Raw genomic sequence first — 72,089 nt, forward strand, 5'->3', positions numbered from 1 at the left:
TGTGTGTACAAATGAAGAATAATCGTAGTATTGATGAATGATGATTCAATACGGAACTTTTTCCATTTATATTGTTGCTCGTGTGATAGACAATATTATTTATTGATTTGAACAGCTTGGGTGAAATAAGTTTACAATAAATTTTCGAACTTCATATTTTGTTTTGGATAGAAAGTTTTGATAGCTATCTGAGCTTCCGGCGTTAAAATCAAAGCCCGTAAATGATGCCAAGTTATATTTGATGCCACAAACACATAAAAAATTACTAAACTAATTCAACACTGTGATGCAATAATTAAATTATTAAACATCATTTGCACCTAAAAGAATTGTGTCATCACCGACGTCGGAGGCTGTCATCCCATATCTCGACGTTTTTCTGAAATATTTTGAAAAGACTTATTGACCGCTAATATCCTCGCCGGGCTTATTAATCTTTTTCAGCCATTCAGGCTCTGACGTTCGCCAAGATAAAAAAGGAACGGCATAAATAAAAAAAAAAGCCACGAGAATTTCCAATTCTGACTCGACCGTCTAAAAATTCTACGTATATCAATGAACTATAGGCATATGTTGGGAAATTCATGAGGGTAATTAACAGATATATAAAATAATTAAGAATTTTTTATTATTATCCCATTCATATACAGTGATTTTTCAGTGATAATGATATTTTATATCTTCTTGAGAATTTTCTATGATTCACTTTATATATTGAAGTAAAGTCAGTTGCTTTGAACAGCACTATTTTGCATCTAAAATTTCTTGTGTATATGTTCATTTCATTACGTTGATTGCATTATTCATTATTTATATTCCATTAAAAATTGCATTATATGAAATCATAATATTTGAAAATTAAAGAAATTAAAATCGTTAATATTAAGCTCGAAATGCGATTCCACGTATTCATGAGTTCAAAACATGCAATCCATTCTATTCGTTGTCTGACATCTCCCCAAAAAACTTTCATCACAGTTACAGAAATTTCACAGCTGGCGTGTACATACGAGGCTCTTGATTCGCTTACGGTACCTCACGAATCCCCCGAGCTGGCAATTTATCACTCCCGTAAGACCACCGAACAAGCTTTCAAACTTTTGCCTCATGCATTATGGAGAACTACGAGGAGACAGCCAACAAAAATTGCCATCTCCTGGTCAGAACTGAGGCTCACGTCCACGCTGAAATGAAGAAACAAGAACCTTTCCGGTCAAAGTTGGTTCTTATTCATTTGTGGTTTTTCCAAAAATAGTTCGATCATGTTGGCCAAAGTTCTGTAATTATCACGATATTTACTCGAAGTTCTTGAGTTATCAAAGTAATCGGCTCTTCAAGTGAGTGGTAAAATGGCTTATTTATTTTTTATCACCACAGATTTACTTGATTATTTTGATTGCTCTTTGTTTGCAAAAATGGTTTTAGTCAGCCAATAACATCCGCCTAATTTAAACCGAAGCATAGTGGATAAAAAGTCCAAACACAGTACCACAAATGTTTTTGATCGTTTATTGGATCTTAATTATAAAATAATTGAAACACATTGAATGATTTAAAATAAGCGCACGTAACGATCAACGCGCGGATTTAAAATCTTAATAAAACTTGGTAATACGATTTGGCAACTTTATTTGAGCAAATGTGTAATCCGTCTGTATCTGTCTTTTACTTGACGTTTAATGAAATTTATTAGCTTTCATCTATGAATTGAATTGAATGAATGATAATTTTTATTTTTTTATTCAGCTCTGCATACGTACATCTTTCACTGACAATAAAATAGACGATGCACAAACAAAAAATGTAAGGGTACAAAAAAGTCACAGTTCACCCACATTCTATGACTGTAATGGATTCATACATGATAATTAAATAATCAATTATTCTTATTCAGTATTCAGCACCAAGATGTTGCTGTCAGTCCTCTGCTGCTGCATCAACATATGCATAATAAATAACATCTTCTACAACGCACTTCGATTCGCGTCATTAGATATGAAACCAAGCAGCCAATAAGCACGTGTTTATATGAAAACGAATACAAGGAATTGAGTCTTGGATATTTAGACGGCTCCAATTAGCTCCTTTTTCTTTGCGAAGAGGTCCTTCATGCTGGTGAAGACCTTCTCGAGCTCCTCGATGTTGGGTTCATCTTGTTTGGGGACTTCGGACATCTTTGTGGCCAAGTCTTCTGTGGTGGACTTCAGCTCCTGCCAAGTCTTGACCAAAGTCTCAATCTGTATAAGATAATCGGTGCGTTATCGGTTTAATAAATTTCAGTTTGACATACATATCATTTACTAAGAACCTAAACGAGCCACAAAAATCGTCAAATCATGTCTTCAGGTGAACCTACTCTGTTAGATGAATGCACTTTAAATTTTAACCGTCGCCGAACGTCTAATGATTTATAAATTTCAACGAAAATATTACTATAATTGTTATATAATTTGGTATCAAACGCGAAAAAACTGTTAACTTACGCATGTGAGAGTGAAAGTGTGTGATACTTCTCAAAACCAATATTATATTATCATAACACCAAAGCAGATCGAAATTTTTATTTCCTGTGTTCATTTTCCCCTTTAATTTTTTTGCGGTAATGTTCCTCATCCTCACCTTGCCAATGCGCTCCTCGGAAACCTTCTTGACGCCTTCCCAGCGCGGCGTGAGCTTCTCAACCATGTTCTCGGTGTTGCTGGGCTTCTCCATGGAGGCTCGCGCCTTCGCTGCATCTTCCAGCTTCGACTTGTTCTCTAGGCAGACTCCATCGAAAGCCTGATGAAAAAAATGTGTTACAGCCGTTATAGTATTGAAATATTTATACATGTGTGATGTTACAGTCTTTTATCAGGAAAAAATTCTGCACGTTGATGAGTTCAACTAAATGGAAATCCTATATTGAATTGTAAAAAGTTGTTTCAGTGTGAGGTTGGAAGGATGTCCCATATCTGCCTGTATCCATTATATATTTTAGAAAGATATTCTAATCAATGATTTTGTTAATGTTGCCTCGTAATCTAGGTATGGTTGATTGACTAGCTCAAGAAACGACTTTTCTCACAACACAAGCTCCTACTTATTTTTCTTCATAATATTTGCCTCCGTTTTCGATGTAGTATAAAAGACTGCATGGACAGAAGCCCTTACCTGGAGGTTCTCAAGGAGAGCCAAGGCGTCCTCAAGGGTCTGTGGCTTGGTCAGCGGCTCCTTAGACTTAGCCTCGGCATCGTCAACCCAAGGACCGGCCTCCTTGACGATGCAGTAGTAATCGGCGTAGAGACGATCGTCCTGACCACGAATATATATTTATTTAATATTACTCGAAAAAAAATCACTTTTGGCACAAATAGTTGAAATATTTCTAAGCCTCTAAAGCTGTAGGAGAAAATGGATTGAAATGAAATTGGTCCATTATCTGAGAGTCCTGCCTAGCACCGAATATTCGACCTTAATGGTCTTCAAGGCGGTTTTTTAATGCAATTGACAATCGTCTGTAATGCTTCACTTCGTCTTTTTAAGAAACAAAAGTTTCCATTTAGACGCACCGTGGCATTTTTCAGTTCAAACGCAATAGGAATGTATTCGCTCATTTATTATAATTTCCTTTTCATTTGAATTAACTTGTTTAGAACCGGATTCCATTTTCCGCTGTTCATTGGAAAATATGGACGCATATATCATGACGAATTCATGTTGTCATTTGTAAGCTATCTTATAGTCGAAGTGACCAATATCTCATTAGAACAAGTAACGATATTGTTAGTATATCGGGGTCAGCATGAGTAATCGTAGCTAAATGTTACATGAAACTATATTAAATATTATATAATTATAAAATTATATTATATTATGAAATTATATTATATTATTACGGATGATAGTCACCTACCACTGATATCGAGGTGGCTTCCTTCTCAATATCATCACAGACTTCCTCGACGAACTTCTTGGTCTCCTCGAAGTCCGCCAGCGTAGTCTTGGCAGTCTCGGACTTCTCGAGGTCTTCATCTATTGAATGTATAATTAATATTTAAGATCTAAATATAATTTAATTTATGACAGGTAATTTCTCTTTTACTACCTTTTATACTACAAACAAGTTCCATGCAGCGTGTTGAATGTACCAGATATCAGGGTAATATTTCCAAAATTCAGTTATAAAATTTCAATAAATAAGGAATGGAAAGATATTTAGTCCTATTAAGCGTCACTACAAGAATATAAGGCAACTGAATTGACATCAAGTCGGAACTATGACACAAAAAAATGCACATGAAATTTAGCATAACTCATAAACAAATATTGTTCTATTGAACTGCAACCACAAAAAAATAGGTAAAAATACTTTCTTAAATAATATAATAGAATAAAATTTAAACCTGCACTTAATTCCATTAATCGTAAATCAATGTAAATGAAATGGAGAATGGCAGAAACGAAATACGTTTTAATAAATTATCATAATTAAAATTAAGGAACCTGCCAGGCAATAAACAGTAGCTCGGAAACCATCATAAATGCGAAAGCAACCTCATTTATTGAAAATGAAACGCATTATAGTAACGGAGTAATTGTGTCGAACGAATGGTAAACGGAAACTATGATGCACGATATGCGAAAAATCGTCTTAATCGAAACATTAACGGAAAAAAACTGCAGTCGTCCGGAAGTAAAGGCATAAAAATCAGAGAGAAAACTCATAATAGTCTTGAACGCAAAACTAACGAAGAAAACGATCTTCATTTCAATAAAAACGTATATAGATTAGGGAATAATTCTTACGATCAAAAGAAAATACGGTAGAAAAAACTGCAGTGGCTCATTTGGTTATTATAAACAGAAAATTTTCGTTTTTTAAATCAGAAAAGAAGCTAAATTAATCCACACCGAAAACTGAGTTTTTCTTTTGCAAATTTAAACGTATGGAGCTCAACCTCATGGCGTCTACGATGGAATATCGCACTTGCGGTATCAATAACCACTCCGGATTTTCGTGGTTCTTTCTTCTTTATTTTCTGAAAAAAAGAAATATATTTTTTCTTTAGTACTTTTGTTTCTGAGATACAAAATCAAAACTACTAATGAAGTAAGTACTAATGCATATATCAATGAAAGCGCTATTGTGGTTGATCTTAATTGACTGCAAATGAAATAGTTTCGAACTTGAAGGAATTAAAAGTTTACAAGTTAATAATATACTTGAATTTATAACTATCTGCCCGTGAACGTGCGTCACACCTTGCAAGTAAATTGACGTTTTATCGGCTTACATCAGCTCAGCTACCGTACTGCGGCTTAACTGCCGTGCAATCATGAAATATTCAAAACAAACTGTACATCACCGAATCATATATTGAGAACGACGAAATACTATTTAATTTGTACGGAATGCATTCCTGTTAGTGTGGAAATCATTCCGATTAATATTACAATCTTTCATTTCGATTAATATTCAAATTTTTTCAAATTCCTACTACGAATCATTAGAATCAAATCGGATATCTGCGTCTTCGATTCCAGCTATGATGTTCCTAAAAATAATTCAGGTATTTTCACATGCAGCCGAGATTCCACCAAGTGTCACCTGTGAGCAGAGCCTTGTAATCAGCAGTGAGGGGTTCCAGCAGAGGCCTCTTCTGGTTAGCTTCTTCCTGAAGGATGAGGATCTCCTTAACACGGTCCTCGGGGGTGAGCGTGTCGCTCGTGCAGATCTCCTTCAGCTTGGAGTTGGAAGGCGATGCCCACTCTTGCAGGGCCCTAGTTCTGTTGACGGCGTCGGTGAGCCTGTCGTTGTAACTGGACATGCTGAGCAACTTCTTCTCGCACTTCTCGATGATCTGCATCTTCTCTTCGACCTCAGCCACCTGCACAATGCAATCATAATAGCAGTGTTGAAATAATTGGACATTAATTCTGAAGATTATAATAATAAATAACGATCGGAAAGCATGCAATAGCATCACTTGTTCTGCCTGTTAAAAATATGAGACTTACTTCTCTATCAAGGAACTCCTTCTTCTCATCACCAGCCAGGACGATGATGGTGTTGTAGCATTTCTTGATTGTCTGGTACATTTCATCGCACTGCTTCTTGCATTCCTCCCAGACCTGTTTCTTAGATGCGAGCTTCTTAGCGAACATGACGGGATCGTAGAACTTACGATAGTTCTTGTAGTCTTTCTCGAGCTTTTCGATGGGCTCGTTGATGGCATTTCGCATCTCATCGTAGGTCTCCCAGTCCTTGGCAGAGTCTGCAAATGTCGACATTTCTCATGCAGTCATGATGCATCGCTATTTGTTTTCTCTTTTCGTAACTTTCAAATATCTGTTTAGTTTATATGTTACTGATGCCAATTGTTTTGAAAGTTCAAAGACAAAATAAGCATTATAGTTACAGACTTCTATTATAGGAACCGATATTCAATACAATGACATACATGCAATTTTACATTATCTAATCAATGGACAAACTATCTTATACACAGAAACAAAACAAGCCTTATAGTTATTTGAAAAGCGAATATGGAGACTAACATCAATGATTGAAACCGACATTCAATACAATATACCACTGGGGACATTAATACAATTTCACATTATCTTATCAATGGACATACTACTTGATACACATGAATGCATTTACTGGTAAGCATTTCGAGGCGAGCCTTTGACTTCTCGTTGGCCTCCGCCCATGTTTGCTCGAGCTTCTCGAGGAGGCCGAAGAGGAACGGCGCGACGTTCTCGCCCTTGACGAGCTTCTGGCCGCGCTTGAGCAACTCTTCGTACTGCTCACGGCTGCTCTCCACAGTGTTGATTACCTGCGGTGTTCATCACATAAAAATAAATTGTGATGGAAATATTTTCTCCGTCGTTTGACTTCGGCTAATGTTATATGCAAAGTTTGAACTTCAGTTATGGTGATATGTTATGAAAAATTAGATATTGATTTTTAGAATGAAGGTAGAGACACCTTTTCGCAGACGTCTTTGTTTCACTACATGATATGTTTAAATTTTTAAAGACGTTTATGCAGAAATGTTGTGATTTTAAAAGAAAGTAAACGATTAATTCTTAAATGAAATTATAAACATTTATACAGGAATAAAGTGATTTTCAAAGAATGAAAACGTATTATAAAGAGACATAAATTATAGCAATGTGCTCCATGCTATTCTCTTTCTTCAAAATTTCTGTATTTACCAAGGCTGATTGTAATAAAGTCGTTGAACTCACCTTCTCAGCTTTCTCGATCTGCTCCTCGACCATGTTCATGTTGTGGGGGTGGATTTCCTTGCTGGAAAGATGACGCATTTCCTCCAGGGTCTTCATGGTAGGCTTGATGTCGTCACCGTAGGCGTAGCAGCGAGCGTACATCTCTACCTGTGAGCCGGGCACATTATTTAATGTTGTCAACATATGCGTAGCAGCGAGCGTACATCTCTACCTGTGAGCCGGGCACATTATTCAATGTGGTCAACATATGCGTAGCAGCGAGCGTACATCTCTACCTGTGAGCCGGGGCAATTATTTAATGTTGTCAACATATGCGTAGCAGCGGGCGTACATCTCTACCTGTGAGCCGGGGCAATTATTTAATGTTGTCAACATATGCGTTATAGCAACGAGCGTGCATCGCTTCCTTTGAGCCGGGGCACATTATTCACCATCTCTACATGTCGCCCTGGCATACTAGCACATTTCGTCGTCATTTATTTATGCTGAAAATTTTTAATACAATATTCTGAGGTATGGTATGTAGTGGTGGTAAGGTTTTATTAATTATTAGTAATGACGAATGCTGGAGCGTTAAGTCACTTCACAGTCATGAACAAAAACAAAGAATGTTATGGTATACCTTCATGGTTTTGAACCATAAACATTTTTTTTACGCAAATTCCCTATATGATATCCAGTTGTTCAACATACTTGTGTCCGTTACTACAATTTTAAAAGTAAATAAAAATAAATGGTTCCAAAATAGGTTTATAAGTTCACAGCTTGGTTGTTAACAATGATACTTTATTCTCGAATAACCATTTCACCAGTATACCATAAGATAACAGTGGTCACGAGCCTTCGGTTATCGCCTCTGTGATGAAAGACGATCACGAATTTAATGATATTTGCGAACACGTCTTGAAACAACTGAAGGATAATTACCTGGATCCAGCACTCGTTAGGCGTGCAGTAAATCATCTTGAACAACTTATACACGTTGTACAATGTACTGGTACCTGACAACAACAAAAGGCAGCCTACTTACGTGTACATTGCCTCACTGTAAACAACACCCGAAATGATCCAGAAGTGTGCGAACGACTGATGCTAAACATCTAATTAAATTGTTTCGGTTATTATTGATCCTCACTTATTTTAGTTGCGGTACGCTCACTATAGTGATCGAATATGACTCATTCCTTAGATATGAATGCGAATAACATACCAAAATTTTAGCTTTGTTTAGATAACTTTGATTCAATTAAAAGTGCATCTTTGAATGATTTTGTTCGTCTGAGTGTTAGAAGAAACTGATCACCACTTACGAATGCAAACAATCCAGGCTCTGAAATATTTAGCTACTGAAACAGTGTCAGTGACAACACGTTGGAGACCTTCATAATTTAGGTAAATTATCACCATTGATGAATTTTCCTAATGATGGTCTAGGAATTTTCCTAATAATGGCGGTTGATGGAGTTTTCCTAATATGATGCGTGGATTAGTAGGTTATCAAAGTCTAGTCAAATGTATATTTCCGATTATCATATCTAGCATCGACCCATTGATGTGAGAAACACCTTAAAAGGAACGATGTCCAAAATGCACAGCGATGGCTCAATTTGAAAAATTTATCAAAAAGCTCGATCTAGGAAATGCGTTTCAATGGCTCGATGTAGGAAATGGCAGTGTACAAAGGCTCGATGTAAGACATTCATTAAGAAACTCGACGTAAGAAATTCGTTACAGAAGCGCGATGTAAGAAATGCATTAAGAAGGCTCTATGAAAGAAATGCATTACGGAGGCTCGATGCAAGAAATGCATTACGGAGGCTCGATGTAAGAAATGCATTACGGAGGCTCGATGCAAGAAATGCATTACGGAGGCTCGATGCAAGAAATGCATTACGAAGGCTCGATGTAAGAAATGCATTACGAAGGCTCTTTACAAGAAATGCATTACGAAGGCTTGATGCAAGAAATGCATTACGAAGGCTCGATGCAAGAAATGCATTACGAAGGCTCGATGTAAGAAATTCTCAATAAAAGAGGCTCGATGTATGAAATGATTTTCAATGACTGGATGTAGGAAATGCATCAAAAAATTCTATGTGAGAGATGAATTAAAAAGCTTGATGTAGGAACCGCATTAGAAAGCTCGATGTAGGAAATGCACAGCAGATGCTTCATGCAAAGAATGCATTACGATAGCTAGATGTACGTAACGCATTACGAAGGCTCGATGTAAAAATGCCTAGAAAAATCTGGACGCAAGAAATTCACCACAAATGCCTGAACGTTTATGAGCAATGAACCTCTCGATAACTTGCCTCACCTTGGCTTGAGTCTCGATTGTAGGCGGCATGAGCTTGTCGTGACGCTCGATGAGAGCCTGGAGCTTCTTCTTCTCAGCATTTCTGAGCTCCTTGTCTCTCGACGACGGACCTCCCTCATCCGATGCTCTGATGGCGACCTTCTCGAGCATCAGGTCCAGCCACTCCTTCATGCCTTCCTTCTCCAGATCGCGGCATAGTGACTGCAAACAATGACAGAATAATATTATTAAATCAATTAGTTCATCTGTTCTTGTCCTCCAAGTACGGTATTGGTAATAATATCTAGGTACATTTCACTTGATGGTTATATTGATTGGACATATTGTTATCTTATTTTGGCTATGGGGACACCATAATCCAACACAATAAGTTCGATCGATTTACCAAAATTATTTCCTCCCTTCCAGAACATGTGGTTGTGAAAATATTGCGTCTGTTATTCAAGGTTTATAGTTTTCCGCTAAGCCGCAGGAAAAAAGTTGCAAGCAATTAACCCAAATTCAAGAAGTACTAAATAGAAAATAAAAATTGTTATAATAAGAAAAATCAGATACCAAAATTTTCGAACAAAATTAATATGGAATAAATTAATGATTTTACAATTTGAAAAATTATTCTGGATTAAATTTTCACATTGTTTACTTCCTTTGGAACGGTTTATTTGTGGGCGAATGATGCTTCACTTATTCGAACAAATTAAATAAAACCTTTTCAATTTTGATTTTAAAGTCTCATAAATGCCAGCAAAACAATATTGCAAGGAAAATAAACAAAAATTTCTATAGCTTATTGCGATCTATTTTGAAATACAGCAACTGAAAGTCCGGCAACCTCAAAAACATTTTCCCTACGGTCATTGAATCTAAAGGATCATAGGAAGAGAGTTTATTAGGTTAAAATATTTTAATGCGACATTGTAATAAATATAGTTAAAGAATTGTTCAATTTAATTCACTGCTACAAAAATGTCGAGTGAACTTTATAAACATATCCGCATCGCACGTGAAAATGTGCCTGTTTGCCCACGATAAGGATCGATTGGGGAGGATGACACCAGCAGCATTTAATAAATTAATTGTGTGACTTGATTATAAACAAGTAATCATTAAAGCTGGTCGCATTAATGAACAAACGCCTCATTATTTTCTCGGCTACAGAAAAATAAAACGCGAAGCCTTCACAGCGTTGGCACGGTTAAATTTGGCGCAATGCCGGCATGCCGCAAGACAGTCGCCAAAATCACGAAACATTTATTACGTTAGGGAAAATACGAAGGGGCTTACGATGTAGCGAAATATCAGGGGGAATAAATTCGAAATTTTGTTCGTGGTAGAAATTTTTATAACATTTCACGTACGTTTTCTAGCGCATATTTCAAAAACTCGTCGCTTGACATTACGCACTATTAAAATGCATTACTAAAAAAACCCATTCGTGAAGCAATAAAATAAATTTTTGAATAAAACAAGGTCTTAGGGTTCTACTTCAAATTTCAGAGAAATAAAAACAAATAAAAACAAGCCGTTTCAAAACATTTTGTTATTGCTCTAATTTAAATTAATGTCTTTTTGGTCGTTATAGAGATGCTTGAGCATATCACATGAAAATATTTCTTAAATTTTTTCTCTTCTGCCTTTTTACCCTTTTCTCTCTTATGTTGGATTTGTGAAGTTCTATTATTGCTGAATAAATTCATATATTTCACAATGCTCAATGCAGCTAAAAGCGAAATCTGGCGCTAGATTACGGGCGTATGAAAAATCGAACTTTACGTTACATTGTCGTGCAGCGTGAACTTTAATTCAGGAGCAATATTATTGATGTTCTTCAAAACTTAGCCGAGTGGGATCTACCGTAAGTATTATGGAAACCGATGCACACGGTAATCGCATTTGCAACTATCATTGGGATTGTTCTTATAGTTCATGTCTACGAAGATTTATTGAAAAATTGCGAAATCCTTTTAAACGCATCATAACAAGTCTGAATAAAACTATTGAAAAGTGCAAATTTTACATTTGTCCTAATACAGCTTACTCCTCATTTTCTATAATCATCAGCTAATTATCATTTCCGCCTTGATTAAAAAATTAGATGCACAAATAAATTATTACTTCTGTAGTTCATGTCAAACTTCATAGTAATGGTATTGATCCTCCGATAATTTCAAATTAAAATCAAACTTTAGAAAAAGAAATATAACTCGATGCGCTCGTGCCCGCTTCATTACGATCAATATGGGCCATGAAACGATTACGAACGATCATAAAGACAGAGAAACTTCAGTTATTCCGACCATAAAACCACTAGCCTTGACAGGAGCTGCCATAAACCAGGCCACGTTCTTCTATTTCTTGCGCCCATTAATAACGTGTAAATGGTATATCTAACATCTCTAAAACAATGTTACGATTCATTCCTAGATTTATATTGATGTTTTGATCTGGCATACACGTGAGTGCTTGTCTTATTGCCTGATTATCTCAGTGACAGTAATTTTTTTAATAAATTCTAATGACGATTTCAATTTTGCTGATGATGAAGGATGATATGTTTGTACTTGTTTGACGCTCTGCGCATACTGTAATTTTATAAAAAAAAATAAGAGCGGAAACGACTCTTTAGTGTTTTAATTTATTTAAAGATACGCCTACTTTCACGTATTTCCTGACACGTACATGCTCAGAGTTTACCACAGAATAAGATAAAAAATTTTCATATTAAATAATGTTGTATGCTTCTAGTTTAGAAACTAGAGTCAATGGTCTTTTCCAATATAAAACTTCTCGAACTATTCGAGAAGTGAGAATGCCGTTAAATGGTAAATGATGCATATTTCTTCATGCAGCAAAATTTGAACACTTCTTCGATTATACACACAAGATTTTTTTTTTAATCCAGTACTACAATTCCCCTAAATTAATCTTCAAGTAATGTCCGGATCTGAATTACAAATGTATACGTTGTTCATTTTCAAGAAATTCAATAAATGTGTGGCTAAATATTCTTGAGTTTGCGGCATCAAAAGCTATGTTTGGCGTCTAGAGTCGACCAACAGGTCATTTGTCTAACAAAGCAGGCACCACAGATCTTTTTTGCTCTATTTTTTGTCATGAGAAACAACGGCACGTGAAATTGCCGCTTATTTTAGTGTGCCCTTTGAATTCAGTATTGCTTTATTTACGTATTCACGAACATTTTATTAAAGTAGTCTTAAGTAAAGAGATTTAAGAGATGTAGACATAAATGTAAAACTTCTGTAAATTGTGTAGTTCTAACTCAAGAGACAATTCTACAGATAATTATTGTTTGTCACAATAATTACCCATATATTATTTAAAAAATAATAATAATATAACCATTGATATGGCCGTTTTCTGCAACAAGCACATTCACTTTGGGTGCTCAGGTTTCAATGTTTACTTCATCTAAACACTGGAAAAATTATCAGTTATGATATCGAATATTTAATGTCCCAAATAAATATTCTTCGCATTGAAAAAACTTAGTCCAAATTGACATCTGGTAGTATACGTCAGTATGATACCTTGACTATAATTTATAAAACTGAGAATGTCATCATTAGTTCAAATCGTTTTATAAATAACCATAATTTAGATAATAAGCCCAACGCATGAGCGTTTCCTGATTGTGGAAGCAGCTATACAGGAGGTTGCCACGCAAATCTCAGCCAATATTGGACAAATTCTAATGCGTTATCTTTCTGCAATAAATAAATTGTCTAAGCTTGGAATGCCATTAATATGTCACTGTCAGTCTACCTTTGCTGTTGATGAATAAGAACATTCACTGCTAGTCTCAAAAACTTAAAGTTACCACGCGACTATCTGGGTGCTGAGCTAATAACATACTTTACAAACATTATGATGGCTTAAAGGGGATATAAGATGGTCTGAAATTTATATTTTGAATTCATTGTATCAAATTTAAGAATTTGTTGGAGGCAGTTCATAATTATCCTAAATAAATCTAAACGAGTGTGCATTAGTATTCAAATCAAATCGGTATCATTACAGCAAAACTTCGGAATATCCGTTTCTAAAAATATCTAATCAGTGTAAAAAACTCTACGGTTTTTGTGCATAATCTTCAATTTATTATCGTCAATCAATATCAATAATACATATATTGAATGAGTATAAGGCATTCGAATGTTATTTTTAGTCATAAAATCAACCGATTTAGAGTAAAAATCAAATTAAATGTTGTGCTACAGAAATGCTATTAAAATCAATTAATAAGAAACCTTAAGTAGCATTTTTGAAACCATATCAATTATTTTCCAAATAAAATTCCGGCCAATAAATTTAAGGTATATTCCTGCATAAATTGGAGAAAACATAAAAATTTCCGTTTCATTCAAAGTTAATTTTTAATTTGGGCAATAGTTCAGGCTTTTATTCTGCGTTGACCAGGATTTCCATATAACCAATCTCTGTGGGATCTTTTTTACTATATTTCGTCCGCGGCATCAGTGAGTAATGAAAAAAATGTACGAAGCATTTTTCCTGCCAGTAAATATTCTCATACCTATACATTACATGATTCACTTATTACATCAGCACATAATTTTGCACTATTCATTACGATCAAATTGAGTAGCCTAATTATTGCTAATATGCTTTATTGTGTGATAGCCATTTCATTAAAATTAGTATTAAAATATATGATCACTTTTGCAGTGCATTTATCTCGATTTTTTTATCGACGTGTTTAGTAGATATGACAGTAATATATCAGTGGCTCCCACTGACAAAGCTGTATCTGTGGTGCATTGAATGCGCCGCTTTAATTACGGGTCTGCAAATAACAGGTGCAGGGAAGAAATTGGCATGGGTGCGAGCTCATGCTGCTGCCAAGGCCGGACCTAAGAGCTACAATAGCAAGAGAGAGAGAAAAGCTTTACTCTATAATTGCTTAAGAATACGCAAGCGACCGCCTCCATTGTACGTGTGCCAGCTCTCATATAGGCGCCGCATTACAGCGTTAATGCTGCCTCCTGCTTCTCGTATTGCGCCTATGACTAAGTTATATGCAATCAAAACTTCAGCCTACGAAAAATATTTAGAACTTTGTGCATAAGCATAAGGTTTGCGGAATAGAATTATAAGGTACAATCCTGGTGGTTGCTGAAAACTTCTATGCTAGCGTCAGCATTGTTAATGATATAATAAAGTTGTCATTTTGTCCCATAAAATTCATGTCGAATATTTAGAATTGTTTCTTCTGTGCCTGAAGAAAATCTGAAAAAGATCAATCTATTCAATTATTCGTGGATTATTATTTTCTATGGTTGGATCTAGCTTAGCTGATTTAATGTAGATTAATTTGCGACATTGTAATTTGAATAATGCATCACTCGCGTTCTAGCGATGATTTGAAAGCTCATTTCGAAGGTGAGCGCTTTACAAACAAATTAAATATTTTGTTATAATTTTACATAACGGAAAGAGAGAATTAATAATTCAAACTATTTTTTTGTATCTAGTTGCTGCTGGAATATTTTCGACTACTAGTTTTCAATATAGCATTCGCAGAATCTATTCCATCTTGATTGTCACACTCCTTCTGAATTTACATATTCATGACACTTTCATACAGTGTTTTATACTAAACTTCTCTGTATATCGAATATATTTAACTACTCGATAAATTATAATCTTTTTAATTGCCAGAAAAACCTGCAGTACATGAATTAAGTAATCCTATTACTCATTTAATTGTCCATTAAAAATTAATCCAATAAAAATTAACCTCTAATTACGCCATTCTGAAGATTTTAAATAAATTGTCTATTTTAAATGTGAACTTTGATACTGGAATATGTTGCTTGTTTCTAATGTATACTCCAAATACTTTGTAAATAAAATTTCAGATATTTTTTCAGGGCTGCAAGGAAGGCGAAGATATAAATCAATGCGGGAATTAAAAATTCACTGTTGACGGTCCAAGGTGTGAAATCCATTCAAATCTTCGATGTCGTATATTATGCTATTTTTTCAGTCACATTAATATTTTTTATCGAAAGGAAAAATTAATGACAGAATAAGCTACAATTCTTAGTCGACTTTATCAGGAGCCTTTATTTTTATCAGAAAAGAAGCACATTGAGTGAATTTCTACTTATTATGAGTACAAAAAAAATTATTCAAGTTTCTGAACAAATTTTCAATTTCCTTAAAATACTTATTGGAATTTTTTACTTTTCCCTTTTTTATGTGAAATTTTCATGTATTTTCTTGCTAACTTCTCATCTTTTTTGTGTTTGCGGATGTTGAATGATATTCGGATATTTTTCTAAGCACCGGAAATTGGCAAGAGGTCTTTCTCCTGGATTTAAACCACTTGTTTAACTCGCACACGATCATTTATTGATATCTGTGATATAATTCTGATGCGCACCTTACGGAAATTTTTTGGTAAAAGTCACTTCTGATAAATAAATTGTTAAATCGCTCCTCATTGGACAAGCACTCAATATTAACGTATGATTTTGAACATAGATATGAATATTATTAATCAATCTCCTTATAACATTATGAAAAGTTGTAAATATTCGTACAAGTAAGTTGCTTATATTTTTTATAAATGTGTTTGTGTAAATGTAATTGATCCCTAATCATTAGTTTAAAAATTCCTTCCAATGTTGAATTTCCTGATAAACTCAAGATAGTGCAGATTGGCTGCTTGACAGCTAGTGATCGTTCTTGTTTAGCGTGTCTCGTGTTTGAGCTGTCACTGCCTGAAGGTGTGTCCATGATCTGACAGGTGTCATGGTCCTGCCTCGAGATGACATTGCGACTGAGGGGAACGAACACCTGTTGATACTGAGTGACAGGCCACAGATATCTTACCGTAAGGGAGTCCTGGATGATCTTGAACTCCTTGTACGTGTACTGTACGTTTTGAGACAGCACTTTGCTCACGATGCCTTCCAAGTTATCCATCCATTCTTGGTATTTTGCAAGACGGAAGTCATAAACTTCCTTGACGAAGCCATAGTTCTCCTGCCAGAACGTCATGTTGGCGGCAGTGGTAGCTTTAAGTCAGCGTAAAAACTGACAAAATTTATGCACAACTCGACGAACGACTGGAGAACTTCAACCGCTAACCTAGAGAGAGCCTAGCACGCTTAGCACCAGTTCGAGGGTCTCTGGTACGCAGCAGACTGAATCGAGCAGCTCTACGAAGCCCGCCTTAGCTCCGTAAAATTAGAACTTGCCGCTGCATCTTAGGACAAAGAATGCAGACAAATGCTATTTTTTACTCCAAATCTCGAGTCACGGAGTCGTAGCTATCACCAATGAGCGCGGGGTGGACGAGGGTCGCTAGCGCCCTCATGGCTCACATTACGCGGCCGCCGACACTTGTACGCGAGCAACCGCGGCGACAGCTTCGCTCTTGATGAAGCTCCAGCTCTGTAGTTAATCTAACTTTTTGATCATTTTCACATGCTGGCTACAAAAATTTATTTCAACTTCCTTCGAAGATAAAAACAAATATACTACGATCGCAGCTTTTTTACTCATACAATGTATTATACTGCTTCTAAATCATTTTTTGTAATGTATTTCACTAGATAGATAGTTTCTCTTAACGTTTGTGCGAATTATGTGGAACTGGATCTTACGTTTTCCATGTTTTAAAGAATTATTCTAGGCTATTTCTATGAACAATACAATATTCTGAACTAGTAACAAATCCCTCACATAATTCACCACATCAAGCTTGTATTTTGGCTATAAAACGTCGATCTTTGCGAATGAAAAATAACAAGCATGAGGATACCACCGTTTTCCAGTTATGCATATTTTTCAAGAATTAGCAATTTTTGATAAACGGGTCTATCAAATACATTGATAATTTTTCGTTTTTACGATCATACTTTTGCGCCCGTGTATATATAACACCAAACCCCAGCGTGCAATTGCTATTGCAAATCAATACGATCAATAAGCTGGCAGTATTTCAGGAAAGACCAAGCGTTGGATTATTGTAGTTGGAGTCAAGTTTGGTGTAGAAGTTGTTGGACGGCGCGTAAGGCAGCAGCTTACTTGCATGCTGAGGCATCGACTTACCTAATTCCTCAAGTTTAGGCTCGACGTCAACTGTTGATCGAGTCAGGAATCTTGCTTAGAACTTAGGGACACCTTCTTAGAAGCTCCAAGACTTGACTTGGCTTGCTGCTCGCGCGCTTAACAAGATCTCGCTGTCATGCAAGTGTTCCTGAGTTCAGCTGTCAGAACAGTCGCATGTTGATGTTCTTCGGTACTCTGGTTACAGGTTATAGCTTCAATTTCGACCGAAATAAATTTGCAACTGAAATTTCAAAGCCATGGAGTTCGTGGATATTTACTAAGAAAAGTCAGCGCATTTGGTTGTATATTTTCTACTCAGCGCTGAAATGAAAGCGTGAATTAGATGAATGGCGTCTTCCAAAATTAATTATTAATTAATTATTAATTAATCACATTATTTAAATGACTCATTATTGCGTCTTCCAGAAAAAGCATAAACCACGCATAATAAATCTTGGCCATTGTTTGAAATTCTCTAACTGAAGATAATAACAATCAAGCCATAAGTGGAAGTTTCATGTTACGACTGAGACAATTTCTTACAATTGATACAATACAGTATTTACCACAATGATTAACTGAAAGATTCGTGGTCGGTTCATTATGATTTAATAAAGTTAACTTTCGCGTTAAATCAATTAATATTCAATTTTGGGACTAGAGAAGCGCTTCAAGCAACGTAGGGTCGGCCGCTGCTAACACTGCCATGAAATTGGGTCAAATTGATGACGGAAGGTACGAGGATGCAGTAGCAGATAGCCTGCCACCCTCCTCTGTTATTACGCCTGAGTATCAACGTCTCTAATAACGCACTTACTTCACTTGGCCAAATTACAACCGTTAGTGGCAAGCGCGTTTGATTGCTGCCTACAATTACAGGGTGCGCCGTTGGCAATAGGACGTTCAGGTACAAATTAGCTCTAACGAAACTACAATCGTTAAGTAAATGCTAATTATATATGCAAGAAGTATTCTCCTGATAAAAATTAAGGCTACCTTCAACCCCCGAATATAAGCATAAACATCATCTATATAAATACTCTTATTTAATGCTGCAGTATCAACAGGTTGAACTAGCCTAAAATTAAAAATCGGTTTGATAATTTCTGGAATTTACAATTTAAATTTAGCTCAGCATCATGAGCGTCTTTTCTGTTTTGGGTTCCCCGGAAATATTATTTGTCAATCCTCGTTTAACTTTTCCCCTAAAATGAACAGGAGTATTAAATAATAATTTTCAGTGGCTATCTTAAATGAACTAAGAACTTCATTTCAGTGTGAGATTAAGAATCGATATTGCCCTAATATATTATTATTGCGCTAAAAAATTATTATTGTGCTAAAAAATTATTGTTATGCTAAAAAATTATTATTGCGCTAAAAAATTATTATTGCGTTAAAGAACTACTGTATTATTACGCTAAAAAATTATTATTGCGCTAAAAATTATTAATGCGCTAAAATCTATTTTATCAGTAGAGCATGTTTTAAGTTTCAGTACACTTCTGTTCTGCCTAATGAATAAATCATAATTAAATTCTGTGCTGCCTTGAGATTAATTATCCTCGATATTCATAAATCCTGTCATCCCAAATCTCATTATTCCGAGTCTGACTGCCCAGAATCATGTTGCATTAACACAACAAGTGATGTTAGTGAGAGAATGTTCGATTCTACCTTCATATATTATTGCAAACTAACTCCCTTTTCCAAGTATGAATGCAATTTAATTTTTTAAAAGAAAATTAAGCTACTAAACCGAAATAAATTATCTTAACTGTTATTCGACCAACCCTATACAGTGTTGTATCAAATGAACTCTTCAGGAAAACCAAATAATTCCACAGCTACAAATTTCTGATCAATGTAAGATACTAATAAGGGATGTATACTGGATAGACACACGAATGATTCTCATATATGTGCTGCAGGCTTCGAAAAAGCATAGAAATTAAAAAAAAATGTAACAGGTAAATACGTGGCATTTTCTGCAGCGAATAAAATTAGAAAATCGTTTAGTCAGCTCCAGTATTTGAACGCCAGCAGAATTGAGCTAAGGTCTCTCAGAATCCCCTGCTAATGCTACTTAAGGACCAGGATTTTCATTGCCTAGTGGTTCTTTTTTAAACTCTGCATAGAAGCGACCAAGTCAGAACCACGCCGGGCGAGCGGACAGGCCGCAGAGCTGGAGCTCAAGTGAAGAGGTCTCAAGGGTCGTGTTTGGAAGCCAGAAAATCAGCTTTTATAATTTGATTCATGAGACTGGGCCCGAGGAAAACTTTCTTCTCTCTCGAGAAAAGATTTTCTAATGTAGACCTGATTCTCTGACCAGGAAAACACAATGGGGGATGCAGAGAACTGAGCACGGCGATTTTTAAATTTTGACGAAAATCTTCAAATTTATTCCATTTAGTGAAAAGCTCACATATTAAACTTATTTAAATGGGCGGAAGATTTAAGAGTGTTCTTCTTGACACTGAAAAAATACGAGCAATTACTGAGTGATTAGGATTAATCCAAATTATTTCATTTATTAGCATGTAATAAAAGCGATTTTACAGTATATACCAATTAATACTTGCTTGAAATATTATGAGTATTTTTATATTAAGTGAACATAATATAATTAATATTATAATATATTAATATATTGAACTTTAAGTGAATTTTCTGTGCATAGTGTAAGGCTATGCGGATTGAAGCGTGTGTTCTTTAACGTTGTACTCGCAATAATTATGTTATAAACTTTTTATGGTTATGATAACTAGATAACATCAAGTGTCATATCAATTAAACTGCTTTCATATGATGTTTGGTAAGCGCCATCAAGCTGCAATTATTGGAGAGCCATCTTGTGCTTGCTGACAGCCTTCATGTTGTGCTGCATTCATACGTATTGGCCTTCATCAACCATGAGCATTGGCGTATTTCTTCTTGCAATATCGTATTTCATGTTCATACATTATAGGTTCTAACGCTTAATAACACATATAATATTAAATAACTGCTAATTTCACTTCAAATATAATGAAAAATTATTATTATTTAAGTATTATTATTAATATCGTCTTCCATACTCTTACATTAAAGGTTCGAGCGCGTAATAACTCAAATAGTATTAAATAACATGTAATCTCACTCCAAGTTTAATGAAGAATTATTATTGCAGATAACGTTATTATCTCACATCCATTATACGACAACTAAAGCAGAAAATTAAAAGCTGCGTATACCACAGGATACCTGATGCATCCTTCCAATGCTGTTATTTGCATCAGGCTCAGGCAGAAAAGTTAATAATTTTTTGTCGCTGCAGTGAGTAATTAAGCATATAGAACAGCCGCTTCGTGAACGATTACAAAATAATTATGTGAGTATTAAATATTTTTATTTTTATATCAACTATTGCATATTATTCTGTATTATATTAAATATTTTACGCTTGTGAGAAAATCAATTCGTCAGTAATTTTGTTTCTTGGTTGTCAATTTTTTTCTTTTTTTATTTATATAATTTTACGTTTTGTTTCAGCCTTAATGGAGGTACGAACACCCGCTTTATTCTTAAATGTATTATGGTCTCAGGAGTTATTTGTAATCTTTTCAATTCATGCACTAACTTTTTACTTCTAACAGATTATCAAAGTTCGATGGACGTGTTTATCAACTAATGGCCACAGCTTCGTAAACTATTTTCCGTAAAAATTTCCAAAATTATATTTTGAAGTTAGACTGTTACGAGATTACATAGCATGTGGGAATTGCGGATGAACATGTTATTTTCCGACTTGTGTGACGAATCGGAGGAAAATAGTGAAGTCAATTATGTATTACTTTATGACGATTTCCTTATTGGCCCGGTATTGACTTTAACCAAAATAACAAAGAAGAACAGTTTGAGGCCGGTTTAGAACTCTAGGCTTAAAGGGGGCAGATATCAATAATGCAGATAACGACATCATTCGCATCCCTTTTGAAATTGATTCTGCTACCAGCTTACGAGAGACAAAACACGATCATGCGTCCAGTTATTAGTTTATAAAAATTTTGTTACAAAAATACATTCATTAATTTATTCAAAATTTCTTGCCTATGTTTGATCATAGCCCATGTTTCTCATTTAATAAGTTAGTTTAGTAAAATGTAGTTATAAAAATAAAAATACATGTATAAATTTATACAAAATTTCTTACATAATTATGTTCGGTTATAGCCCATTTTTCTCATCTAGTAATTGTTTTTAGCATCCCTTATGTTCTCGCGCGTACTCTATTCTTGCGAAGGCCATTGATATGAACAAGACATAAGACAAGTCGACATCCAGCGCCAGCTGTTATCCCTGCAACATGGAGGTGACAGCTGCACAAGTTGCATGACATCTCCTGGACGCAGCATGAACTTCTGTTGCAGGAAGGATCTGCCACGAGGCTAAAATAAAACTTAAATTAAGATACGATTAAACACGAAATCTGTGGAGATCATCTCCTTTTATCTTTCAATTATCTACTTTTATCTCTCAATTATCTTCTTTTATATCTCGATTATCTCCTTTTATCTCTCGGTTATATCCTGTTATCTCTCGATTATCTCATTTTATTTCTCGATGGTCTCCTTTTATCTCTCGGTTATCTCCTTTTATCTCTCGGTTATCTCCTTTTATCTCTCGATTATCTCTTTTTATCATATCGCACTGACTAAAACATATTTCAACATTTGTCGCAACCCTGTAATATTAATTGAAGACTGTATTCCTTTCTGAAGGTAAAGTGCACAAAATGGTATAATATTACTTAAAATTTTGAAATTTTTAATTTATGAACTATTTTGCTGCAGTTCAGGAACAAAGCCGTCGTTCGCGGCGAACTGAAAGACGTAATTTACGTTTATGCTTCAAAGTTCGATGTTGCAAGCCACTGGCCTGGAAGAGAGCCACTGAGACATAATTGATGAAGCAATGAGGAGGTGATGACCCTCTAACCGAAGTATTTCGGAGTCATGATTGCCTAAAAGCTCCAGCAAGGGCTCTCCTACGGGGCCTTCAGAGACCCTATTACTCCGCTGCATCCGCTACAAAACAGCGCCTGATCGCTCCTCGTGAGCAAGTTCAGTTCGCCAGCTCAAGTGCCTACCCGCGCCGTTCATGCTCACTTCAGGAAAGAATTTTCACATAAGACATTTTACAGGTCAAATTCAAATACCGTCCACGCTGATTCCAAAAGATAATTTAAAAAAAATATATAACTCAGTACTCACTGCAGTGAGTGACAGAGAGCGCATTTTCTCGTCGACGAAAACGTGAGGTCAAGGACGGACGGATAGACGGACAGATAGACGGACAGACAGACCGACGGACATGACGAACACAATAGCGCCTTTTTTCCCTAAATGAGAAAATGCGCTAAAAAGGGAATTTTACACTGAAGATAAGTCATCTATTTTTCGATCTTCCATCAGAAATTTTTATTTTCTGTTCCCTGCGTCTTGGAGGGTAGCTGTTGCTTCGCCCAGCATTTTCTTTTGTTTAACAAAACAGTGAAAGTTTATAATATCTCAGCAGTTGTACTTTACGCTTTGTAATAGAAAAGGGTTTACTTGTTCTTCAATTCTCTGAAACTTTTATTTACTTTAATTTTGAAACTTGAAGTAACGCTTTGATTTAATCTTTATTCAACAACTCTATGAATTTTTTTCTTCGGTATTCAATTCAAAATTGTATATTATTCCAAAATTAAGCATTACTCGTATGCATCAAATACATACTTACACACGAGCATTTTCAGAGCTCAATGCACTCAAATGCTCACGCGAATTTCTCAATGCTCACTCAAATTTCTCAATGCTCACTCAAATTTCTCAATGTTCACTCTAATTTCTCAATGCTCACTCAAATTTCTCAATGCTCACTCAAATTTCTCAATGCTCACTCAAATTTCTCAATGCCAACTCAAATTTCTCACTGCTCACTCAAACTTCTCAATACTCACTCAAATTTCTCAATGCTCACTCAAATTTCTCAATGCTAACTCAAATTTCTCACTGCTCACTCAAACTTCTCAATACTCACTCAAATTTCTCAATGCACACTCAAATTTCTCAATGCTCACTCATATGGCGCGCTGGGGCCCAAGCGTCACGGTTCACAGTTAGTGAAGAAATTAGTGTTACGGTCATGGAGAAAATTAAAGCACCAAATTTTGCTCACGATTGCATGCGATGAACCTCAATAACGACGCGGATACGAGCGAAGCGACCTGCGTTATTACGCATTCAAGAGCGACAATAAGCACGCATTCCAAAGTTGCCAATGATATCGTTGCGACGGAATTATGAAGTATATGTCAGTCGTTACAGAGATGAGCAGTCAACCTGATCATCATGTCATAACTTCGCAGTATTCGGTGGCTAGTTTTCCCCCTTAATGTCCTGCCAAGCGCCATGCAAATTGCGGGGGGATTTGGCAGTTTTCTGGAATGTTGTTATATTTTTCAACTGTCAGCGGATCAAATTTATTTCAGAGAGTAATGCGGGTAAACAAAAATTTGCGCCGAAAATCGCGTCATATTGCTGTTATCTGACGTGAAAAATCCCCACATTTACTTTAACCTTCAGTTCATAGAACGTGAAATAGTTTGAGGGTGTTCAAAACTACAAAAATTTTCCAAATTAAATTTTGTGATACAATTAGTTTTGTCGAATATCGTCACAGGCAGTTACGAGTCAATAACCGTCATTCATGTTGAGCATAAAATTAAGTCTTGAAGGAACCTACTAAAACCCAGAAAAAATATTAACGTGGAAATTGTGAGAATATTTTGAATTGATTTGCACATATTTTCGAAGAAAAAATTTGTCGAAAATATTTTTGAACAAAGTATGGAATGTCCTTCCAACATTAATTCAAAATAATCGTTTGAAAATTATCTATCGCTGCCAATGAAAAAACTTTCACTGGAATGTATCTTAAAATGAAAGGTCTTGTCCAACTCAAGTCGTAAACATCAAAAACTTCTACATGCGGTGATGTATTTCATGGAGCCCGTAAACTCCCACTAAACTTTTATGCCATTCCGTTAGCAAGTGGCCGGTGTAGTGCATTGCAAAGCCCTAAAACTTTCTCCCTGGCATCTCGGTGAAGATGTCGCTTTTCCAGGGTGACGTTGGTGAAGAGGTGAGTTATTCCGAGCAGCTTTAAGAGCAACTTAATCAACAGCAATAGATAGTTCTTGCCCGCCAAAGCTGTAAAAGTCAAGTGACGTTCTGAAAAAAACGCACTAGCACTTTCCTAGCGTTTGATTTTGTATGACTGATGGATGGAAAGATTATCATAGGAAAAATTTTACACACAGAAGATTTTTCATTGAAAAGATTTTACATTAGGAAGCTTTTACATCGAAAATCTCTGACTCATAAGATAAATACATTTTTTGTTTTCCTTTTATCAGTGAGACGGACAATTCCGCTTGTAAATTCTCGAATGTGCGAATGAGGTTCTGAATCATTGATGAGGTTTTACTTGTGAAAATCACTTCACTGTGTTCTTCATACCGTCAAAACTATTTTTTAGCATCAGATGAAACGAAAAAATTATCTGTTTGAACCAGATCATCAACTAGCGAATCATCTAGTAGAATTCCATATGAGAATAGTAATATTCGATCAGTGAAGGCGTCTATAAGAAATTAGTGGCACAGAGCCGCAGTTCTGAACCCCAATAACCTTGAAATAAATACACCATAGTAGAGCTCAAATGGATATTAGAATGCAATCCCGATCCAGGGCATGGCCGGGTCCGATGAACAGCTCTCACCATTTCCTCGGGCTCGGGTCGCACAGTCATCTGCCGAGCACAAATTCTCGATCGAAAATCTTTAATGCCGTCGGGTTTGCCTGGGACCTCAATCAGGGGATGCCAGCGAATGAATCGTCTTGAAAGGCCTTGCCAAAGTGAAAAGTATTGGTGATTTTTTGTCTCGTGCTCTATCGGAAAGCAGAAGAGATTCTCGCTAAGTACACTGGCACAAATGGAAAATGGACGGCTTGTCATTTTCTTCGGGAGATTGGGAAAAATCGGCGATTGTGAGTGTGTATAGATGGAGCATAGTGTGTGATTTACGTAAAGTTAAAAATTTATATCATTAAACTAAAGCACTTTTCTCGATCGTATCTATAGACTATTGAAAAAAAAGTTCAGAGTTCAGACTACCACCTTTTCCGCACCACCACCCTATTATCAGTAAAAAATACCCTTTTTCAACCCCATTTTTCTTCATTATAACTCATTTGCAGTGAGGTATTCCAATAAATTCCTCCAATAATTTACGCAAAAGAGCGATAGTATCTGTCCTGAACGCTGATCCTCGATGTCGCACTCGAGATGTCGTGGCAATAAAACGCGGCAAGGAAGATGCCGAGGCAATACAACACGGTAATGAAGATGTCGAGGCAATAAACACGGTAATTACGGAAGATGCCGAGGCAATAAAACGCGGCAAGGAAAGGTGCCGTGGGTATAAAACACTAACGAAAGATGAAGTGGCTAGAAAAAACATGGTAAGGAAGACGCCGAGGCAATAAAACACGGTAAGGAAGATGCCGAGGCAATAAAACGCGGTAAGGAAGATGCTGAGGGAATAAAACATGGCAAGGCAGATGCCGAAAAGATGCCGATGCAATAAAACACGGTAAGGAAAGATGCCGAGGCAATAAAACACGGTAAGAAAGATGCCAATGCAATAAAACACGTTAAGGAAGATGCTGAGGATGCCGAGGCAATAAAACACGGAAAGGAAGATGCCGAGACAATAAAACACGGTAAGGAAAGATGCCGAGGCAATAAAACACGGTAAGAAAGATGCCGATGCAATAAAACACTGTAAGGAAGATGCTGAGGATGCCGAGGCAATAAAACACGGAAAGGAAGATGCCGAGGCAATAAAACACGGTAAGGAAGATGCCGAGACCATAAAACACGGTAAGGAAGATGCTGAGGCAATAAAACACGGTAAGAAGTGCTTCAATGTATTAGCGGCAACACGCCAACTTTCATCGTCAGTTGCCTAGACTGACGCCAACAAGTCGGTGGATTCGTTGCCGCGAAAACAGATATCGACACTTCCTCCTTATCAGAACCTGTTTTAGGGAAAATCAAATGAAAATAACCACGAGAAAATGTCTACGACACTCGAAACAAGTTCATCAATGCCAGTCGATATTTCCTTCCCCTGACATTCTTAGGTTATATTTTTTATGGGAAAGCAAAGGATGAATTGTTGTTTAAACCATGACCAAATATTAATTTTTTAACCACAGTTTGCACATATAATCCCCATTATGGATTCAGCTGAAAGTATGAATGTTTTTAATCATTCATGGTTCGCAACAGCAACCGTTGAAGCTTAACCAGAAAATTAAATTCGATTCCGTTGCCTCGATCTTTCTGAGCAAAAACGAACTAAAAACGAAAAATTGAACTAAAATAATGCTATAACTACCACATGAAAAAATTGAGAAAATTCTGTCTTTGGACGAAAAATCCTTCACAAATAAATATTTGTCATATATCTTCTGTTCAACACTTTCCGAATCAATTGTAATGTACTGTAAGTATCATTCAAGAACTAGATTATTTTCTATCATCTGAACTTTGAATTATTAAAACCCACCGATATATGCATGATGAACAAGTTATACAGTTATAAAATTATGGTGACCCAATTATCTTATCGCAATTAAGATAAGGCTGTCGGGATGATGAGCAGCGGAGAACAATTATTAATTAAATTTTCTTCAGTGACAACGACTTCCCCATAATGATTCTTGCAAGGCCTCTCGATCTGTCATCCGTCAATCTCCGACTATCTGTAATTACCTGTCCGATATCTGGTATCGGCTCATCAGATCCTGGTACGGCTTTCGTTCAAGGCCGGGCTTCTAAATCCATTTCTCACCAATATGAAGGTCAAGATATCAATGAATTACGACCGTGTCTTCTATCAATGGTCTGATTGCCTCAAGTGTCCCTGAATTCAGGGTAACTTTCAGGCGTTTTTATTTATTCAGCCTAAAAAATGGATTTATCCTACTTATTTATTTTTATTCTTAACTTAATTCCGCGCATTAGATGTTCATGAACATGAAAATCTTCCAAGTAAACAGATCCCTATATATCGCATTTAATTCGTTATCAAATAAAATACTATCGAATCGTTGAATAAAATAATTTAAAACATAATATTTTCATAAAATCTGGTGATTTTTCCCTAGTTCGGTGCACAAATTTGTGAAGAAGAAAGATCGATTTTGTCAACAACATACATCAAAATAAAACGTCATCAATCATTTCGTTCTCTCGCATTGATGTAATTCTCAAGTCTCTGTTTTCGTATCAATTGCGCAAAAATTTTGTCCGTTTCAGTCATTGCCTTGCTCATTTCCGACAAACTACTATGCATGTAAAACCGTTATGATTCCAGCGTTGATTTTTTCCAAATTTAAACTCAGATGACTTCCAGGAGTTTGACTTTGTTTTCATTGATGGTTCTGAACTTCTGGAATATTCCCTCAAGCATGGACACGTCTGGCTTCACTGCGCTGGAGATGTTACAGATGGTCTCTGTGAGGTTGTTCGTCAGAGTCGACAGTTCGCTCCATGTGTCCACCAGCTCTTGGACCTGAGGCAGAGGCACCCTCTCAAATTTTATGTTTTGTGAGGTTAAATATGATTTTCAAAAACAATACATTGAAAAATTATTTCCAACATGCCGTAGCTTAATCAAACATGGTATATGTAAACAAGTAATTTCGTCATCGTACGAAAATGTCATTTCAGAGCATTCCCTAGGCCAAACGTTTGATGTCATCTAAGTCGTAAATGTTTGATGTCATCTGAACAAAGACACACAGGCACAGTATGTGATCTCTTAATTAAATATAAAAAATGAAAATATTAAGGATATTATATGCGTTGAACTGAAGGTCTATGTGAATAAACAATAAACCCCACTTTATTTACGTGTAAAAGTTCCTTCAAGATATATTAGTAATTTTTATTGGCTAAGAGTTTGATGGTGATATGCCCTTTGAAGTTCATTTACCTTCTTAACTCGTTCATCAGCAACTTTCTTGACACCATCCCATCTTCCCGTGAGCGTCTCCACCTCGTTGTCCGATTTGGTCTGTTTCTCCATCTTGCTTTTGCTCTCGACGGCGGAATCCAGCTTGCCTTTGTTCTCGCAGCAGCCCGCCTCGAACGTCTATAAAACCAACAAATCATTCAATGCCTTCTTTCCTGCAGCACTAACAAATTTCTCTGCTAAGCCAGGACGTCCAATGCAAATGGAACTGTGAAGGCGATTCAATCTGAACCTCTAGAAGGCCTTTAATTCCGCGATACGCAGGGGACGACAGTAAAGGCTTTGAATTCAAATGGATGTCCGAGCTCAGCAGAACAAAGCTACTGAGAATAAAATCTACTTTCTTTGTAAAATAAATTTAAACTTAAATTTAGGAAGGAGTTAAAAAATTTAGGAATTTTGCTTTAAGTAAAAAAATTTTAATCTAAGCAAAATAAATAACAACTTAAATCGTTTGATTACTGAACATCGCAATTTTAGCAGATCTAGCATTATTATTTAAGTAGATTTGAAAACTGCAGCTGCATAAAAAATGTTTTCTTAGAAATAAAAAAATAAACATTATAAAGTTGGCAGAAATGAATCATTTTATATAAATTCTGAAAATTACAGCAGTGGGCAATAAATTCTATGGGATACTTGAGTGACATACTATGTTCCTGTGCTTCATAGAAAATTTTCTAGAATGTTGCGTGGGTCACGGGAAAAATCTATCAGTACGGGATTTACTGGGAGGAAAACTACAAATCAATTTTACTGTGAAATCTCAATATTTATTTATAATATATTCAAATATTTTAATAGGCTTGAATATTAAGCAATTACAGTCAGTTAGTTACAGAGTTGACTTAATTTTTAAATGTCACTCGTGAATTTTCTAAGTAAGATTACCCAAAGCAAATACGATTCTAAATGAAACTTGAAAAATATTGAGAATATATTTTAATGTCATGCACCCACTTTTAATTATATATATGACTGCTCATGTTTACACATCAAATATACATTAAATCAAGTATTTTCTTTAGGTGGATTATAATTTTGCTTGAAATTATAATTAATTTGAAACCAAGACTCTAAACTTTGGTGAACACGTTCCGTCGCCTTAATAAACATGAATATCATAAAATTTCATATTTAATATCTGATTAAAAAGGGATATTTAATTGGATTACTCTACTTAAAATTACTTTACTCTGCTTAAAATCATTCAATTTGACTTTCGTTGACAAACCTTGACTTCCTCGAGCAGCTTGAGAGCGTCTTCGAGAGTCTGGGGCTTGGCAAGCGGCGTCTTGGCGACGGTCTCGGCCGTGTCCATCCAAGGCTTGAAGTTCTTCACACCTTGGAAGTACTCAGCGTAGTGCTTCTGGTCCTGTTGCCGAACACAATCAACATGATGAATTTTATGATATAATTGGGACTCAAAAGGATTTTTTCCGATCGTTTTTATATTTATCAGTTATAATGGCTTAGGGAACATTTTTATAGGAGCTTCGCTATGTAATAGATTCGAAGAATTGATAAGTTCTATTTCAAATTCAATAGTCAGCAAACCACCAATATTGTGAGAAGATTTATTTTTTGAATGTCAAAAAGCAGTTTAACTGGAAAACGACCTCTTATGTTGTCCTACAAGTCTGTTTTTTTTAAGTTCTGCGTGATGTTGAAAAACTTTTGCGTTTTTGAAGTTATGCGCCATGTAATAATTTGCATTTTCGCTTCCTGTATTAGCGTCGAGGCTCAAATGACTCGGATGCCATGTTCATTAAATCGAACGTAGTATAAAATAACATTGGCAATAGAAACTCCACGTAGATCATTCCTGGAATTTTTAGTTCCCCACTACTTTTCCCAGTAAATCTTTGTTCTTCTTTCAGTTAGCGTAAAATTCGGAGTACGCGAATAAAGTTATAGTTTTCAATTAAGTTTGAAACATTCCAATATATTTAATTTCTTTGAAGTAAAACGGGGTAATGAGTAAAACAGTAGGTCATATATTATGAAAAATAAAGGGAGAATCCCGCAGTGAAATTCACAACGAATGTCTTTGTTTGTGATTCTCACCTGAGTGATCGAGCCTGCCTCTATTTCCACCTTCTCGTGCATGGTGGTGAGCGTTTCTTTGATGAGCTCAAACTCTTCCATGTGACGCTTCGCGGTCTCACTCTGCTGAACTTCCGAGTCCTCTGTTAGAATTGCAAACAAACTTGAAGAAGCGAACAATAATTGATTATTATTGTATTATTATCAATAATACAATGATTGATTGACTTCCGTTGCTATACTATAATATCGAAGGTTATACGTAATCAGGAATACTTCCAAAATGTTTTTCACTCGGAGATGTCCCCTCTTTGTTTTTTATTTTCCTTGCATGTTGAAAGAAGTAATTTGAGAACAACGCAAAAAAATATTCTATTATTTCTTTTTTCCTGGCGAAACAACGCAAAAAATTCATATGGATTTGTTTTTTTTTTCTGGCAACGATTACCTTCAACGATTTTTCGCGCTCTTAAGATTGAACCTACGCTAAACTATTGCAATAATTGACGGGTCCCAGATATTGAAATTTGAAATTTATCTTAGTGTAAATTTCAAAAATAAGATGCACGCGCGTCCGAACAAAAGTAAATGATTTTTTGATGAATAACACATTACAGATTTCAAATTAACTTCACTTTTTTTATCGAAGTTGGCTACGCAAAGTTTCAAAAGTGCCACCACATCTCACCTTCACCTGTGATGTCACGAGCAGAGCAGCGGCAACGCAGCACAACATCACGTTAGGCGACAACATTTATGGGTGGCAAAAAATAAAGCATTAAGTAAAATGGCAAAAATGCGTGTGCAATCCATAAAATAATAATAAAATAAGGAGAGCAAAATAACTCAAATCGAATGGTGTAGAAAATTCTCGAATGCCATTTACAGAGCAAAATTAATTCATAGGATACTTCAATGAAATTTTGACTGGGAATTTAGTTAATTAAAAGTAGTAGTGAATATAGGGAGGTAGGAAAATATTGCGCAGAGTGGTGGCATTCATGCAATAGAGGATGTTTATATACAAGTGAATGGGTTCTGGTGAATGATCTTGTTGTCAAATAGAATGCGGATATAGAAACTTCAAAGCTCTTTCCGGAATATTTTAGAGTACAAATTAAAATACAAATAGCTGTGAAATACTATTTCACTTGCTTCGTTGTTACTAGCCAGACTTTGGAAACTTCAGAAGATGCCCTAATAATTACAGTATATGCTGGAGACCGAAAAACACTCAGTTTCAAGACGGAACATAAAAGAATTAAATCTCTTGTGAACCAAGCTATGATATGAATAATTTTTCCCGAAAATTTAAATTATTCCGCTGATAAATTTGGGAAAATAATTTATTTGATTTTCAAAGTTAATCTCAGATTAAAAGAGTATTAAAAACTACCTGAAACAAAAATTTATAGAAATAAATCTAAGAAACGTGCATGTGCTTTTGAAATATCGAGCTAGAAAATTCAAAAAGAGGTACAAAAATAAATTTTTAAACCTAATTGGTCTGGTGAATGAATATAAATCAGTTTAAGTGGAAATATGCTTTGCAAGAAGTGTCTCTCTTTTAACACAATTATATTATATTTTTATGCTCACCTTCAAGAGCTGCAGGCCAACATCGCAGCAATGAAGAAACAATGAAGGGCAATCCAGACAAAAAGCGGGAAGGAAATCACAAAAATGTTATTCAAAAATATAGGGATCAAAAATGGCCAATCAACGAAGTATAAATATCACATTAAAAAAATCTGGCAGGCGTGATGGATGAGGAAGCAATATGTAAAAAATAGATAAAAATTGTACAAAATTTATTTTATTGTAAAAATATCATTTCTAGGGCTTATTATAAACGACGAACTCCAATTCAGCAGGATAATTAATTTGTCCGAGATGAGAAAAATCCACAAATAGCTCACAATGAAGTCCAATTAAGCAAGCAACTTTATCAGCACCGACAATTATAACGGGAAGCGAACACAAACTTCATTCAAGACAAATAATATTTTATTAAATTATACGTACATGCAAGAAGACGGACATCTGAAATGGAGCCGGCTATACATCTGGCGCTTTAGAGTAAAAATTTTCTCTTTGAACCATTTGCTTTGGTTCAAACAAAAAGGTTCATTAAAACTCGCTGGGTAAACCATTAAAAGTTTTACAGACTTACAGCTCACGCTGTTTAATATCAATATTTAAACCCCTTCTTGGGAGACGGAATAGCGAGCAGTTGTTCATTATTTGCGGTAGTTTTTAATGGGTTTGAAGACTGCCAGGCATCAAGCAAATGTTAAAGGCAGACTTACACTCTTTACGTCTTACGTGATTCATGGGCAACTGAAATATGACCAAGCACTTGGCTCCCTCACCGTACTGGCAGCTCAAACTCACCTTTCGCTGGAGGAAAAAACAAAAAATATATAAATTCGAAAATTGATATTCATATTGTGAACTCATAAGCACGTGTTGGCGATAAGAATTGCTCTTTGGATAGTTGCAAGAAGTATTTCTATCATCTTTTGTCTCATTAATATCTATTTTATATTTATATTCAATTTTTACGTTTGAAATTCATCTAATTGGCGAATTTGAACTAACATACAATACTACGTAATACCAGATTCATAAGCAGTACATAATTCTTGATACAACAAAGCTTAGGGAAGAAATTTAAAGCGGTCAGAGTGAATTATGTCTTCTGGTCAAATTTGTCCTACAATGAAATAAATTGAAGAAAAATGCCCTCAAATTGAAACGGAATATGTGGGTTGATATTTATGTGCAATGAGACTAGGCTAAATATTATGGCCAAATTGTTATAAAATGTACACAACTTTACCCAACTCAACATTAAAAGAATCAATGCTGTGACACCACTAAATTATTTATAAAAAAAATCCAAAAGTAAGTGAATTAGGAACTTACATTTAATTTGGGCAAAATTTACATTGGAATCAGAAAACTTTCTATGATTTAGATTTGAACATAAAATAATTAAAATCAAGCTTGACTTGCCATAAATAAAAATCGAAATTTCATGTAATAAAAAATCGAAATTAATAATCTTAGTTTTATAGCTGTAAAAATTACATAACTATAGACATATATAAATGTTCATAAACAACTATAAATTGTGACAATAGGGAAAATGTAATTAATTCGAAAAAATGTAACTCTGTACTCACTGCAGTGAGTGACAGAGAGCGTTTTCGTCGACGAAAACGTGAAGTCACGGACGGACAGACGGGCATGGCGAGCACAATAAAGCATTTTTTCCATAAATGAGAAAATGCGCTAAAATGTATATATAAATGATAATATCTCACCATCGAGAAGGTCGTGAGCCTCAGCCTCCAGAGGCTCCAGGAGAGGTAGCCTCTCGTTCACCTGAGCGGAAAATTTAAAATCCTGCTTAACCGCGCGCCATAAATCTTCCTCAGATAAAAATTCGCAAGAAAAAGATTATTCCAGCAAAAATACGTATTGGATACGTTTTTGATGACTCCATAAGTGTTCAATGTGAACGTGTGAGGTGAATCAGAAAAAGTGCGTGATGTAATGAAATCATTTTCGTCTGCTATGAAATCATTTTAAATTTCTGGTACTGATATCGTTATGATATATTAGTTATTGTGTGTAACATTTTGTTCGACATTGAAGGAAGTTTTTATTACAATTGCGTACTTTCATTCAGAAATTTAATTTTTTTGTATTGTTCTTCGAATGAAAATTTTTCGTCCTTTTTAAAGTGATTTTATTCTACAATCTGCAAATAAAAGTTTATTCAGACAATTAAAATTTTTCGGCACATGTCACGAGTTAAGTGAAATAATTCCTCATTGTGCAAATAAAATGAATACTTGGCTTGGCGCTTTAACAGCGAGGACCAGCTTGCTTTTGGACGTCATGAAAAATATTATGTTTTGCAACATATGCCACGCTTGATGAAAAGCCCTCCCCCTAGTTATTAACCAACGAGAAATGTTGCTATCCGTAGCTCTCCATTTTCTATGCCTTATCTCAAGGCTTGTTACTATCCATTGCGCTTCAATATACATGCCTTTTATCTAAAGCCTAGTTAAAATCTATTGCTCTCCATTTTCTTTGCCTTTATCTCAAGGCTTGTTACGATCCTATATACGCTTCAATATCCTTGACTTTTATCTAAGGCATAGTTAATATCCATTGCTCTTCATTTTCCATGCCCTTATCTCAAGGCTTGCTGCTATCCATTGCGCTTCAATATCCATGCCTTTTATCTAAAGCCTAGTTAAAATCCATACTCTTCATTTCCATGCACCTTAGTTCAACGCTTGTTAATGGTTCCAAGAATCATTATGCTCAGGGATGTGCCATCTTCTTCTCCATAAGATCCACTTTCTGAAATTTTACGTCAAGCTCTCATGCATAACTGATGACCTCATAGATGCTGGAAAATTCCGTTCCTGTGATATCTTTGAAATTCGCGTTGTCCCCCAGGAAATAAATCCCCCGGGAAAATTATCATATGGTACCCCCGGGTGTATGATGGTTTTGGAAATAATATAGCGTATTTTCTTGACTTATTTTGCGCTAGAGAGAGTGAAACAATTTAAATCGGCGGTCCATTAAAGGAAATTTAAAATTATATTTAATTCTGTTCACACTATCTATGAAAGGACTTGATATTAATTTTACATACATAATTATGATATAAAATTTAGCTCAATCATTACTATGCATCGAAAAAAATTGCTGCATTCGATCCATCGCTTGCAAGCTTCTAATATAACTTTATTTCCAACCATCACCGCCGCATAACTAAATATAAAAACTATTATATTTACCTGGGCTTGCAGATCAAAGATTTCCTTGACACGATCTTCGGGCGTGAGCTCCGTCGAAGTGGTGATGAACTCGAGCTTCTCAGAGGCCGGCACCATCCAAGCGTGCAGCTCTGCCATCTTCTCGACGAGCTTGTTGAGGCGATCGTTGAAGTCAGACAGCTCGTGCAGCAGCGCCTCGATCTACACTCGAAAATAGTGATGGGTCATGTAGTTTTAATAGATGCTTGTGCATGCAGTGATACCACTATCACTAGATGCTTGTGCAGTGATACGTTTCTTTTTCTTTTGGGCCAAACTGAGTCAAGATGACCCACGTAGGACAAAAGTGCATCGCTATTTGCCCATAGTTTCATGAATTTCTTTGAGTGCAATATAAGGAAATCTGCATCCGCGTTATGTTTCACGAACTGAATCCCAGACTATGAGTTCATAAAATGATTGAAATCCAGTTTTATAGTCACTCGTATGAGGTCACAATTCTATTTAATTAATAATTTTATTGCGTTTCCTGGTTAATTATCGATCGATATGATTCTAGACATTTAATGAGTAGAAAGGATTCTCCAATTTCATGTTGTCTACGTTTTTTAAATGAGATTGACCAAGTCAACGAGAGACATGAAACTATGCAAGCTTTAAAATCAAATTTCTCCACTGCAATCCTTTCATTATAGGTGCCACTATACGATTTTAGTAAAACCACAAAACTTCAATTCTTATATGCCAAAATTTATATGACTGCCACATGCCTCGTTAAAATCTGAAATTAAATCAGCACCTTTTGAACAATAACGGAGCGCTCGTCGATCTCGACGACTTCCTTCTCCATGAACTCGCGCTTGTCTTCACCGGCCAAAGCCACAATGTTGGCAAAGGAGCCTTTGATTGAATTATAATGTTCTTTGACTGTGGCTGCGAGGGTCTCAGCCTTCTTCTTCTTGCGGTCCAGCCATTCGGCGCCCTTCTTCGGGTCAAAGACTTTCTTGTAGGACTTGTATTGTTCTTCCAAACTTTCGAGAGGCTGCAGGATCGACACACGCTGATTCTCGTACGTATCCCAGTCCTTGTGGACATCTGAATGAGGTGATCGTGGCAAAGGTAATGTTAAATCAGTAATACGAACATGCATAGAATTCATGAAAACTAATTTTAATCAAATTAATTTCTTGTTGAAATTAAAAACAATATTTTGAGAGGTTATCCAGCGATAAACATATTGGAATGTTCAATAATAATCCAGTCAATGTACAACGAGTTCACGTTTCATCAGAAGTGAAATTGTGCAACCAAAGTATTATCATTCTACATACACATTCTTAACTTGGCTGAACGATGTACAGGAAATGCGTTCACCTGATCGTAAAATAACATAAAATACTAACCTTAACCTTAGTAGTGACCGTCATCTCACCGAAAACTTTTTTATGTGTATTGGAATACATTATAATATTTCATTCATTCAAAAAGGCAATTTAAGTTTAATCTTTGCTTCTGCATTTTTTCTTTATCATCTTCCTGCAAAAATTGTCCTCGAAATATCGGAACACATCCCAATTAATGCGTAAGCAAAAAGGAATCTCCTTTCTCATATCTTGTAGCATAAATAATTACGTAAATATTTGTTAACATGCCCACAAATCTGTAGTGAATAAACAAGACTGCGATGAATAAATGTATAATACCAAACTGTCATGCAGCAGCCCGTGTGATATAAATGCTTATCCGTGTCTACAATTAATTAAATCAATCAGGCGCCTTCGGGACCACTCACTGTTGAGCATCTCCAGCCTGATCTTGGCCTTCTCGTTAGTTTCCTTCCATTCAGTTTCCAATCTGTCTATCTCCTTCTCCAGGAATGATGGAGCGTTAGGATTCGATCTCAGCTTTGCTCCACGCTTTATGAGCTCGTTGTAGATCGAAGCTTGGTTCTCGATGGTGCGCAGAACCTGAGTGAAGAAGAGTGTTAAGGATAAGTAAATGCTTTAGAAATTGGGCACGCGTTTGGTATAATTTAATTCGATCAATACCCACATCGCTGTCTTGCAATGCCTAACTATTACTCCGCTTAGAGTAAATTTTCAGGTCCAGGTAATATACCGACACGAAAAGCATAGCGGATACGTGCTCGAACAACCTCTATATATTTGTGGTACCAAACTTCGAACATGAAAACTTATGAAAACAAAACTTCGAACATGAAAATAAGATTACATATAATAGTTTAATTTTTTATATTAAATAGACCGATTTTTTGTCGCGTTTCAGTCAATATCAAGAATACTCGCCTTCTCTTGCTTGTCGATCTGATCTTCAACCATCTCCATGGTGTGCGGGTGTATTTCTTTGCAGGAGAGATGCTTCTGCTCGTTGAGGACCTTCATGACGGGATGAATGTCATCTCCAAAGGCGTAGCACTCCGAATAATGAGCCACCTTACCTGTAGCAATACAGCCAAGCTCGACACCATCGATGCAAGCTGTCACTACGGTGATCAACTATAGGAGACATTGCATGGCAATCCTATACATTATAGGATAAGCGCCATATGGTGTATCTCAATGAGAAAATGGGATCATATACAATGATTGTCACAAAAGATGCATAGAACAATTACTAGAATTACTAACACTAGAAAACTATACTCATAATATGCCAATAGTGGATGTTCTAAAATTAGAGAGTATATTCTCCCGTGGAAATTTTTGATTTAAAATTAAAAAAAAACATGGATGTCTGGTTGAGTTCAAATTTGATACAGATACAATAAAAAATGAAAGTCTAAGTTTTATTTCTATAAGAACTAGAATAACTCCTAAGGCAGCAGCGACGAAAATTTGACGATGTAATCAATGTTTATCACAAATCGTTCGTCGCTACCTCACCTTAATTTAGTTATATTCTAATTAAACAACCTACAGTAAACGGGATGATTCAAGATGTTTTCTTTACTCGGTAATGAGTGATGAACAGGCAAAAATTTCAATATTCACAACTTGATAATTTTTGCCAGCTCAAACATTTTAATTTTGGGATAGCAAAGGGGAAGAAGTTTTCACTTCAAACGACCGTATGAATAAGTAAAAGATTTATATTCACTCAACCGATAAAAAAATATCTTGAGTCTTGTCCTCTATGAACCTATTCTAGAAATCTAAAAATGAGATGGTATGGTATGCGGTAAATAAAGTATAAATAAGTATGTGACCTAAACAAATGAACTTGTAATTAAAATTTATTCTACAATAATAATTTATAATCGTCATAGACAGTCTCGTGGTGTCCCCTGGAGACCACAAAGTCGTTGATTATTTACACAGAGTCTCAGTCTCGTTTGTGCAGCTAAATTTTGTTCAACCAGCTGATGAGCCAATCGTGTATATTGCACGGTTTTAATCATTAATTTTTTTAAAAATTTGATAGATAAACTACCGAGATTAAAGGATGATTCTCTGTTTTTTATATCATAGATGCGATTGAAGAGAAAAAAGGTAAACAAATGAAACAAAATAGACGAAGAAACAATAGGTGTGGGTGGCTATTGAAGGTTGAACTACGAACAACATATGACGACTACACTAGTGAAAAAAATTGAATGAATCAGTTAAAAAAATACAAATCAATTCAACAGAATAAAACAAGAGAAGAAAAATTCAAAAACACAAAAAATTCAACAAACAGTTTGATTTCAACATTGAGAACACAAAACAGGAAGAAAAAACAGAATAACAGAAACAGAAGAGGGATAGCATGGAAGAGAAGGCTTGTAGTATTCTGGTAGGTTGGAGTGCGTTGAATGTAGTTTGATTCGAATAACCCAAGTGATTAAATTGAAGTTCAATAATCTATTTATTTACTTTTTGTTGGAGAAATATATAATTTATGATACGAGCTCTGAATTAATGAACAATTTTTGTTGGAATACAAATTTATAATCTCATATGTGGCGTGTAATTGATTGATTTTTTGCTTATATGTCAATTGGAAATGGAAACGCTGGGCCAAAAATCTGTATTCACTCCGTGAATGAAAATAATAATTACCAAATTTTAAAACTCGAAAAAAAATTTAAAATCATTTATGCGTGGAAATATAAAAAAAAAACTTCATGACTCAAGCTCAGTGAACAAACTTCAGTGCACACAACCTGAAGAGACTTTTTCTTCCCGCCACCGAATGCCCCGAGTTTTGCATTGGCTTACTGAGACCGGCCACTTGCATCTTAATAAAGAGCTATTTAAGAGTGCTTTCAAGTCATCAGATAGCAAACTTTCTGAATAGAAAGTTCGCTGGTGCATAAGCTCACCTTTAACTTTTAAAACAATGCTCTTATCTGTGAAGTTTCTTTTCACCAGATTCGAATTACAGAATAAGAAAGAACTCTCACTTGACTTGCTTTGTGACTAATAAGTCGATAAAAATATTTAAATTTTATTTTCTCGAAGACTGTAGGACCAAATTCGTGACTTCTATTATTTGGAGCCCTGTAGAATTTGTCGTTGATTCATAATTTATTACATGCCCAGGTAAGATTTAAATAATTTAACTTTTCAAGATGCAAGCTTGCTTGTCGAAAAATTCTCATTTTGTTCTCGTAAGCCATTGCCGAGGATACTTATCCAAAGACATAAGCACCTGGATAAATGGCCTGGGTGTCAAGTTTCAACTCAAAATTAAGATCTAATAAATAATTGCCACTAATCTGAACAAAAATACTGAACGTTGAAAGTAATTCTTGAGTCAAAACTCCCGCAATTTTTAGTGAATTAGAATATTATGTTTTATTTTAATTATTTTACACAGATCGCAATGGCCAAGATTTCTCCTGAAAATCTCAGGTACCTATAAATACGCTGAATACTTGTTGAAAATTTAATATTCAATTCTCACTAACTGACATCAAGTATTGCCATTATAACCAACAATTTAACTTCCGAACCTTCAAATTTCATAATCTACCCTTAGGAAAAAGTCTTGCAACAAACACTGAGAAATCGGAAGCCACTTTAAAACAAACGATGAAAACATTCAAGCATTATGTCGTATCCTTACGGAGTAAAAAATTTTAAACCCCGTTTCAGGGTTTTTTAACCTTACACCCAGGCCTTTACTCCATAATGATTAAGGCTTTGAAATAATGAAGAGCATCCGAGCGTGGGATAGTATAAATAACGGACGCACTCTGAGCCTCCATGGTGGGCGCCATGAGGCTGTTATGACGCTCAATCATCGCCTCGAGCTTCTTCTTTTCCTGAGCCTTCATCGCCTTGTCGCGCCCCGACAAGCCTTCCTCTCCCTCGGCCGAGTGCGCCGACAGCTTCTCGAGCATCATGTCGAGCCAGGACTTGGTGTTCTCCTTCTCCAGGTCACGGCACAGGGACTGGTGAGGGATAGATGAACATATTTTGACTGTGTTCAAGTTAATAATACTGGGACTGGCGAAGGATAGATGACATATATTTTGACTGTGTTCAAGTTAATAATACTGGGACTGGTGAAGGATAGATGACATATATTTTGAGTTAATAATAATGACAAATATTTTGACTGTGTTCAAGTTAATAATACTGGGACTGGTGAAGGATAGATGACAAATATTTTGACTGTGTTCAAGTTAATAATACTGGGACTGGTGAAGGATAGATGACAAATATTTTGACTGTGTTCAAGTTAATAATCTTGAAAAATTCTTACGATCTTATATAAAATTTAATGCGTAAAAATTTAATTAAATGGGTATATTCAAAAATAAATTAGAGTCAATCATATTTGTTTTCACCAGAATCGCAAACTAAATAACATGAAAACGTATTTACTGTAGCATATTTCGATCTAGAAATGTTATGAAAAAATCTTTGTGATGACCTCGCATTACAAGGCCAAAGCACATCATCCATCAACATGAGCGTTTTTCAGGTTAGTATTAAGGAAAAATGCTTACAAATTTAAATTAGGGAAGAACAAGAGTAAATTTTCATCAGAATGGCAAACCAAATAACATGACGTTGATTAACAGAAATGTATTCCGAACCAAACACTGGGGGCAAAATCACACTGAAGACCTAAGATTTATTCGCCAAACATCATCAATGGCAAACATTTTTTCGTAAATTCGGAGCCAATTTCGCGTTTCTTGACATTTGTAAATTAAATCTTTCAGTGTTAGCTCAGCACATTGGAATTGAATTTATTAATATTGGCTAGAACGCTTTGTTCAATGTCCGGCAGACGAGCGCGATAATTAATATGCAATTTGAATGTTCCGAAAGTAAAAATTAACCTAAAAATTGGTAATTGTTCCCGAGTGCTTAGCTTGAGCATCTGCATTCGTTCTTAACTCGTTTGCGTTGTTTTGTCGTGATTGGAGATTCAATTTTTCGGCAAAAAAATTCCGGCATATTGCCATGTGATCTTCCCGAGAAACATTCAATTAATTTTATTCATAACAAAATATTAGTTTGAAATGAACATAATCTTGCTCAAGTCTTTCATATTCATATTCACTTCAGGTTTTTTTTCCTCGTGTACTACTAAGTTCGCCGCTGGAAGTTCGTCCATTATACGATCATTACAAACAATAATTCATCTTAAAATAATTAGTTACACAACATCCAAGAAATGATTTACTTAGAAATTATTGAGTCGTTTCTGGTCTCCCCAAGCAAAAAATGCTTGTATAGCAGCCATAATAAAAAATCTAAATTAATTCTTGGTACCGATACTTTTATACTTTTTCTTCAAATGAAAGCATCGCAGCACGGATGTTTGAACAAAGCTTTGCTGAATAACCACAATTAGCGTTAATTAGAAGCATTTTCCGCTTGAAGAAGTTCTCTTTCAGTAATGAATTAAAATTGATCACCAAGAACACGAGGCAAGTTTCAACGTTAATCATTTTTCCTCGCAGTTCAGAAATTCAAACCATTACTCTAAAACTTTTTCTCACGTAAGACATTTTACTACATAAAATTTGAGAATTTTGCCGGAAACCACACGATTCTCACATCGATTTTTACCTCAAACATTGGCACATTTATGCATTAGTCGTTAGAAAAAGCATTTGCACACATCCTAGCTAGCCTCTTCATTGTCGAGCCTCTCAAATGCTAATGCCTGAATGTCTATGAGCGAGCCGTAGAGTAGCAGCGCAATTTTAGCGAGTGCTTCGGAACATCTGTGGTCCGAGAAATAGACAGTCCGTTGAAACGGACGGCCTCGAGCCTGCATCCGATATTGCAGTAGCGCTCAAATTCACGATAATAAATTCCAACATGAGGTCCTTTAAACAGAATTGGTCACGAGTTTCAAATTTCAGATTTAGGGTTGTCGCTTAAGTGGATCGAATGGCCGTTCTCTTGCATCGTTCCTTGCTCATGTTTCCTGTAATAAATTGAAGTTCGTTGTCATGCTGCCGGTAATTAAATGACAATAAATTATCTCCGTCGAACAAGTCTGTGATCGATGTTAAGTAAGATCGGATACAAAATCGTCTAAGTCGGATAAAATGCAATATAGAATCTTTATTAAAAGTGAATCAATTCATATAAGGAATTGCAACGGACCTCCTTCACAATGCCTGTCAAATTTGCAAATTTCGCAGCAATTTCTTTGTTATTCTCATCATACTTCTTGTCAAACTTTCAGAACTCTGTCTTAAGTAAGTTTTTAGGTAGGAGACACTAATGATCCTGATTTGATTTTGTCGATAAAGTTAAACTGATCTGATCAAAAATATTATTTCGTGTAAGTGAGGCTTTCTTGGCAAAGACGCACCTAACTAATTGTTGAAAATCACTCCTAATTTGGTTAATTTAATCACTATTTTAACTTCATTAATTGGTTAACTGAAACACCCTTTAAAATTCAATAATTGATTAATTGAATCACTCCTTTCATTCCATTAATTGGTTGATTGAATCACTCTTTTAGTTTCATTAATCGGTTAGTTGAAACACTTTTTAAGTTTCATTAATTGGGTAATTGAATCACTCATTTAGTTTCATTAATTGGTTAATTGCATTACTCACTCCTAAATTAAACCTTTCTATCAGTTTGACGGAGGCCGCACAGGTCGAATGAGCCCTGGATTCAGAAGTGCTTTACACGCAGCGACGTCTTAACGATGTGCAATCAACTTAAACACTTCAACTTATTTCCAACGCTTTTAAAATACTGCTGCGGTCAAGCCCTTTGTGACTAATTAACGACTACGGTTATAATATACGTGATTGTATTCCTTTAAATTATAACTTCATCACACTGCATCACATCGGATTTGCTTCCGTAAATTGAATGTCATATCTCATAGTGATTAAAATTTTTGAGTTTAGCTCAACCCTCCACTCAATAAGATTACAATTGTTTTCTTTTTTGCAGAATATTTTGCGCACAGTATTATCTCGTATCAGTGCAGTCATAAATTATTCCGTGCACAGCCATCATATTCGCATTAATGCATAGTTTGTCTAGAAATTCGTTCCACAGAACACACGATTTTCTTTACCTTTAGCCTTGCGTTTATCAGACGCGTTTATAAACAACTAATCGAGAACAAAACTGCTCGACCGCACTTTCAGTAAAAAAATATATGATATCTTTACTAATGAGAACTTCAATAGGAGCGCGCGCTTCACCACTTTGCCCTTCACTACTTGGAAATAATTTGAAGAATGTATTGACTGAGTGAAGGAATAAAAAGCTTCGAGCTTCAGGTCAATTAAAGCGCTAAATGACTCGATTTTTCTCATTAATTGCCCACGTGCAATGTAAGTGGATCGATGTTTTATACAAATTAGCACGCAGTTCTCTGAATGCAGTATAATTAGAGTGAGCTGAGTGACTTTAATTTTTAGACATGATGGTGGTTTGATTTTAAATTTGTGAATTTGCAATAGAAATGTATTTCTAATAATACTTACCCCGTTTTCATTCCGGCTTCCTGTTTGTTTCTGTGATTATTTAAATGATTTCTATGTAATATTTTTTCTGTATCTAGAACAGCTGTCACTCGGCAATCACAATTCAATTAAATATCTTTTTAGATACATTGCTAAACAAAAAATAACTATAGTTTTGAAGTAAATAAATTTATTAACAATTTAACTAATAAGCAGTTGCAACACCCGTAAAACTCCATTCCTCGCAGAAGAAATCCAGCAAAATGGAATAACGGAATTGTTCCTGTGACATGTCGATAATAAATAAATTTCAATTCAATTCCATTTAGACGTACATATTCCGACTTTAATCCTTCTTATTACAAAACCACACCATTTCTAGCGTCCCCAAGCAGTCGATTCGAGGCACTCCTAGAATTTACGACCACTTAAGATTATGGATAAGAGGATTTCGAGTTCAGGCAAATCCAAATTCTCTTTGGAAATTCAGAGCATCGGCTCCCTACTTTGTCGTAAGGTAAGTGTTCTCGAAAACAATGAAATTCAAAAGGAAATTTTTGGCACGTGCCTAGTTCTTATATTGAAAATACAAGTTAACACAGCATTCGCATGTCTAATGTATAATTGCGAAACTATAATAATGTGTTTGTCGTGTATTTTATGCCTCTTAATTGGTTTTGTAGCATATTTTTCGCAACTATGATGTTCATTATTTGGCTTATAAATGTTGTTCATTATTTAAAGAGCGAACATTATCGGGAGTTTCCTTATGATCCTCACATATTTGAAGAATTTTCTTCCTCTTAAGCATAGAACCTGCATCATCTTCTACACTCTTATCTAAAAACCGCAGATCTAAAAATTCAAAAATATAAAAACGCGCCGTGAAAAGAAAGAGAACTTATTTATGGCAAGCTTGACATTTTACTTGTTAAGCCAATTAAAGTCAGGGCAATTTTATGTTTTGAACAGCTAGAAGGTTTAAAATTTCTAGACCAGCTTATTGCAGAGGCGGCTGACGTTCATAAAAAATCTTTTGCAACCAACAAGTACAATAAAAAATCATTTTGAAATGCTCTTTATTGCAAGTGAATTCTGGTGATCATAAAATGCTGCTTTCTCCATTGGCTCATTTACACATACCTTTTGACACCTAACACAGTCCTTTCTTTATTAAATAATTTAAACTTCAAGCCAATAATACAAAGAATTTCCTTATTTTCGTGCAGCCTCACAAAGCTACCCTCTGTGTCGGAAATTACCCCAAGCTACTGTGAAGACGGTGGCTACACTCAGAAAAAATAACGGGTCATTGCCTCCAAACAACATACTTTTATAACCCACAGCACTAGCAGGGAGCAAACGTAGCACTGATACAACCTTTTGGCGGGCCAAACTGGGTCAGGATGACCCTCAGGAACGAAAAATGCGTCGTTATTTGGACAAAGTCTGACTCACTTCTCTGAGTGTGGGCACGTATGTACAGCTTTTCCCAGCCGCGGGCTTCTTAGCATTAGAATTGGAAGGACTTTTTATGGCACCTCGCAGTAATCGAAGCTCTAGATCGGAGCCACACAACGCCAGGCTTTCCAGAGCTCCTTACAGTGCAAAACTTTAAGAAGAGGAGTCCTCCCCTCTGAAAATTACCTTCTAAGCTATATTACCGACCTTTTTGAAACTTCGTATGCATGTGTAAATCACTAAACAAACGCACTTTTCTCTCCAGAGCTCCTTAATTACAGTGCAAAATTTTAAGAAGAGGAGTCCTCCCTCTGAAAATAACCTCCTAAGCTATATTACCGATCTTTCTGAAACTGCGAATGCATGTGTAAATCAGTAAAGGAACGCACTTTTCATGTACGATTTTTTTAGTAATTGAGAGAAAACGCGAAATTCACAGAAAAGTGCAAACAGGGGAAGTCCTTTGAAAATCTCCTATTTCAATTTACTTGCCACAATATCGAGAAACATATCATTCCATTTATAAAAAATATATATCTATCGACTCTAGAAGCCTTTTTTTGTTGTATTGCTTTTCACATGACTTTTTTCAATTTTTCTCAAAATTTTCTCCTCTACCCTTCAGTTTTTTCAATAAATAATCCAAACCATGTACAAATTAGGGGGCCTTTAGAGTTGCTAGATATGGTTTTTACGAATTGAACATGTCTATCATTGAAAATTTTACTTTTTCAGGGGATCAAAAAATTTAGAAATTTATTAAAAATTTATTGAAAAAAAAAACAAGAAGAAAATGCCACAAATATTGTTTGATCCTGCAGCCCGAGCTTTCCCATTGCCTATTATTCTTATTAAGGATACCATGACGCGTCTTTAGACTCACTCTTGTCCAGTTTAATGCGAATAATTAGCTAGAAACGTGATTTTTCTGAGATATTTATTTACATAACAAGATAGTTTTATAGAAGTTCAAAACGACCTTACGCAAAGAGCATTGCATGTATATCCATGGTATTTGCTTCGTTGAACGATCCCAGTTTGCAGTTACCAATGAGTCCAAATACATTGCAATTAAGGCCAATTATAATCTTTAAATACCACTTTTTAATAAAAATTTGTAAGTATTGTTTAAAATGGTCATTTTATGAAAGTTCAAACGGCCTAATGAAAAAACTAAAGCCCTCTTTAAGATAAAGTTGGCTGCTTAAGATGCTCCTTTTACCTAGCTACAAAATAAGCCCAAAAACAGTTAAATTAATGCTAATAATGATCTATAAATACATATTTAATTAAAGAAATCTCTATAAAAATGGTTATAAAATGTTCATATAATAAAAGTTAAAAACAGCTTCACGAAAAAAAAAACAATGACAACTGGAGCCTTGTTTTTTTTTTGCTTTTTGCCTGTAACAGTCAAAATAAAAAATAGTTTTGTACAATTCTGTTTACAAAATTTGACGAGCAACTGAACAAAAGTAATTTCTTAGATTTTGAAGGGAGACCCCCCCTCCTTAACAGTGTTTGCCTTTGATCCACTCTGACCCATTTTGGCTTGGCCATGTGCATTGCACGATTTTATTATGAAATTTTACATTGTTAATCATTGAACCATTCTGACGCATATCGATATGGCACAATATCAACCATAACATCTTTTACAGTGTTTGTCGTAAAAGATTTTATGGTAGATTAGAAAGTTCAATAGTGTTTATCTCGAAGCTGCACTGCTACGTTCAGGCAAGTCACTTTCCTATTTGTAAATAATTTTCTCTGCTAAATATGTTGTGAAAGGGCGTAAATAAACGTGACGATGCTGCAGATTGTTCGAATCAGTCTACATGTACAGGAAAATATATAGAGACGGTTTGAACGGCCGGTTTAAATTTATCATTTCCAAAAGATAGGAAGGTTTGGAGCACTTAAGTTTAATATGCCTGATTGAGCGATCAAATAGTTCATTTCGACAGCTTTTATCATGAGCACAAAACTTACACATATTCTTAAGACGCTTCACGCTTCATCTAGGAGGTGAGCGCAAAAATGAGATCTAGCACCCTGATCGAGGCCCTCTTTCATTGTCATTCAGCCCAGGCGATTAATTATTACATGGTATAGCAAATTTTCTGTAGTTTTTCAAATGGTAACTTTTGTGTAATAAATTGTTAATTCGTGTGCTATCGACGCTAAAAACGAGGTCCGCATTTATGTAACAAAAATTTGCTGATGTAAATTTCGAAATGTTAGCTCCGAGCGAGATGCAGCTCGAAAATTTCAATTTCCAATCAAGAAATTCTTGCATAGTTTTTCTGCATACGGGGATTACTTTTCCAGATTTTTGTTTCAAACATCGCATAACTGATGGCAATAAAGGGGCTTCATTTTTTCTTTCACAAAAAACTCAATTAAAAACTAAGACGAACTCTACCACTTTTTCAAGGGATTTTGGTAGCATGAGAGTTGCCGTGAAATCAGACACGATTTCTCCATGAAGTATCAAGAATAAATTTTTCAATAGATAAAATCCTTCATAATGCACACACAGCGCATGCTATAATTTCAGCATAGCTCAAAGGATACAATGTTTTTGCGTGAAAATACCCTTAGTTCGTTTTTCGCACACTTAGTGGATAAGAACAGAGCCACATATTTAAGTGAGGGGTTAAAAAATGAATGCTAACAATTTCTCAGAGCTGCCAAAAAGAAAAAACAAGAATGATGTCAGTGACAAGCCGGTGACATTTCTCTCGGCGAAAATAGATTTCCATCATTCTTCTGCCAAGCTACTAACACATCCGGCCAATTTTCTGTTTTTTAACTGCATCACTTCTGCATTGGTTGGAGCATTGGGCTTCATGTGCTACCTATGTTATATAAATTATTGTGTTTTTATACGTAAAAAGGCTTAGCTTAAAAATTATGCAATATTATCCTTTGATTTGAGAAGAAAATATTCTCAGAATTCAGTCAATTGAATAATCTCGTTCATACCTTAATGCCAGGAAAAATTTCTGAATTCAAAGTTCATGGTAGCCAGTATTTTGCTTCTCACTTGCACCTTGCACAACCAAGTAACATGTAATGCTTTAACATCATCGATTTTGCGTGGAGTGAAAATTAAATAATATAGGTCGTCATGAGAGCTTCTGCTTTAGCACGTAGGAGTTAACTTTTTTGTTAATTAAGCAAAGTTTCTGAAACATTCAGCATAATTCGGGTTTAATCCTTATCGTGACAAAATACACAAGTTTGAAGACAAATTTTCGCAGTTTTAGGCGTGCAACAGGATTTTCTACTGCATCATGGCTCAGATTTAAACAATATGAATATCAAACTAGCCATTGTTAATTTGTTGCAAAGCAAAAAAATTTAAAATTTATTTTGGTGAGAAAATTACTATTTTCTCTTTCTCTCGAAATCGTAAATAAAATTTCTAAAAATGTGTAGTAATGTCGATATTTTTCAATCAAGTTATTCCTTATTTTTCTTTATTTACTGTTCAATCGTCATTGAAATGGTTACCATATTTAATTTAATGCGGTTTTCCATTATATTCATTCTCATAACTGAATATTACACAGCGTTTAAGCCCAAGAAAAACAAGGACGTTTTTACCGATATACATTTTTTCAAATTAATTTAACGTCAAATTTATTAATTAATCATCAAAAAGATCGCGGTGCTTCTCATCATCGATCACGCGAGGCTGCTGCCCAATGTTTGAAAATCCATATCGGCAATGATAAAAAATTATGCTTATCTGCAGGATGTAAGATGGAATTTCAATATCATGAAATAAACTGCAAAGAAAATTTAAATCTATTTCTTTGCTCGGCTAATATGTTCTCTCCTTTTGAGATGCGTAAAAATTACGAGCTTCTAATTGGGTCTCCAATGAAAAGAGAAAAACTTATTACTTTCTCATCAAATTACCATTTCCCTCATCATTTCTCACCCACAAAATGCAGAGAAGGAAATGGGTGAGAAATGATGAGGAAATGCAGGGAGAAGAAAAAAATGAAGCGCCAAAGGGACATCATTCGTCCAGATGGCATCACATGAAAGGAAATGTGAATATATTTTCAGCAAAATAGAAGCAAAGATATATTCAAAGTAAATATATATTTGAGCAATATTGCTTATGGTATTGTGACGAAAGAAAATTATATATATTTTGTTACTTTAAAATTCATATTATTTACCACTTGCCGAGTAATAATTTTGAGATAGAACTCACTAATGAATATTTAATTTATTATAATTTATAAAGATGATAGATGTCCTGCCATCATCAACTGCCAAGAAATAACAGTCAGAATTTAATTCATTCATCCGTGAGTCATAGCGGCTGTCATGTGTAAGTAATAAAAGGATGCACAGCATTTAATGTCTTATTGGTTCTGCTGATTTCTTTTCATCTTGAATGTAGAAATTAATCAGGAAATCGCGGGACTGTTGTTCATGACTGTTGTTGACTGCATGACTGTTGTTCAGCTCAACATTCACCTCAATATTTGCTGCAACGTCCCTTTCGGTTGCAATTAAGTTTTTGTCAACGAATTCTATTTGTCATTTAACTTTGCGTAATTTTGCTTCATAAATTATCAAAAGATCTAGTGCTTTGGTTTAAGACAATGTCTCACCTCGTCAAACTCAAATCAAATTAATAGATTCACGCTAACTTAATTAATTCTCGCAATTTTAAGTTTATTTTGCAAAGCTTTTATAAATTAAATTCACAATATTTCTGTCCATTTCTCTTAAGTAGCCTCAGCACTTAGGTTGGCGAAGTTCAATAAAAACGATCCGTTTTATAAACGCAATTGAAGCACATCTTCTTAGTTATTATGTGCTAATTAAAACCAGCAAACCGTGTAATATTATTTTTTACGAGGGTCGAGTTAAGTGCAGCAACTGCTTAGTGGCAACTCGTGTGGCAAAGATACAATCAATCAGGCTTATTAATCCAGAATTTATTTATTATGTGATCGAAAATTTTATCGCTTTTATGAGCACTTGGAGTATTACGATCGACAGTAAATCATAACTCATGATCTTATCATTATCGAAGCAGACATTAAATTGATTCTGAAATACAAATAAAGTTTTTAGTCTGTAGGAAACTTAACTGTGCGCAGTGAGGGCGGTTGCTGGCGTCAGCGAGTGTGTGCATGCGCTGCTGCTGCCGCAATGACATTAGCAGTCTTGGCACCCGATCCCTGCTGCATGTTATTGATTATTGTTGCTGCACGTTATTGTTGCTGCATGTTATTGTTGTTGCATATTATTGTTGCTGCATGTTATTGTTGCTGCATGTTATTGTTGCTACATGTTATTGCTGCTGCATGTCATTGCTGCTACATGTTATTGTTGCTGCATGTTATTGTTGCTGCATGTTATTGCTGTGCCACGGGTGACTGTATCACGGGTGACTCTGTCTCGGATGACTGTGTCACGGGTGACTATGTCACGGGTGACTGTGTCACGGGTGACTATGTCACGGGTGACTGTGTCACGGGTGACTGTATCACGGGTGACTCTGTCTCGGATGACTGTGTCACGGGTGACTATGTCACGGGTGACTGTGTCACGGGTGACTTTGTCTTGGGTGACTGTGTCACCGGTGACTGTGTCAGGGGTGACTGTGTCACAGGTGACTGTGTCACGGGTGACTATGTCACGGGTGACTGTGTCACGGGTGACTATGTCTTGGGTGACTGTGTCACCGGTGACTGTGTCAGGGGTGACTGTGTCACGGGTGACTGTGTCACGGGTGACTGTGTCACCAAAACCACAGAAGGCGCCGTTATTTCTGAGACTGTCATGGCTGGTGCTGCAGTTTTGGCACCGGATCTGGGCAGCATGTTATTGCTGCTGCTGCTGATGCTGCTGATGTCAGTACTGCCATTGCTTTTCTGATACTGTGGCTGCTAATGCTAATATTTGTGCTGCTGCTGTCTGTGCTGCTGCTGCTCTTTCTGCTACTGCTGCTTCTGTTTTTCTGCTGCTGCTGTCAGTGCTGGTGTTGCTGCTGTTGCTGTCAGTGCTGGTGTTGCTGCTGTTGCTGTTAGTGCCGCTGCAGCAGCTGCGCCTGCTGGTGCTTGTGCTGCTATCTGTTTTGCACTCTTTTTGCTGCGTCTGCAAGATCTGATGGTGACGATGTCACTATCATTGTAAGTCAAATTCATAATCATGTACTAATGTTGATGCTACTGAGGCTGCTATTTTTGCTATTGATTTTGCTAAAAATACTGGAGCTGCTGTTTTGGTTTTCGATGGTAATTTTATAGCAGTAAAACGAAACACTCTTATTGTACTTCTGACGCCTATGACGTTGATGTTTTTTATTGTTATTATTGGTGTACCCACTAAATTTCTGAAGAAGTTATGAAATGCATGTACAAATTTAATTGATCTTGATCAGACATCCTTCGTCTGTGATTTTATTTCATTCATTTTTTTCACATGGCATAGTCGCTGTATCAGTGCTATGTAGGTAGAATACTTATTATTATAATCATGCAAGTAGAATACTTATTATCAAGTAAAACTAAATGACGTCGAGAATATGAATTTATTGCAATTTTAGGAATGCAGAAGCTTAAAAACTAATTTAAACAGCGTGGTATATGTAATAAAAAATCAATAGTTGCATGAGAGATGTTTTTCTTCACTACGGCATTCACACAAATTCATCGCTGCTGATTAGTTATCAAAAAAGCATGCAATGATGACGGCAGCGCCAGATGCAGTCCATTAAGTTCATCAAGGCTTATTTTTTGGCAATGAAACGAAAAAAATCTAGCTTGTTGTTCTCAGGGCTTCCCGAATTTTCGGGGCTTTTTTTTGTTTTTTTTTTTTGCTTTTGTGTCGTGGAGGAGGATTGAGTTAAGTCTGTGAAAGGCTCTAAACAATGAAATCTTCGTGCTGGGTACTTTTAACTTCGTAGTGTATGGCAGAGATTTCAGAACTGTTTCTCTCGCTTCCTATTTTCCCAAAATATGCGTATATTTCAACCAGATAAATCTACATTAGAGAGAAGCAAGCAAATGATAGAAAATTTCTTATTCAGTTTTTCTAAGGAAATGTGTTTATTTTCCTAAACTCCCATGAAGTTTATGAAATAGCAGGCAATTCACTTTAAAATGTGCAGGATATTCACGACAAATTTCAGGACATTCACATTAAAATGTCATTCCTTTCATGGTACCACAGGTATATTCAAGCTGCTGCAACATCAACTAATGAATTTCAAAATATTTTATTGGATATTTAAATTCTTATTGGATATTCAAATTCGTCAATGTTCTCTTCACAACAGGGGGAGGAAGGCTAGCTCCCACTGGGCATCAATGGGTACCAGTAATAAACATATGGTAGTTCGTACCTTCATTGTATACTACTGAGAAAATAACATAATAGCGTTATCAGTGATATATTTCATCCAGCCTCTATGACGCAGGCAAATTAGACGCACCATCCTATTCTCACATTTTGAAGAGCATTGAAAAGAATTGATTGTTCACGTTCTATTTTACACAATGCATGACAAGTCTCCATTATATAAAAGTCGTGCAGGAGAGCTTGTCATTAGTTGCTGCTGCCCTGGCTTCCAAGTATATTCATGAATAACTTCCAGAATGTTTTGAGATTTGAATACAGTGCTGTCGAGAGATGCTTGAAAGTATTTTCAATATGTGGTGTTTTCCCAATATGACGACGAGCAAAGTGAGAAGATGAATAAAGAATTGAATAAACTAATGTTACAGTGTTCATTTTTGACACTATGAATAAACGTTCTGAATCGTAACTGAATAGAAAGTAGGAAATAAAATGACAAAAACTGTCTGTTAAATTAAAATCTGATTTTTAAAATACATTTCCCACAATTAATTTGAACTGAACCTTCAATATTTCAGCTTGAATTTATCAGGCATCAAGACCAAAAAGTCAAGGCATATTTCCTGCCCTATTGTTCATGTCTTGATACGCACTTCACTGACTCATATTCCTCTTGGGATTACAGCAGCGCATTCGTATTAGCTTCGCGCTCCAGGGCACTAACTCGCAATGTATTTCTAAGGGAAATAATTCAAGCATTTGCCCGTAATAACGCTACGGCGGCGCCATGATCAGCGCGGCCTGTTCAGCATTGGAACGAGTTCTTAATTTGATTAAAATTTCGTTCACGTTCCGCCATGCTGAGCACACGCAATTTACGAGATTAATTTCAGGAGAGAATTTTCCTTTTCGCGCAATTATTGTGGCTTTTAGTCTCCATTAATTTTATTCGTTGTGCGAATTACAATGGGAAAACATTCATTGCTGGTTTTATTACATTAATGATTCTAATGCTATTAATAAAATACAAACTATCAATTCATCTAAAGCCATCCCAAATTCGCGATTAATCCATTAAATTGACTGGCGAATATTTGATTCTTGTTGACAGGCTACTTGGTGAATATTATTAAATAGCGGCAAATTTTAAATGACGTGCATATGTTGCCTTTACGAAACACTTCAAGGAATCCTTCCATATTACACTGTATTGCACTACGTTACTTAAATATTAAATTAGTAACCCCTTGTCATATTATTAATAATATCACTAGCTTTGTATGTCGACATTCTAGCGCAAAATTTGCAGTAACAAAATCCGAGGCACTTTTTTGCATTGTGATAACTTATTGAATTGCTCAAAGGAAAACTTCGAAGTTTACATTTTGAAATAATCCAGAGGTTCGCGAAAATAAACAGCAAAAGAAAACAATTATTCCAGAGCTCGAAATTATGCAGGGCTGGCATAGTTTCGCAGGCTTCAGATTCCTGCTTTCGTATTTACAGAGAACACAAACACCGAGCTTGATGCTTCAGATATACGCTGGAACTCCCAAGCTCATGACTCGGTAATCTCGGAGCTTGTACTTGGAAAGCTTCCAATTTCGTAAATAGGATTTATAAAATATGTTTCATTTATTTAAAGTTTGTTTTTCGTTTAGTCCTTGAAAATTTTGAGTGTTTCATCGACAACCATTGAACTATAAACCCCTGACCATTTCCCACGATTAGCTTGAAAACCGTCGCGGACAAAATTTAAATTATTTTTCAGTGATAAACTATTATTAGATAAATCTCAAATTTTGAAGCATTAATGCTGCGCAATCTTCCATAATCTTCAATCTTCCAAATCATAGCCGGCTTTACATCAGTGTAATTCTGCCGTCAATATGAGAGCAGCGTATTACAATGATGTAAATGTATGCTTTGAACTGTTCTGGCGACTCATTAAAACTCAATTATTCATCTTTCCAATTTGCTATATAATTAGGGCTGCTTTGAGCAGAGCTAACAGTGAGTTAACAACAGTATTTAATAAATGGATACAAGCAGAAAAATAAGTGAAAAATTGTCCACATAGTGATGCACCCTATGCGAAAATCATCTTGAATATGTAAGAATTAGAACGTATTAGTGCTACGCGCATTAGGCTCGTCACATTCGGACAGTTTGACCCACTTGTTTTTTAGTGTAACGTACACGACACGCCCATGGGTAATATTGATAATCTACAGTACAAGTGCAGTACAGTGCAGTACAAGTGCAGTACAGTGCAGTACAGTGCAGTACAGTGTAGTGCAGTGCAGTACAGTGCAGTGCAGTACAGTGCAGTACAGTGCTGTGCAGTGCAGTACAGTACAGTGCAGTGCAGTACAGTGCAGTGCAGTACATGTAATAACAGCAAGAATTGGGGCACCTAGTGGATCTACAGTGTGATAACAGCAAGAATTGGGGCACCTAATGGGTCTACAGTGTAATAACAGCAGGAATTAGGGCATCTAGTGGGTCTAAAGTGTAATAACAGCAAGAATTGGAGCACCTAGTGGGTCTTAAGTGTAATAACAGCAAGAATGGGACACCTAATGGGTCTACAGTGTAATAACAGCATAAATTGGGGCACCTATTGGGTCTACAGTGTAATAACAGCAGAATTGCAGCACCTAGCAGGTATACAGTATAATAACAACATGAATTGGGGCACTTAGTGGGTCAACAGTGTAATAACAGCAAGAATTGCAGCACCTAGTTGGTCAACAATGCAATGACAGAAGAAATTGGAGCACCTAGTGAATTAACAGTGTAATAACAGCAAAAATGTGAGCACTAAGTGGGCCATCAGAGAAAGAATATCGGGAAAAGTAATTGCAGTTTTTTAGTTACATTTCGAAAATCATCAACAAAACAGTCGTAACTTCATCCTGATTTAAACAATTTCTGAAACAAACCAGGAAATTTATGCACGACAAATTTATAATTAGGTGCAAATTGCTCTATTTTTGCAGAAAATTTTCATTTGTTCTGGTAAGCTAAAAAAGCGTTCAGAGCCAAAAAAAAACAACAAATTTATACGGGTTACAAATTATCGGGATTCCGCTTCTTGAAAAAAAAAACTTTTCTTTGCTATTAAATGCTCTAATTTTGATTTGTGTGTTACACATTTTATGACATAACTCTAAGTTAACACAATGTTGAGTTTCAAATGCGTAGATTTTATTAAATCTTTTATTTAAGCTTCAAAAAAGCATCAAATGTAAAAATAAGAAATTACACGAGTGATTCATAAAATTGTCTCTATAAGCGTAGTACATCTTTAATTATTTCCAAAAATACTAAATAATATTTTTTTTTATTAAATAGACGATAACCTCATTAATTTGTCCAGCATTAAATTAAACCTAAATCGTAAGATTATTTGATTTTCACAGCGATCGAAATCACATTAGTTCCCCCATGCGTTTCTACTAGTTTTCTAGTCAAACTAGATTTTAATTAAAGTTTCTAGTAGTCTTTCTTTTCTAGTTTTCTAGCTACACACTCGCTACAGGTCTTTGATATCAAGCCAATACCCACAGTGAAGGTGTCCTTGATGATCTTGAACTCCTTGGCAGTGTACTGCGTATTCGCCATCACTTTGCCAATGATCGCCTCGATATTGTCCATCCATTCCAGGTACTTGGAGCACCGAAAATCATACACCTCCTTCACAAAACCGTAATTTTCCTGCCAAAAACTCATGATGGTCGAGAGTTATTCACTACCGCAGCGCTACACCAAATGCATGCGCAGGTCAACGGATGTAAGCGGTAGTGAAGGTGAGACGTCTTGCAGCCTCACTAAAGATATCTCCGCCCAAAATTACATGAAGAAAAGTCCCCTCTACCCTTGTGTTATGCCGGCCCCGGCATGACAGTTCTTAAGCACGCTCCGCCCATGGCTTTCTATGAAAATAAAACTCTAAAGGTGCTTATAAATAGACAGGTAAACGTCAAATACCCCGTGGAGGCTAGGCAGGAGTTGCTCGGCCTGGTCTCCTATCACAAAAGTGACACACGCAAGTCAAAAACTTGGCACCTATTTCATTAGATTTATTATGCATCTGAATTACGCACAGATGACGTAATCTTTGGAGCTCAGCTTTAAGCCGTCGCGTTAGAAAGCAATTCGGTGGCCGCGTTTGATATAAAGCTAAGCCGGTAAGAGAAGCCTGCTTGTATGACCAAGAGCGCGATAAAGCTACCTTCTCTGCGCGGGCCAGCCTGTTTTAAATCCTCTGAATACACGATAAAATGAATGGCTCTGCATGCACATAGTCTGCTGACTTCGACGACTAGCCAACAGGCTTTTTGCAACAGGCCTCGGCAGTTTGAACGACTTCTGCGCAATATGCAACCGCTCATTAAACACCGAATCTAAAAAAATATAGCATTGTCTATGATCATGAAACAGAAAATCTCTACGTTAGCGAAAAAAATATCTCCCGTATCATTCACGTAGACTGCTGAGTAAATGACGTTATTTAATAATCACGAAAGAGTGTTTTGACATCGAAATATGACGCACAATAAACAGCTTTTACGGTGGCAAACAGTAGTAACTCGCGAGGGAACAGACCTCGTTGCGAGTTTAGTATTTTCCTTGCTAATTTATAGTGCCAAAGCGAGTCGCGTTCAGGCTTTTAGGCTGCGTGCATCAATTCTCACGAGGGGAAACCGAATAAAATCCGAATGAAGAAACAGTTGAGGGAATTGCTCTTGCTCATATATTCTTTTGTTTCCAAAAAGAACAAATCTCTGCTATGGCCATTTTGAAATGTTAACCATTTCTAATTTAGTGAACGAGCACTTAAACCGCTATTTTCCAGGAGAGAATTTGAGTGAAATTTTCCCCGTCTGAGATAAGAAGTTAAACGGCCATCCGCCTTCGTTTAAAAGATTCACGAGTAAAATTCTATTTTCAAATTACAATCCGGCGCTTGGATCACTAGTTTCCCTAATGAACTAGAAAGTTTTTTAGGGAAGGATAAAATTGGAGGTCGTCAGAGAGATAGAAAAGCACATCCCTAGCAAACAAGCGAGTGGATATGCAAATGCTTGGAAATTAGTCTGGTCTTTGTTTTCATTTGGCGTCATTTGCCCCTGGAACGGTGCAGGATTCCGAGCCCGGTAATGATCTTGCGGAACGAACCTACAAATGCACAATGCGAAGTAATACTGAACGTGTTAATGTGAATATTTTGCAGCCTTGTTTGAGGAGAATTGAAACTTTCTTTAATTATTTCGAAAGTAGCCTTGGGAACGTATGACCTATATACACGCATCACATTACTAACTCAATTGTTTTACTGTATAATTTAAAAAAATGTTTATATAACGATCTGTATATTCATTGTTAATTCCGGCCACGAATCTTCATGACCAATAAGACTATAGACTTGCCGCCTCCTCTGAAAACAGATTTTCATTATTATATTTAATTTCACGGCGGCAATGAATATACGAAAATAAATAACTTATTTAAAAAATGACATACATACAAAATAATTATAAAATTAGAGCCTTCAAAATTTGATTCACCCATAAGATTTACTCCGATTTATCTTCTATAAAATGCCTGAAATCAAGTAAAGATTATTGATTGTGCAATTATTTACAGCAACAACACAACAAGAATTATGCAACATAACAAGAAATATGCAAAACAACAAGAAATATGCAACACAACAAACAATATGCAACACAACAAGAAATATGCAACACAACAAGAAATATGCAACACAACAATAAATGTGCAACACAACAATAAATTTCCAACACAACAAGAAATATGCAACACAACAAAAAAAGCAAAACAACAAGAAATGTGCAACACAACAAGATATATGCCACACAAGATAAATAAGAGTAATGAAGCCGATGCCATCATTTACACCTAATGGTTGAGCCACAAAATATATGCAAAAAAATACAAATACATTAAAGGCTAAACTTCGTCAGTACAGCTTATTATTTTCTGGGTTTTATCCATACAAGTTCACGTGACAGGAAATGAACTGAATTGAATGCTGTAAATTTTTATTTTGAACTAAAAACTTTCTAGACTTTTCAAGAATTTGTTAGTAATATATCGTGAAATGTAATATCGTGTTTGCATGTCGGTGCATTCTATGAAACATGAGTAAAATTTTTTACTTTCTATCATAGATTTAACATTGCTCACAATGAATTTCCCTCATTAGATAACAAAATACTGAGCAAACTATTCACAATGCGAAAGACTCCACGAACGGCAGGAATATCAGTTAACACAAACAAATGATATACGCAAAAATATTCAATTAATTTCTGCAGCTCGCGTGTGCAATGGAGGGATAAAAATTTATGATGGAAGGTGATCTTACTCAAGAAAAAAAAATACCGAAAAAATAACCAGTACAGCAGATAATTAGAAACTAGATAAGGAAGCAAGGAAATGGGACTAAACCCATTGAGTGTAGGTAATGAAATACCTACATATAATGGACATATTTATATCTTCTATTCAATAAACGCTTTCATATACAACAATATTTTACTGCACAGAGATCTCTCAATCACTAACATTCTATAGAAACCGTTATTTTCTCTTTTTACTGACAAGTCAATTTGAAGAAGCGTATACTTTTAAATTAAAATCAGGTTCAATTATCTGGAGACCATCAAGCGTTACAAACAACTAGAGAACGAATAAAAATTCGCATGCCAAGATTTATTTCCCATCGAAGTTATGGAATATTATATTGTGATACATAGTTGTGAAAAGCTCATTTACCCTGTAGAGGAAATAGATTCAATTTATATCAATAATATATAATTTAAAGAAGCTTCGTGTCGAAAGACCTCCATGAAAAAAAAAATATATTTTAGAGAGCTCTGTAACATTTTAACGAAATTCAATTTTGTTGTACTGAGTCGCATAACATTTATTATTTTCGTTTAAAATCCGTTGTATCTTTATTTGTGTGTTCATTCTCTCAGTTAGGCATTTCAAAGCGTTATTTTTTCATTTTCATACGGCCTAAGAAAGCAGACTTCCATTCTCGGTTACCAAGTGTTAAATCTCAAATCTGGATTAACATTAACCTGGTCTCAATTGTTCCTGGCCTTAAACATAATTAAACGCCACAATTTCCCTGGCCCTTAAACATAATAATAATTAATAATTAATAATGTCTTATATAACTTGTGTATATATTATCACTGTTTGTATTGATGAATTATTTTCTATTGAGTTGCTCAATATTAAATTCCTTAGTTCCCTCAAGATTGTAGTGGATTTTGGAAGACGATTACATGCTTTTGTGGTGGGGAACAGCTGGATCATTAATAATAGTGAAAATGTACAATAAATTATAAATTAAACAAATGGTCATCCCTTACAATATACAACCTCCTCTCATTTCATTCCTATATTTCTAATTTTCACGGGGAATCAATAAAATAACTACAAAAATAAACAAATAATCGCATAAGATTTAATTAATCCGCCTAGCAACTCGCTTCAAATGTTCAACTCAAATAACCGGATGTTTTCGGCCGGGGCTATGGAGCTCTGTTATATAGCAGAGACTGTAGCTCGGAGCACGAAGGTAATCCCTCACACCGGGTGCGCCGGAGCCATGGATCACGACGCCATTACCCGTAAACACGACCCATATCATCACTCCTCAAACTCAGACTAACACCATTACCTGTAAACACTGCACTTACCCTCGCTCCCCAAACTCTGAGTTACCCTCAATCTCCAAACTCTGAGTTACCCTCACTCCCCAAAATCTAACTTACCTTCACTCCCCAAACTCTGAGTTATCTGCACTCCCCAAACTCTGACTTACTCTCACTTCCCAAACTTTGAGTTACCCTCACTCCCCAAAATCTGACTTACCTTCACTCCCCAAACTCTGACTTACCCCCGCTGCCCAAACTCTGAGTTCTGACTTACCCTCACTCCCCAAACTCTGAGTTACCCTCACTCCCCAAACTCTGACTTAACCTCACTCCCCAAAATCTGACTTACCCTCACTCCCCAAACTCTGAGTTACCCTCACTCCCCAAACTCTGACTTAACCTTTCGTTATTGACGGGGCTTCACGTTGCCTAACCACTAGGTACGAATAGCATTGACGACGGTAAATGAATCAGAGACGAAAGGGTATTAAACTACTACCATGGAGAATTCGGGAGGCGCACAGAAACAGAAATCGCTTAAAGAAGGAGGAAATTCCTTTGATGTGAGGATGCATAGCAATAGCCTGAAATGTCCAGACTTGCTTCTTCTTCAAAGTGATTAATTAATTGAACTAGTAGCGGTTATCTTGAGGCGCATGCGAGTCAAGTCAATTTTGAATTAATTCCTCGAGTTAATGATAGACGTGAGAAAAATTCTCCTATATTTATTTGATCATTCGACGGAAATAAATTAGAGTCTGATTCCACATCCGTTCAATAGTCTTACGTCAAAACCATCTAGCTGCTTCATGCGGTAATAAATACCCAGAGTTTTGTATAACCACAATAAGATCTTTGACGATCTCTTTAAGGCGATATTTGAAGATCAAAATATTATTGCAAATTGAGTATTCATCCAAACAAATTTTTTATGCAACTCATATTTTCAGCTTAATTGACACACTTTTTCGATTAATTTCTGCGGAATGCGGAGCGAAAAAGTGAAATACGAGGGGAGCGCAGCTGTGCACCACCAAATTTGTGCACCAATAAGCCGTGAATCAAACGCCTTGGATCTCTCATGACATCCAGCAATCAGCCGTGAACCACTCGGCATTGTCTTCCTCCGGTCTTGCATAGAACCTGCCGTGCACCACCAGGTCGCGGATCGAATCTGAATTTCGGGCATCGTTAAATTACGTAATTTACGTTCACCGCATCTGAGGTTAGGTTTCAGATAGCATAGTTCTGTTCCAATATTTATCGTCCTTCTACAAGTGGCCGTTCGGCCGAGGGCTGGTTCGACCCACGGCCTAGAGACGGACGGCTTGAAGTGTTGAAGGCTACGTTCCGGAAGGCAGGAATCATGATGGTCCATTACATCCAGGGCAGTTGCGGTCTTCGGCAGGCGACCCAAATACGAGTAGCTTTCATTAATCATGTTTTTTATACATCGCTTTAAAGTTAATAGAAGTAATTACCTTTTCAAAGCCTTTTCTATAAGCAGGTTCAATCATGATGCTAACCAACCGATTGCCACACTGCCATTTGGCGCGACACGCAGCCTACGTCAGTTTAGCTCCAAACGTCTCAGGCGATAAGAACTTTTGCCTCGTCTGACTTGAGGAGATCCCTGTAACTTGTCTTCATCAGCCTGTTCAGGACAAATTGCTTCAGTGGGATATACAAGATCTCTTCTCTTAACGCTAATTATATATAGTTTATACTGCTAGAATGATCTTTACGTGTGAAATTAAATTACTGATGAATGTATAGCATTCACAGTAATTTTGTATAAATGAAAAAATTAACTAATTTAATTTTAGCACTGAATCACAAATATTAGCCTTCTTGAATACAGACTAAATAAATAATTTTCAATGATTTAGTACATGCTAAATTATCTGAGCTTAGTCAGATGAATTTCCAGGAATTATCTGGCCAAGGAAGTTATTCCCGTTGTTGGATATCTTTTAACAAATTGCAAACTTGATCTCATATTTAGGAAATAACTATAAATTCCTCTAATTTGAATTCTAATTTCAACTTCAATTTTTACTTTTATATATTCTAAATAACATTAAATTATTCTATTATTAGATAGTCCTGGTAATTAAGTAGGCGCTGTTTCTACCGTGTAAAAAAATCAAAATTTCCATTACCATTAAAAGGATTTCTTATTCCGAAAAACATATATATATTTTTAGCGCATTTTCTCATTTATGGAAAAAATACACGATTGTGCTCGCCATGTCCGTCCGTCCGTCTGTCTGTCTGTCTGTCCGTCTGTCCGTTCGTCTGTCCGTGACCTCAAGTTTTCGTCAACGAGAAAATGCGCTCTCTGTCACTCACTGCAGTGAGTACTGAGTTATATTTTTTCAATTTTCGGCATTCTTGTCTTCGTTCAAGACCAGGAATAATGCTCAGTTGTGCTGGCGCTCACTTGCTGATGCCGCATATTCATGCTGTCCCTCGCAATTTGAATATTCATGCGCGACGCAAAGAGATTTCTGTGTTGTCCTTTGAAATTCGGAAGCTCGATAGTAGAGTTATTTCAGTGGTACTCGAAGATTGCTTTTTTAATCGACCACTAGGAAACTTGTTGAGGGGTGGCTTTTCTGTTTGTGATTTTAGTGAGCAAGTAATACTGAGAATCATTTGACTGTTAGAAACCAATTTCTATGGCATTGTTTGATTCCAATTGAATTTATCCTTTCAAATAAAACCACGATACATGTGGAGTTATCGTCAATAGTTTTATGACCTTTCCCTAAATGAAAACAACTTTTCACTGCGTTCGTTTTTATGTGAATTTATATATATTCTGGAAAATTCTGCAACGAACGGTACAAATTTAGAATATCGTACTGAAGATGAAACTCCCCATGCAAGTGGAAACATTATTTCTTGACGTTAATACAAATCAACTTTATTCTCCAGTGATGATGAAAGATTTCTTCCGGAGCTTTGCAGTGAAAAGTTGATGAATTTTTATCGAGCCGCGTTTCAGGACATTTCTGATTAATCTATTCAATTAAAGTTGAAATTGGAACCCACGTAAAAATTTGACAAAAATCTATTTCTTATACATTCCTTTTTTGTCCTTTTCTTTGAAGATGAAACAAAAATTGATCAAAATTTACAAAACCATAGAATATTCGTTTTTGTTTCAATATTGCTCTCGTCACATTAGTCTCCTAGAACCATTTCGTTTATGAACTATCACGTATGGTGTTGCCTTAAACAGTAAAAAATTCTTAACATATTTTTAAAATCCTCTACAACGATTTGCCTTCGGAATACCACACTTTTCTTTCTACAAAATGTATCATATAATCAAATTGGAATCTCAGGAACGAAGTAAACCAAGCGGCCCAACCGAAGTGAGCTCAAATCAAATGACTGAACACCGGGTTTGGCAAGCAGTAGCTTTAGCCAAAATTCGACTTGCATTGTCGTTGAGAGATCGCCTCCATTCCAGCGCTACGAGGAATCCTATTGATGGGGAACCAAAAAACTCCCTAATGCAATTGTGTTCTGGTACAGAGCTTCTCTTGCGCATTTTCAAAAGCCTAACCATGTATATTTTCTTCGGACCAAATTCCTGACCCCGACCATCTTGTCGAGACAGCCAAAAATGTTCCCAGAAATTTCGCTGAGAATGCATAAGACCACTCAGAAGATGACAGGCAGATATTTTTCCTGTCGTGGTCGCAGGAAGAGAACTTCTCATTTGCCTGAGGATCGCATTTCTCCCAGACTAGCTCTTGTAAATCCAGCCTCTTCAGTAATGTTGACTCTCAACGCGGCCGACGAAGCGAGATGCTTTGACCATATAATGCATGCATCATTAGATGATATCTTCGACATGGATGACTTGATTTGAAGACGGATGATTAATTCTGAGCGGCAAAAAGTCGCCAATTATCAAAAACAAACAGAAGATAAATAGACCGGCATATATCTTACATTTTTTACTCGCAAAATGCACTGAAAAATTAAATAGAAAAATCACGTGAGTGGAATAAAAATTTTTCAATAATATTTTACAACATAAAAGAATGATAGATTATTTTTCACAAATTATCAATGAAATTTATTTTATTAAAAAAGGCCTAAATCTGCTAGTTTTCGATGCAGAAATATGAGTATGTGATTGTTAGAATTACATTGTGTTGTGCAATTTGGAAGATAAAATAATCTTATCAATTCAACAATAATATTAATTCTGACACGATTTCATGTTTACACGTTTCCCTCATTTATTTTATGATTATTTCTTTCTTTGAACATGAGAGCCAACGAACAAACATCTTGCTCGTACTTTTTCGAACTAACTTTCGCAAATAAGTTTTGTGTTTTAGGAAAAACGCAGCATGAGAAAAACCTACCTTCCGCTCATCGAGTTGGACGAGCGAGCGTATTTTGCTGAGGATAAGTGCTACTCTAATTAACGTTGAACAGTTCACGTCGATTAGCAAGCCAAAATATCACCAGTGACCTCAGCCAATACTGGGGCGCTGATGAATCTTACGGACAAGCTCGTGGACTATTGAAATAACTTTTTCTCATCTTTGATGTTTGTGCCGTGGCCATTCCGGTCGAATTGCGTTTGGATTACTTTCTTAGAATTTGATTAATAAAAAAATTTCGTGGGCAGTGACCAACTGATTAACTCCGTGTACTTAGTGTCAGGGTGTGTAATGACAATCAGATTAACTTCGTGTTCTTAGTGTCAGAGTGTGGCCACCCAGGGTGTGCAGTGGTCAGAAAATCAATGACCAGTTTATTGTGCCCTGTGCATTCAGTGCCCTGATAATCGATCACACGATTATTGTGCCCTGCGCATTCAGTGCCCTGATAATCAATGACCAGGTGATTGTGCCCTGCGAATTTAGTGCCCTGATGATCAATGACCAGGTGATTGAGCCCTGTGCATTCAGTGCCCCGATAATCAATGACCAGATGATTGTGCCCTGTGCATTGTGTGCCCTGATAATCAATGACCAGATGATTGTGCCCTGTGCATTCTGTGCCCTTAAAATCAATGACCAGTTTATTTCCTGCGCATTCAGTGCCCTAATAATTAATCGATCACCAGATTATCGTGGCCTGCGCATTTAGTGCCCTGATAAGCAGTGGCCAGCTGATTGACACGGTTTATCGGCGGCTCTCGGATGCTGTGGGAGGGAAGAGTGCCAAGTATTACACTCTGGCCCGTGGCCAGGAGGTCGGCATCTGACGGTGCTCAAAACAAGCCAGTGGCCGCTGAGCTCAGGTGTCGCAGCACTGGGCAACTGCATTGGCCCGGCACTGAGCGAGGCTACAGTTATAATAGACACGATGGACCAAATGAGGCTAGCACAGTAAATGAGCACGCTAATATAGTCGTGGTACGATAATGGAAACTTTGAATATAGATTATAGTTCTCCAGTTGAGATATTTATATTGATAATTTTGGTATAATTAATGAAAATATCTAACTAGAAATAGAGGAAGAGTTAGCAGCATCTAATGAGAGTTAAAATAGATTGTTTGTATAACGTCCTAGGTCTTGTTGCAGATCGAAGTCGGCCCAATGCAGAACGACAGCGACGCTTGGTGTGGAGTAAATGAGGTCGTGTGTGTGTTTATATAACGAGGATGTGATGCATAACAATGTGTGGTATTGTTGTCTTGCCCTCTTTCTATTATTTTGACAACAATTACATTTCGAATTCTCATTGAACTGTCCGTTAAAAACTCTTGCATATGCTTGTATTTGGGAGAGGTGATTTTTTCTCGCAATTGATTTGACTGTAACTCGACCGATGTTTGCTGGGTGGGAATTTCGTTCTCATAATTTAGTTTCCCGTTTAAAGATACTTATACTTATTGCATATGTGATTATTATGTTTTGACAATTATTGCACTGATATTTATTGGGAGTTGACTTCATTCTCGCGATTTGGTCAACTGTCAATGCACTAAAAATTATTGTTAGTGTATTTTGTTCTCACAATTTTGTTTCCTGTTATTGTACTCATGTTTTATGGGTGGTGATTTTCTCTTATAATAGATTTAACCATTATTACACTAAAATGTATCGGTAGTTGGTTTTGTTCTCGTAATTTATTTATCTCTCATTACACCGCTTTTATTGGGAGGTGATGTAGTCCTCGTAATTTAGAACACTCTAATTACACAGGTTTTCAATTTAAGATGATTATTCCTCATAATTTAGTTAACATTTGTAGCAGTGATAAATTATTTTGTGACACTAAGTTGACCATATTTTTTTAATACGTTTCTTGGTACCTCGTAACAGATATACATATTTCAATGGTACACTTTGTTAAGGCTGCTTTTTAGAACAGAACAGTAATAAGGCAAAGATTATCTTTTATCGTATATTTATTTTTCTCAGGGTGATAAATTAGTTTAATTTAATATGTAGCCTTTTCCAATATTCTTTTTCTCGATATTTTAGTATTTATAACGTTTCACTTACAGCAAGATTCCTATAATATAATGCCTCTACGTAAGAGTCATCATTTGTCAGTATAAAGGCTTATATGAAAGAGCGTAATGTTACAGCAAGTTATTTTGCCAACCGTCTGCAGTAAATTGAACTTCATTTCAACGCCCATATTTCCATTAATTTTTCATCACATTCGATTCGTAAAATTTGCGTCAACTTCCATCTGGCAGAGATTGCAATTACCTCGAGCTTATCAAGTGACTGTCATCATGGACTGGTGGTGCATTTTTATCGCGTTCAAATCGTTGTTGCGTATTGGGCCAGCAATATGACCGCACCTTTTCATAATTTATTCGTTAGCAAATAAGGATGAAACAGACAGAAGATAGTAGAATTCTTAGGAAATTCAGATTAGCGATGTATATCATGAATACGGAGAAGTACTCGCAAAATAGATTACAAGTCCTTCACTTGATAATTTATATTTAAATGGTTACTGCGCAATAGTTTTTTATGTGACCTGATATAGATTTTTGTGAGAGCGGTAATTTGGCCGCACAAGTTCAAGAAAAACATTCTAATTATTATAATTTCTTATATTTTCTTAACTTATCTGGCAAAGTTATTGCGCGTCAGTAAATTAGAGCAGACCTGCTTGTGGAAATAAAAACATCTCAAATGATGGCCTATTGTCAATTCTCCTCCTACATTATCGAGTTTTGCGCCTGTTAAATTCCTGGTTCTCAGATGCACTTTTCTTGTTTATTTTGTTTGCCTGAAGCATGCATGTCTCCGACATTTTATTTTAGTTCAGTTTAACGCATCTTAGAGTTTCTGTTTAAGTGTTGGCTCTAAAGTGGACAGAAGGAAATGGTTGGTACGTGAATTTTAATTCTGAAGATCCGTGTGGCCTAACTTGTATTCTTGACTTTTATCGTGTTCCATGTTCGAAATAAATGAGTTTACTTCTCGGTCATTCCTTATGTGCAATACAAATTTTATGTAAGCAATTTTTATCTTTGTATATTGTGTTGTTTACAGAAACCGATTTTATAAAAAAACTGAACGAAAATCGTGTATTCAAATCCTTCGCAAAACGGATATTCGTAACAGCGCCTCTATGATTAAACTTATAGAAAGAATTGTTATAAATATCATCGTAATGAGATATTTTATATCAATTTCTAATATAAAAAATTCATAGATATATCAAATTCCAATATAGAAAATAAATAAAAAGATATGGTATCCTCTATTACATCTCTCCAATGGTATCCTCAATACCGTTATTTTTTGAACAACGCTTTTTAAATGAGACGGCACAAGCCAAAAAATCTAATCCCCGGTGTTTGGTGAAAGTTTTCTGACGAGTACTTATATTTTGGTATCGAACAACGCGGCGTTTATGTTAAAAAAACGTTTGCGAAGCCTCACTACGAGAGATCATTTCCTGTAGAGCGAATGCGAGAAAAATAATACAACCGAATGGATCGTTGATTGATTATCTGTTCATTCCGAATTTTATAAATTATATTTGAAATGTCTAGAAGCATTGAAGCATTTGCTTTTTTATTGGTAAACAAGTATTGGATTTCAGATTATACGTCACGAAATAAGTTTTCCTTAGTACATTTTTTAAAACTAATTTAAATTTTCATGACTCCGACTCACGTTAGCTTAAACTTTTTCACGCACGAACGGAAAATCTAAGAACCTACTTCTCTTAATGAAGGATATTTACAATTCATTCTCTGAAACTCTAAAAACCTTATCCACTTATTTAAAACCAAATTAAAATCCCATATCTTCAAAACCTTGAAACGTGTTCGCACCTGACGCCCGTTCTTAATTCTCCTTTGCAAGACATGAAGCCTTATCCTCCATCCATTATTAAACATGGAAGGAAGACAGAGACAAGCAATCAAACGGCATGATCTCAGAGCCAGGCTGTCACAGAGAAATTATCTCGATGGTTTTAAGTGTCAGTCCTCACAGAGAGGAAGTCCGAGCTCGTTTATCTCTGACTTTTTAGCGGACGAAGAAACCTCGTCGTCATGGCCTCTATGACTCATGCTGCCTTGGCCGCCGTCTCTGTGACCAACATTACAGAGAACGGTGATGAAGATGGTGACTGCTATGTGATGTATCTTTGATGCCGTCTCTGTGACCGACATTACAGAGAACGGTGATGAAGATGGTGACTGCTATGTGATGTATCTTTGATGCCGTCTCTGAGACCAACATTACAGAGAACGGTGATGAAGATAGTGACTGCTATGTGAAGTATCTTTGATGCCGTCTCTGTGACCAACATTACAGTTGATGTATCTTTGATGCCGTCTCTGAGACCAACATTACAGAGAACGGTGATGAAGATGGTGACTGCTATGTGATGTATCTTTGATGCCGTCTCTGTGACCGACATTACAGAGAACGGTGATGAAGATGGTGACTGCTATGTGATGTATCTTTGATGCCGTCTCTGTGACCAACATTACAGAGAATTGTGATGAAGATGGTGACTGCTATGTGAAGTATCTTTGATACCGTCTCTGTGACCGACATTACAGAGAATGGTGATGAAGATGGTGACTGCTATGTGATGTATCTTTAATGCCGTCTCTGTGACCAACATCACAGAGAATGGTGATGAAGATGGCGACTGCTATGTGATGTGTCTTTATTCTTTAATGCCGTCTCTGTGACCAACATTACAGAGAATGGTGATGAATATGGTGACTGCGGTGTGATGTATCTTTGATGCCGTCTCTGTGACCAACATTAGAGAGAATGGCGATGAAGATGGTGACTGCTAGTGCTATGTGATGTATCTTTATTCTTTAATGCCGTCTCTGTGACCAACATTACAGAGAATGGTGATGAATATGGTGACTGCGGTGTGATGTATCTTTAATGCCGTCTCTGCGACCAACATTAGAGAGAATGGTGATGAAGATGGTGACCGCTATGTGATGAATCTGTAATGCCGTCTCTGTGACCAACGTTAGAGAGAATGGTGATGAAGATGGTGACTGCTATGTGATGTATCTTTAATGCCGTCTCTGCGACAAGCATCACTGGATGATTCTGCTAGAGTAATGAAACGTAATGTAAGCACCTGAAATGTAATGTACTTCATACTGCCTTGGCCACCGTCTCTGTGACTACCATCACTAAGTGGTGCTGTGGACGGTGACTGAAATATGATGTACCTTTGATGCTGTCTGTGTGACCAACACCAGAGTGATGCTGATGCAGATGATGATTGAGATGTGACGACACATGTGAGCTTGGCAGGAGGTATTTCAGAAGGAATGCGACATAGCTAAAAGAAAACTGAAACTTCAATTCATGGAAATGATCTTTAAAGTAAGCGAGAATAAAGAATAACGTCATTTATATACTTGTGCGGAAAAAATTCTGAATGAAAATTGATTACTTAATTCAAAGAGGCCATTTGAATTATTTTAGATGATATAATTAACTTCCAGAAAAACTTACTCGTTTCTTGGGTCTTGCTCTTTTAACTTGATATTATTAATCTCTTGTGCGATTATTTTTCAAGTTAGGTTATTTTTTGTTAGATCATGTTTTACCGTATTAGTCGAATAATTAGGGCTTTTTCGATACTTGTAATCCTTTTATTTGTGCAGGTGCTCAGCTCTTACAGAATTTGTATCAATCATCATTCTTATAAACATAATTATTGTTCTGAGAAAAAAAATGAAAAATTTAATGTGAATTTCAAAACTAACAGACGGTAATGCAAGGTGGATTAGCAGAAAGGTACAGATGAACCCGTTTGTTAATCGTAGTGAAATTAAAAGCGACCTGAAGGAAGCTGGGATTGATGTAGAAAATTTCACTATCAGCAGAGCTCTAAATCGTACTGGTCTCTTGTCAAGATCCCCGCGAAAGGTTCCTCTGTTGAAGTACTGACACGTGATAATCCCAAGAATTGGGATATAGGACAAAATCCTGGTATATATAGGACGCAACAAAAATCGAACTTTTCAAAGGAAATTCGATCAAATCTTGACATAAGACCAGAACGATTTAGAGCTCTGCTGATTGTGTAATTTTCTACATCAATCTCAGCGTCCTCCTGGTCGCTTTTAGTTTCACCACGAATAACTTACGGGTTCTTCCGTACCTTTCTGCTAATCCACCTCGCATTTTCGTCTATTAGTTTCCTTGGACAACCAGGTCCTGGATGGTTAGCTTGCTCGGATTATATAATCAGGATGATAGCTACCTGATTATATTTTCAACTATACTTAACGATATATTAAGCCCCTTGGATTTTATTCGATACCCCTTCCCTTTTGGGGCAATCTATGATCTTTTGACGCAAATCTGTCGCCAAAATCTGTCGCCAATTCTCAAGTTTTAGCCACTTTTATTAAATTTTGAAGATAAGCCGAATAATATCTTCGACGGAACACAAAATCTTGTAAACAATGGCAAACTGTTCTTATTTGCTAATTACATAACAATATGAGATTTATAGAACGTCCCAAAGTAAAAGGCGAATTTTGAGTACCTTAAAAAAGTTATTTTTGTTCATTAT

General features: G+C 36.0%; 2 protein-coding genes across 4 annotated transcripts; both read right to left on the bottom strand.

Moving 5' to 3' along the window:
- Positions 1–1,493: 1,493 nt before the first annotated feature.
- LOC108676008 (muscle-specific protein 300 kDa-like) lies at positions 1,494–16,756 on the bottom strand. The gene is made up of 10 exons (XM_018164057.2): positions 16,433–16,756; positions 9,557–9,757; positions 7,237–7,383; positions 6,647–6,821; positions 5,998–6,254; positions 5,588–5,867; positions 3,893–4,011; positions 3,151–3,291; positions 2,620–2,778; positions 1,494–2,237 (listed from the first exon to the last, which is right to left on the bottom strand). The coding sequence occupies exons 1-10, from the start codon at positions 16,598–16,600 to the stop codon at positions 2,064–2,066; spliced, it is 1,821 nt and encodes a 606-aa protein (XP_018019546.1). The 5' UTR covers positions 16,601–16,756; the 3' UTR covers positions 1,494–2,063.
- Positions 16,757–26,659: 9,903 nt separating this feature from the next.
- LOC108676092 (muscle-specific protein 300 kDa) lies at positions 26,660–57,211 on the bottom strand. Of its 3 annotated transcripts, XM_018164134.2 has the most exons (13): positions 56,926–57,211; positions 40,841–41,039; positions 37,948–38,099; positions 37,434–37,608; positions 36,441–36,736; positions 35,663–35,842; positions 34,163–34,223; positions 33,228–33,233; positions 32,429–32,441; positions 30,855–30,978; positions 30,022–30,162; positions 28,749–28,907; positions 26,660–28,325 (listed from the first exon to the last, which is right to left on the bottom strand). In XM_018164134.2, the coding sequence occupies exons 1-13, from the start codon at positions 57,088–57,090 to the stop codon at positions 28,152–28,154; spliced, it is 1,845 nt and encodes a 614-aa protein (XP_018019623.1). In that variant the 5' UTR covers positions 57,091–57,211; the 3' UTR covers positions 26,660–28,151. The 3 variants fall into 3 exon arrangements, with proteins under 3 accessions (XP_018019623.1, XP_018019638.1, XP_018019630.1); XM_018164149.2 differs by lacking the exon at positions 32,429–32,441 and having other exon boundaries at positions 30,855–30,976; positions 56,926–57,210; XM_018164141.2 differs by lacking the exon at positions 32,429–32,441 and having other exon boundaries at positions 33,224–33,233; positions 56,926–57,210.
- Between the last annotated feature and the right edge of the window lie 14,878 nt (positions 57,212–72,089).

The sequence above is a fragment of the Hyalella azteca genome, unplaced genomic scaffold, assembly GCF_000764305.2.
Source record: "Hyalella azteca isolate HAZT.00-mixed unplaced genomic scaffold, Hazt_2.0.2 contig10004, whole genome shotgun sequence".
NCBI classification, from domain to species: domain Eukaryota; kingdom Metazoa; phylum Arthropoda; class Malacostraca; order Amphipoda; family Hyalellidae; genus Hyalella; species Hyalella azteca.

Bases quoted from the DNA above. Each gene is read 5' to 3' on its own strand.
- LOC108676092 (XM_018164134.2), bottom strand. From the start codon at position 57,090: ATGAGTTTTTGGCAGGAAAATTACGGTTTTGTGAAGGAGGTGTATGAT. The intron at 30,163-30,854 runs GTGAGAATCACA...GTTCGGCAACAG, and splicing joins AGGCAGGCTCGATCACTCAG to GACCAGAAGCACTACGCTGA. The intron at 28,326-28,748 runs GTAAATGAACTT...CCTCTGCCTCAG, and splicing joins CTGATGAACGAGTTAAGAAG to GTCCAAGAGCTGGTGGACAC.
- LOC108676008 (XM_018164057.2), bottom strand. From the start codon at position 16,600: ATGACGTTCTGGCAGGAGAACTATGGCTTCGTCAAGGAAGTTTATGAC. The intron at 4,012-5,587 runs GTGACACTTGGT...TACATTCAATAG, and splicing joins TTACAAGGCTCTGCTCACAG to ATGAAGACCTCGAGAAGTCC. The intron at 2,779-3,150 runs GTAAGGGCTTCT...TTTTTTCATCAG, and splicing joins CTCTCCTTGAGAACCTCCAG to GCTTTCGATGGAGTCTGCCT.